Here is a 71,238-nt window from a genome sequence, read left to right as displayed (position 1 = left end):
TTGTATATTGAGTAGTTCAAGTGAAGCACGTAAAACAGAGAATGTGCACTCTTCAAACACCGGTGTCGATGAAGCCTTGTAAAGATGCTCTTGTTCCATATCATCGTCGTCCATACCTTTAGGATCATCCTTAAAAAGATTCTGCACCATATCATCAAGCACTTCCTCTTCCACAACTTCGTGGGGTGCAGGACTATTGTCATCCCTTTCCCACTCATCTCTGACAATAGATCCCGAAGCTCCAGCATCATCTCGTCGACGCTTTGCGTGCTCTCGTCGCGCGTAGGGCACCATGTTAGGGTGTGGTACTGCATCCTGCTTCAATTAGAGTTTATATATTACAACTCTATTAATTTAATTTGGATACCATGAGTCATTTGAATACTATCAATTTACATCTACTCACCTCTAAACCTGTTTGATTCCATTCTCCATACATGGAAATGTGATTCAAGGTAATTCGACGTGCTCGTACAATGCATCCTTGACATCGATTACACATACATTTGATCCGTTGTCCCAACCACACATCGCGATTACGATGACGCATTGTCTCATCTTCCCCAGAACTGCTTGAAGAGGTTGATGACATCCTATGTATAATCCAGAAAACACAAAATCATAATATGTTTTTAATGAAAGTATAAAAATCGCATGTATTGACGCGGCTATTTTCTAAAAATTGCGTGTATTAACGCGACTATTTCCTAAAAATCGCGTGTATTAACGCGGGTAATTCCTGCAAAACGCTTGTATAAACGCAGCTAAATTATCATACACGCGAACATACACGCGTTTATAAACGCAACGGTCTGTTTAAACTAAAAATAGCCCGCCTTCCCCAAATAAAGATTTTGAACTAACATATCAACACTGCTTTCGTTTTCGCCTCTTCCAACAGAAACGAAACCTAAGTGCAAGGAGAGAGTAGAGAAGAAGCACACACGGGAGGAAACCGAGCAAGAAAGAAGACTCACTTTTTCAGAGGTGAGTCAGTTTGTCCTTTGCCTTGTCTCCTTCCTCAGATTTGTTTATGCTATTTTCTCTTTGCTTTTTGGGTTTGTCTCCGTCCTTTTGCTTCTGTGCACACGATTTTGGGTGAACGATTCTGACAGGGGCGACAGTGGACCTTTTATAAGGACACTTTGTCGGAGGTCGGTCCCTTTCAAAAAAAAATTTGCGCAGGTCGCGTGTAGAAACGCGTGTAAAAGCGCGTGTATCCTGTCTACAGAGTCTGTTCACGCGGATATACACGCGTTTCTGGACGGGTGTATACACGAGACTGCGTTTCCTGTTTCTATGGTTTGCAGGCTGATAGGTGACTTGAATGATGATATTTGTGTGAGTCAAGAGACAGCCATGATGTACATGAGGATTATTTTTGCAGGTTCTTTATGGATATTCCAGGTTCTTCATCCGATCCATTTGCGTCTGATGGAGATGCTAAATCATTTTGGGCGCCATCTTGGTCCAGTTGAGCTTACAGAGTATATGTATGCCCATCCCCCTCCTTCCATGCCTGGTGTCTATACCCCTACCGCGAGTATCCAGGGCACTCCAGTGCCGTCTATGCCTACGAGTCCGACGAGACGGCATGCAGCTTCTCCTCTTCCACGTCCACCGAGGAGACATACCTCGTCCTAGACACACTCACGCACACCCTCACAGCCACCATCACGTGCTTCCTCAGAGCCACCGTCACGTCAGGGCTCACAGCCACCGTCACGTAGACAATCCCCCAGTCGTGACTCCACCTGCAACAGTAGGAAGAGTGGGAGTGGAGGATGCGGCGGGTGCTTTGGTGGGGGAGGTGGGGGAGGTGGGGGAGGTAGTAGGGCACGCGGTGAGAGAGGAGATAGAGGGAGAAGAGTTAGAGGAGATAGTTCGGAAGAGGAGGAGATGAGAGAGGTGGAGAGAGTGATCTGCTATGATGTGACGGATAGGGGCGGGATAGTGATGGATGCGAGGGGGAGGGAGGTAATGGAGTACATGCGTGGGGTAGTATCAAACTCATATAGAAATTGTTTTATTAAATTTAAAGATCAAAATAGCCGATTAGTTGGGGAGGTGATAGAGGCTGTACATAGTCGGTACCCCAATCCCCCACATGCTACATTCTCGGATGTATGGGGAAGGACGCGAATAAGGGAGATCTTAAGTAATAAAAGATTTCACCTTAAAAAACTCGCGTACGATGACCGGCTAAATGTAGCTGCGGGTGGCTATCCTGCCGAGAAACCTGCCACTGCGCACAAACGCGAGTGGAAGGAGGCAAAGAAACGAGCAGAGGGTGGCGTGAAGAGCAGGCAGCATGTGGAGGCACGACGGATCCAGATGGAGACCATTGGATCTTCGCATTTCGGATCTGGCGGCGTCGAGTCATGGGAGGCAGAGTTCGTAAGTATCTTGCCACTTTATTTGATTGTTTACTTAATTCATTGATTCTATGATTGTTTTAATCTTACAAATTGTGTTGATTATGATACAGCGACGGGTTACGGGGAGGAAGCCCCCAACCCACGATACTGCGTATGCTCGTCGGCATAGCAGACGTGACACGTGGGCCATCTTCAGAGCCGAGGGACGTATTACGGACGCGCAGTTTGAGATGGCCATGAGACCATACAGTCGACAGGTACTTGAAAATTCTAAACGAATGATTTTGGTTTATTGAATTACATATATATATACTTATATACTATATATTACTTGAACAGGCACAAGCTGTTGATGATCCACCCGTCGCCACTGCAGAGGGTGGACGTGAGCACTACTCATCGAACATTCCGACCGATGTGAGCTCATCTGAGCATGGAGGGAGCACCGAGTCATCATCTGGGTCTGAGTAGTACTCAGACTTATAGTATCACATTCCATATTGAGGATGTGGTTGTATATATTTTTTTGTAAACTGAAGCCATGGGCTACTTCGAGATATGGACTCCCTTGTATATATGTGTGAAATTTTGATAGTAATATTGAATCGTGAATCGATAGTATTACATTCATGTCTGTCTTGAATCGTGTATTGACAATGTATGCATTCATGTCGTTCTTGTCTTAATCTCCCTCGTGCATATGTTCTTCGTGGATGGTCTAATGCACAAAAAAAAAAATCCAGAGAGTGTTATTGGGTGCTAGAATGCTGGAACAGTATTCAGGCACCAAATAGCACTCTCTGGATTTTTTTTGGCTCTCTGTTCGCGTGTATAAACCCGTCAGAACTGCTAAAAATCACGTGTATATACGCGGATAATCTGTAAAACACGCATGTATAAATGCGGATAATCTATAAAACACGCGTGTATAAACGCGTCAAAATTGAGAAATATGCGTATATAAGCGCATCTAAATTAACAAAACGCGTGTATAAATGCATGTATCAACGCTTCTAAATGCATCTGAACTGAACAGAACGCGTGTATACACCTGTGTATGAGCGCATCTGAGCAGTCCTATACACGCGCTTTTACATGCATGTCTGTGGCCGTGATGATACACGCGCTGATACATGGGCCCGCTACTTTTTTTCACAAGTCATTTTTAGCGGCTAGGAGCGCGGGTATGAGCCCGACGATCCCTTGTAGTGGGAGTAGTTAGTGCGGCTTCTGCATGCCACAATTGCACACCTGTTTGCAAGGGCGGCAAACTAAAATGCAGCGCATGCAAGTAAGCTAGGGAAATCAAGGAGTAGTTAGTGCAGCTTCAGCATGCCACAAAGACTCCGATCTCCAGTGGAACTGGATAATCCACACGTGGGTCATCCAGGGTCCCTGCATGAAGAAACCCCTCAAAAATCTGTCAACCCATTCTGGGTCATCCACTATAACATCATCCAAGGGCAGACTCTCTATGGGGCTCTCCTGAATTACTACAATCCCCCGGACTGTTAAAACAATAGATTTTAGCCGCTCTCCTGAATTACTGTAATCTCCTGAATTTCCTTGCCGCTCTTTTGTTTTACGCTACCTGTGTGGGGTGTTCAATAGAACCAATAGTTTTTAGTTCAACCATTCAAGTGAATTTTTATTTATATAGAGATTTCATTCATCAAACTTCTTGATTTTTTCTGGCTTTACTTCACTCGGGGGTGCACCTAGGGCCGATGTGATTTTGTATGAAGATGTCAGGCTTGCCAAACGGTAGAGTAACTAGGTGATGTTTAGCAAGTGGGTCGCCCCTCGGGTTTGCTCGTGCATAGTGCTTCAAGATCATTGATGTACGAAAAGCAAACTTGAGCTCGCTTCACAAATGTGGAATATAAGTTCGAGAGAAACAAGAAGAAATTTGAAAGAGAGCAAAAGAAAGTGAAATGCAAGGAGTGGGATGCTATGATGGATGTCGAAAAGCAAGCAAAGGGGTCTCGTGATGTGTTTCTTGAAAGGGAGCTAATGAGAGCTTTGGATGTGTTACCATATTATAGTAGTGATGTGTGTGAACACACTTAGGACCGCCGGGGCACTTTTTCCCTCACTAGGAGGTTTTTTCCCCCGTGCATTGTATATACGCCCATTATCTTCTAGGGCTTGTTATCTTTCATTATTGGCACTCATAATACACTACTGTGTTGTGCTCAAGCTTCCTCATCTTCTTGAAGTTGTGTGTGCATTCCTGCAACCCTAATTCCAACAATTGGTATCAGAGCAGGCTTCCTCCTCCCGGGCAGCATCACCGGCACCTGCCGCTTCATCTCCTCCGATTGCGACGAGGTTTCACGAGCGACTGCAGGTTAGTATATGCCGTGGGAGAGCCCGTTGGGCATGGTCGTTTCAGAATTTTGATCTGAGGTCATTTCGCCCTCCGTTTTTGCATTCCAAGTACTGCGCAGGCAAAATCGTCCTACTGTGCAGATTTTCTGTCAAGATTAAAATCTGCAGGACAGGTGCCCATTCGTCTGTTTTGGGCTGTGCTACATAGCACAGGTCGATTTTATACAGGTTTACCTCTTACAGACAGCATTTACATCTAGTAGTACAGTCATTGGCCATGGCTGACAACAATGATGTATTCCGCATGTTGGCTGCTGAGGATAAGTTGGATGGCACCAACTATCCATTGTGGGCATATATGATGCGACATGTATTGGTAGCAAAGGGGTTATGGAACATTGTGCAGGGTATTGATGCACGTCCTATTGTGGCTGGGAATGCTGCAAACACATCAGAAACAGGTACTGTTGATGATGGTGCAGGCACAAGTGCTGTAGCAGCTGTTCGAGAACCACCACTTTCAGCAGAGCAGATTCGTTGGGATGGTAGAGATGCGCAGGCTCATGCCTTGATTGCGCTGTCTGTCAAACGTACCATTATCCCACATATTCGCTCCTGCAGGACTTCTAAGGATGCTTGGGATGTACTTGCCACATTGTATCAGGCAAGAAATGAGGCTCGTGTTGCTTACCTCCGAAAACAGTTGGAGAGTGAGCATATGAACGAAGGTGATTCTATGGATAGCTTTTTGACAAAGATCAAGGATTTCAAAGAGCAGCTCATTTCTGCAGATGAAATCCTGTCGGACAGTTCACTTGTGCAGACTGTTTTGAATGGTCTACCAGATTCTTATCAGGGTTTTGCTTCCACTCTTCGCTTGATGATGAAAGGCAATCCCAATGCCTTATCATTTGAGGAGTTAGTTTCTGTTTTGCTGCAAGAAGACCAGTCAAGGCAAAACAGGAATATTATGCGTGTCGCAGATCAAGCTTTCGTTGCTAGTCAGAGAAGCGGGAAAGGTAAAGCTGGCTTTTCTTCTAGTAAGCAGAAATCTGCAAATGCTGCGCAACCAAAGAAGGAAGACAAAGATGAGAAGAAGGGTGACAAACAGAAGACATTTTGCAAGTACTGTAAGGGAAATGATCATGTCATCAAAGCGTGTCCTAAGCTGGCTGCGAAAGAGGCTAAGAAGAAAGAGGCTGGTATGGCTGTTGCAGATGCCTCTCCTTCTAACAATGAATCTGCTAATGTTGTGCTAGATACAGAATGGGCATTCAATGCGCAGTGCAGTTATGACCCATCTTTGCATGACACATGTATGTCTGTAGTAGATTCAGATGTATGGTACTTTGACAGTGGTGCCACTAAGCATATCACCTCGCAGCGCAGTTTATTCACTTTCCTTGAGTCTGCTCCCACAGGGAATACTGTCACTTGTGCCAATAACTCCTCTTATCCCGTTAAAGGAGTTGGACAGATTGTGCTGAATGTTGCAAATGGCAACACCTTTACACTTTTTGATGCATTGTATGTGCCAGGGATCAAAAAGAATCTGCTGTCAGTCTCCGCATTTGCCAAAACAGGTTTGGTTGTAAAATTTGTGGATGACAGATGTACTGTTCATGATCTCTCTTGTGGTGACATCATTGTAGCATCTGGTTCACTATGTCGAGGGCTGTATAAGCTCAATATGGATGGCAAATGTGTAAAGGATTCAGCATGTGCTATTATGGATACGCAGGCTATTTCAGATGCAAAACTGTGGCATGCACGTTTTGGTCATCTGAATTTTGCAAGTTTGCTGCGCCTGCAGAAATCTGAAATGGTGTCTTCTTTGCCTAAGCTTGAGGCACCTGTCAAGCATGTTTGTGAGGGCTGCATATTGGGTAAAATGCAGCGTGCTTCCTTTCCCAAAGATGGATCAGTGAGAGCTGAACGCAGATTGCAGCTTGTTCACAGTGATGTTTGTGGTCCCATGCAAACTCCATCATTTGGAAACTACCTTTACTTCGTGACTTTCATTGATGATTTTACCAGGCATGCATGGGTATATCCTTTGAAGGCAAAGTCCGAAGTGTTCTTGTGCTTCAAACAGTTTTTGGTTATGGCTGAAAATGTGTCAGAAAGTAAGATGGGCACCCTCCGTTCAGATCGAGGGGGGGAGTATATGTCTTCAGAATTTAATGCATTTCTGGCTGAGCGTGGGATAAAACACCAATGTACAGTGCCGTATACACCACAGCAAAATGGTGTGGCTGAGAGAAAAAACAGGTCTCTCATGGAAATGGCAAGATGTATGGTTAAGAGTCAAAGTCTACCACATGGTTTTTGGCTTGAGGCTGTCATGTGTGCCACTTATGTACTAAACAGGTGTCCCACCAAAGCATTACAGGTTGTCACTCCATATGAGGCTTGGCATAGCCGCAAGCCATCTGTTGGCCATTTACGTGTTTTTGGTTGCCTGGCATATGCATTAGTGCCTGTGCAACATCGCAGAAAATTGGATGACAAAGCTGTCAAATGTATTTTTGTTGGATATAGTGCTGAGAGCAAAGGCTATCGTTTGTATCATCCACAGACAAAGCGCATTTTGGTTAGCCGTGATGTTGTATTTGTGGAAGATGCAGTTCAGCCCTTGGTTTCATGTACTAAGGAGACAGATATCAGCTCACGTGATGTCTATGATACATTGTTGCCTCTTTTCAGTGGTGCACAGTCAAGTGCAATACCTCATGAGGCAGTTTTTCAGCCTATGCAGGTTTTAAATGATGGCATAGATCAGCCTATATCTGATGCAGATGTGCATGATGCACTTGAGGATGAGAGACAAGAGATTGAGGGCTCTAGGAACATGCCTAGATGGCTGGTGCAGACTCTGCGTGACAGCAAGTTGGATGCCCCTTTATCTAGTCGCACTCGTTCTGGCTCTCATGGTGCCTCTTATGCGTCAGATTGTTATGCATTGGCTGTTTCTAGTATGTGCGATGAAAGTGAGCCTGTTTCATTTGATGAGGCACAAAGTTCAGAAAATTGGATGGCTGCTATGCAAGCAGAATACGATGCTATTATGAAGAATAGTACATGGTCTTTATGTGACTTGCCCCCAGGCAAGAAGGCCATTGGCACTAAGTGGGTATACAAATTGAAGCGTAAGCCTGATGGCACAGTGGATCGCCATAAGGCTAGGCTTGTTGCAAAAGGTTATGCTCAAGAGAAGGGCATTGATTTTGATGAGACTTTTGCTCCCACATGTCGTATGACCACTGTTCGTAGCATCTGTGCATTAGCAGCTCATAATGGTTGGAATGTACATCAGCTGGACATAAAGACTGCGTTCTTAAATGGAGATTTACATGAGGAGGTGTATGTATCGCAGCCTCGTGGTTTTGTTCAAAGAGGGCAGGAAAACAAAGTGTGCAGGTTAAAAAAGGCTTTATATGGTTTAAAGCAAGCTCCACGAGCTTGGTATGAAAAAATACATGCATATTTGACTGCACATGGGTTTCAGAATAGTCCAACAGAAAGCACTTTGTATGTTAAACGTGTGGATGGTGTACATCTAATCATTGCTCTCTATGTCGATGACATGCTGCTCACAGGACCAAATGAGAGTCATATTGCTGATTTTAAGGCTGATTTGAATGCCTCTTTTGAGATGTCAGATTTGGGGCATTTGCATCATTATTTGGGGATACAATTTAAGCAGTGTGATGGAGGTATTGCTTTGTGTCAGACAAAGTATATTGAAACATTGTTGCGGAGATTTGGCCTTGAAGACTGCAAGCCTATTGCTACTCCAATGGAGACAGGTTTGAAGTTGAGTCTTCATGATGCTGGAGATCACTTTGATGTCACACTCTATCAGACAGCTGTTGGTTGCCTCATTTATGTATGCATTACGAGGCCAGACATTCAGTTTGCAGTCTCACAGGTGAGCAGATTTATGCATAGCCCAGGCATTAAGCATTGGCAGGCAGTGAAGCGTATCTTTCGCTATTTGAGTGGTACTCGGCATCTTGGGTTGTTTTATCCCAAGGGGAGATCATTGCCGCCAGATTTACATGCTTTTTCAGATTCTGACTGGGCTGGTTGTTATGACACACGCGTGTCCACGAGTGGTTTTTGCTTCATGCTTGGAAGCTCATGCATATCATGGTTGAGCAAGAAGCAGCCTACTGTGGCCACTTCTAGTTGTGAAGCTGAGTACAGGGCAGCTTTCACAGCTACGGTTGAGTGTGTGTGGCTCAGACGCCTTATGGCTGATTTGGGTGTTGGGCAGCCATCTGCCACCACCATCTTCACTGACAGTCAGAGCGCATTGGCAGTTGCGCGGAACCCAGTGTTCCATGCTCGTACGAAGCACATTGAGGTGCACTACCATTATGTCAGGGAGAGACTCTCTGCAGGAGAGATCAGTTTGGCTTATGTGCCAACACAGGATAACCTTGCAGACCTTTTCACAAAGGCTCTGCCTCGTGAGAAGTTCGAAGCTTTTCGCAAAGCTTTGGGCTTACTCCCTTTTGTGGATTCGTCCACATAGCTAGACACTTCCCTATACATGAGTGCTAGCTCTTGTTCACCGCATCACTCCAGGGGGGATTTGTTACCATATTATAGTAGTGATGTGTGTGAACACACTTAGGACCGCCGGGGCACTTTTTCCCTCACTAGGAGGTTTTTTCCCCCGTGCATTGTATATACGCCCATTATCTTCTAGGGCTTGTTATCTTTCATTATTGGCACTCATAATACACTACTGTGTTGTGCTCAAGCTTCCTCATCTTCTTGAAGTTGTGTGTGCATTCCTGCAACCCTAATTCCAACAGGATGCATATATGGACACAAAAGAAGAGCGCATGCGAGACATTCAACCAAGGATTGATGAAGGCTACGATGCACATGTAAGTGAAACTCCACAAACTTCATTTTATCTTATCTCTTTCATGTCTGAGTTACTTTTTTTCCCCATAATGTGCTCTTTGTTTATAAGCGTCGTACCATAAAAAGGGAGCAATCACAAGAAGTCGAAGTGATGGAAGATAGTAAAGATAATGCAAATAATCAATCCCACACTGCGGTATGTAAATGCTATAGCCCTCTTCTCAAACATAATCTTTCTTGGTCATGAAATTCTTCAAATAGTTGACCTCTCTAATGTTGTAGAAGAACCGTTGTACAAGAGATGAGAACATGGTCCTTTCCTAGCACCCACAAAGAAAGAAAAACGAAGAAGGTATGCTAAGGAAACTACCATCAAAATTGCTCTAGAATCAGGAAAGGAAGAGGCAACTCTCTCAACTCAAATGTGCAAAATAACCAAGGTTTGGTGTTATAAGATTTGGTGTTCATTTGTTTTTGAAACCTTTGATGAGACTTATACCTTTTTTTATATTGGGTGTATCTTACTGGCATCTTTGTTCTTTTTATCTTTAGATACGATGGGCTATTGGCTCTCAGCCTCATGTGACTATTATTGACTCTCCTTCCTTGAGTGTTACCATACCACTCACATTGATAATCTCTAACGGTGGGATTCACTTCAAATCTTCTGAAAACATTGAAAATGATGTTGGGGTCATACGAGAAAGGTTAGTGTTAGTAACTTAGTTTCTATCTCAACTAAATTTAAGCTATTGCTACTTGTGATTGTTTACATTGTAATGATGTCTTCAACTTCTCTCTTGTTGTAGATTTGAAAGTGAATTATCTATACACTTTAGATCTCAAAGATCTAATTTGGTTTCTAAGGTTGATGTGACTTGATGCAATCATGAATGAAAAGGCCTCGACAAGGACCATGAATTTATTCATGCTGTGAGTTTATTTTCACATCCTTCTATATGCTTAATAGATTAGGGATGTTCTTTTTTCTTTTTTTCTTTTCCAGAAAGAGACTTCTATATTAAGTATGAGAAAAACATACAACAATCACAGCTATAAGCCGAAAAAGAAAAGGATCACCCCAATATGTAAGGTGTTTTAGGCCCCCGTAGGTGGCTTGAAAACACATTGCAGAAAGAGGTGCTTGATAGGGTCTGGTTCCTTTGATAGTTTATGGTATGATTATTTGATGCCACATCTCCACGAGGATAGCATTGGCGTCAAAAACTTTTTTGGCGGTATAGATATGTCTACAAAATTGTTTCTCTTCTTATCGATAGTTGATAGGTATGGTTATATGATTCTTGTTTCTACTATGAGTATTTTATGTTTTGGTTGTTTCTTATGCATGGTTTTGGTTCTCTTTTGACGGGACCATTGGGTTCTTTTTGTGATGTACAATAACCACATGAAAAAATTTGTACGTTTACCATGGGAAGATCATGGTGTTATGTACTTCAATTCATTGCTGCCTAGATCCGACCCTCAACATCATCTTCTTATTGTTTCCCGATAAGACAAGTACTTGTGCTTGAGACTTTGTATATGCAAAATACAAAGTACGTTTCTCTAATGTTTTACGTCACTTTTACTTTAGGGAACTTCAAATCATATCTTAAAATTGCTTAAACACCCATCTAAAAAACTTTACAAAGAGGCCAAGAAAGACATTAGATCCACAAGAGATCTCGGAGGTATATCAAAGAAAGATTCAATATTGCTAGGTGTCTTGCAAGCTCACATTTTCATTTTGAAGATAATGTTGATTATGCAGGTTCCATGCCAACCAAATGCTGTCGATTGTGGCTACTACAGCATGGCATACATAAAGTGTCTCATTGATGGTGCTTATGGGAAGAGATCTAAGAGTTGGGTGAGTTGAAAGATCTACTCCTTTTATCCCGAAATGAAATATTTGCTCCTTTTATCTCACATTAAGTTCTCCTTTATTGTGTATGGTTCAAGCACGAGGATGTGTTGGGGTTGAAGGAAGGACTTGTCGGTTGGACTAGGAGTGCTTTGGAAATGGAGAACAAGTGAAGCTCACATTTGGGATGCAACTCCACCCTTTTCTATGTATTGAACATTTTGGATGAATGGAGGCAACTCCACCCTTTTCTATGTATTGAACATTTTGGGTGACATTGTGCAAATCCACCCTTTCCTATGTATTGAACATTTTGGATGAATGGAGGCAACTCCACCCTTTTCTATGTATTGAACATTTTGGATGACATTGTGCAAATTCACCCTTTCCTATGTATTGAACATTTTGGATGAATGGATGTAAAATCCACCCTTTTCTATATGTAATCTCACATTTTGGATGAATGGATGCAACTCCACCCTTTTCTATGTGAATGGATGCAACGCCACCCTTTTCTATGTATTTAACTTTTTGGATGAATGGATACAAATCCACCCTTTCCTATGCATTGAACATTTTGGATGAATGGAGGCAAATCCACCCTTTCCTATGTATTGAACATTTTGGATGAATGGATACAAAATCCACCCTTTCCTATTGTAGTGAACATTTTGGATGAATGGATGCAACTCCACCCTTTCCTATGTAATGAACATTTTGGATTAATGGATGCAACTCCACCCTTTTCTAAGTATTGAACATTTTGGATGTGTTTTCATAAACCCAGAAGTGATCTAAGGGTTAACTTAGGGTGAAATAGAAGTGAACTAAGGGTGAACTAGGGTAAGCTTGGGGGGGGATGGGATTGAGGGATAGATAAACCTAGAAGTGAACTAAGGGTGAACTAAGGATAAACTAGATGTGAACTAAGGGGGTGAACTAAGATAAGCCTAGGAATATAGATTGACCGAAACGTAGGCTTTAACCATAATCAAGTCATATCTCAAAATTGCTTGAACACCCATCTAAAAAACTTTATGGAGAGGCCAAGAAAGACATTAGATCCACAGGAGATCCTGGAGGTATATCAAAGGAAGATTCAATATTGCTAGGTGTCTTGTAAGCTCACATTTTCATTTTGGAGATGATGTTGATTCTCTAGGTTCCATGCCAACCGAATGTTGTCGATTGTGGTGCTACTACATCATGGCATACATAAAGTGTCTCATTGATGGTGCTTATGGGAAGAGATCTAAGAGTTGGGTAAGTTGAAATGAAAGATCTACTCCTTTGATTCTCTAGGTTCCATGCCAACCGAATGTTGTCGATTGTGGTGCTACTACATCATGGCATACATAAAGTGTCTCATTGATGGTGCTTATGGGAAGAGATCTATGAGTTGGGTAAGTTGAAATGAAAGATCTACTCCTTTTTTTGCAAAAATGTATGCTGAAATGAAAGGTCCTCATGTCATGAATCTCACATTAAGTTCTCCTTTATTGTGTACAGCTAACAAAGACATGGTTCAAACACGAGGACGTGCTGGGGTTGAAGGAAGGACTTGTCGATTGGACTAGGAGTGCTTTGGTAGTGGAGAACAAGTTGTGGCTATGTATCGTTTTTGTCTAATGTATGGAGGGTGACCTCTCTAGTGAATTAAGTGTGACCTAAGGGTAAACTATAAGTGAACTAAAGGTGAACTAAGGGGGGTAAGCTTGGGAATATACACTGACCGAAAGGTATGCTTGGTGGGGAGATAGAGGGGTAGATAAACCCAGAAGTGAACTAAGGGTGAACTATGGGTAAACTAGACGTGAACTAAGGGTGAACTAAGGTAAGCCTAGGAATATACACTGACCGAAAGGTGACGGGTATATAAACCCAGAAGTGAATTAAGGGTGATTTGAGGGTGAACTATGGGTAAACTAGACATGAACTAAGGGTGAACTAAGGTAAGCCTGGAAATATAACCTAAGGGAAACCTAGACGTGAACCAAGGGTGAACTAAGGGTAAACTAGAAGTGAACTGAGAGTGAACTAGGCAAAGCCTGGGAATATACACTGATCGAGAAGTATCCTTGGCGGGGGGATAGAGGGGTAGATAAACCCATAAGTGAACTATGGGTAAACTAGACGTGAACTAAGGGTGAACTAAGGTAAGCCTAGGAATATACACTGATCGAGAGAGAGAGAGAGAGAGAGAGAGAGAGAGAGAGAGAGAGAGAGAGAGAGAGAGAGAGAGAGAGAGAATGACAATCAATTCACCTTAAGAGTGGCATTGCAAAAAAACCATTACAAGAGTACAAGCCTCCATTCGGCGGATGCAAAAACATTACAAAGGATGCCACCATCTTCTTGAACTAGTGTGAAGCACCTCTCATCATTTGGGGATTCCCCATACTTGTATATTGAAATCAAATTCAGTGACACTGTACATAAGCCTCCTCATTGAAGAGTAGAGATGATCTTGCAACTCCTTTGGAACCTACATTTATAAGGTTTTTGAATTAAAAGATACTTGTACAACAGAAACAAAGGGCACACACATTCAAACCATGCCATACCTTTAAAAGATACTTGAGCGACAAAAACAAAGGGCACACACATTCAAACCATGCCATACCTTTAAAAGATACTTGAGCGACAAAAACAAAGAGCACACACATGCAAACCATGCCATATCTTTGGGAGAAGGTTCTCCACCCATGCTTTCTTTGCACGAAACCAACACATAATAATATGACAGGAGACTTATATCTCCTAGGTCACTCTTAGTTTACTATATCTCCTGGTTTACTCTTAGTTTACCCATAGTTTAGTTACATAGTTTACCCTAAGTTTACTATAATACTTATATCTCCTAGGTCACTCTTAGTTTACTATATCTCCTGGTTTACTCTTAGTTTACCCATAGTTTAGTTACATAGTTTACCCTAAGTTTACTATAATACTTATCATGGGACCGAGTGCATACCTTAGTGTCTCTTGATTGTATGAAACATAGGCATGTCCCAAACCTTTTATAAAGACCCTATGTTAGTTACAAACTTTAAGGCTCCTCTAAAAAATGTAATCTCAAATGATTCCCTTGCAATCTTTCTAAAAGTTTGTGCAATCTTTAGTTCACTTTTTTGTCGGATAAAGTTCATCGTAGTTCACCCTTAGTTCACTATATCCCTAGTTCGACCCTGAGTTCACCCCTAGTTCACTTCTTCACTTTAGATTCGATGGTGCCGATTCAATGCCGATCGTGACACCTCTTTTTAGCCATAGATCCCTGCTAACACATGGTGTGTCACATAGTCCTGGGGATGCCTCTCCCCTCTCTTAAAATTTACATGACTTCAATTATAAAGGTCGGTCGAATGCAATGGAATACGTAAAGCCACATGGCTTCTCTCTATATATAACGGGGCTTGCTTGTCGGGTGACACGTGGCATTTTTTGAAGCACTTGCATGCCAGTCCACGTTTGCATTTTTTAAAGCACTTGCATGCACTCAGGTAGGTACTACCTTCTCAGATCATACAGCAGTTCATTTGATCTTAGAGGAGACATCCTTCTCTTGTCTTTGTAGATCCCGAAGGATCCCAGACAGTATTTTTAGACGAATGAGACTAGAGATGAGATCGTGGCACTATGGCAGAGGGATTGGATTGATTAAGAGGATGTACCGGATGTAGTTGCTAGTCTTTTGATAAAGTCTAGTTAGACATGTCATGATATAGCTATGGAGCAGAGGAGGATGGCATTGGAAGAAGAGAAAGCTCTCAGGAGAAGCTTATTTTCTATCTAGCTCTTGCTCCAACAGAGACCGGGCAACTCAACTTTGCAGAAGGAAGAGATTAGAGCCAAGACTGCTCTCACTACCATGCTAGAGAGGAGTGTAGAGTTCTCCTACCATTCCTCCGTTGCATTCTAGGCCTGCAAGGGTGACAGAATGAATAGAGAGTTCTTTTAAACTCATGGTTAAAGGAAAGGTGGAGAATAGATCAGAGCTTTGAGAGACCCTACAAGGGAGGTGAAAGCGGATCCTGATGATGTTATGCGCCTTGCATCTGGCTTCTATGCTTCTATGAATAAAAAGAGGAAAGTGAAAAACCTTGCAGAGCACTTATCGATTCTGAAAATAATGGCGGTGACCTTGAGGGGAGCGGGAACCACTTTTTTAGTTGCTCTAGTCTTTCAGTCAGCCAGCCAGTTTGCTGTCTCCAGCCTTTGCTTCCACATCCACATGCATACATCCATTTCCACATCCACATCCACATGCATACATCCATTTTCACATCCACATTCATACATCCACATCCACATTTCATAGCTACATCTATACATCCACATCCATGCCCACATCCATACATCCACATTCACATTCACATCCCATACATCCATATCCACATTCTACATTCATATATCCATATCCACATTCATACATCCATATCCACATTCTACATTCATATATCCATATCCACATTCCACATTCATACATCCACATCCACATTCACATTCATACATCCACATCCACATTCCATATCTACATCTATACATCCACATCCATGCCCACATCCATACATCCACATTCACATGCACATCCCATACATCCATATCCACATTCTACACTCATATATCCATATCCACATTCTACATTCATACATCCATATCCACATACATACATCCATACAACCACATCCATACATCCACATCCATTTACATCTATCAGATTCCTATCACATCTTATCACATCTATTTATAGAATGTAGGAGAATTCTAATTTTTTGATATAAAGATTCTTTACGCATCTAATTAGGCATAAAGACAACTTTAGTAGGAATAACACTTTTATAAAAATCCTTTTATACATCTATTTAGGCATAAGTTCAAATTTAAGGAAAATAACACTTTCGAATTAAAAATAAACCTTTTATGCATTTTACTATGCATAAATTTCATTTTAATGAAAATAACACTTTTAAAATAAAAATAAATCTTTTATGTGTCTATCTATGCATAAATTCAATTTCAATGAAAATAATACTTTCAAAATAAAAACAAATCCTTTTATGCATCTATCTATGCATAAATTCAATTTCAATGAAAATAATACTTTTGAAAATAAAAATAAATCCTTTATGCATCTATTTATACATAAATTCGAAATTGATAAGAATAACTCTTTTGTAATAAAAATAAAATTCTTTATGCATCTATTTATGCATAAAATCAAGATTGATGAAAATAACACTTTTGGATTAAAATAAATTCTTTATGCATCTTTCCATGCATAAATCCAATTTAGTAAGAATTATACTTTTAGAATAAAAGAATTTCTCTTATGTATCTAATTTATGCATAAAATCCATTTATGATGAAAATGACACTTTTAATATAAAAATATATCTTTTATGCATACTTTTATGCATAGAATCAATAATGATAAAAGTAACACTTTTATTAAAAAAAATATATTCTTTTATGCATACTTTTATGCATAGAATTCAATAATGATAAAAGTAACACTTTTATAAAGAAATATTCTTTTATGCAAAAAAATCCATTTTGATGAAAGTAACACTTTCATATAATAAAAGAAAACTAATCCTTTATGCATAAAAAATCTATTTTGATGAAAGTAACACTTTCATAATAAAAAGATTATTCTTTTATGCATGAAAATCAATAATAATAATCAATATGCATCTTCTATGCATAAAAATGACACTTTTAAAGTATAGAATTGATAGGAATCACTCTTTTAGCATAATAAAAGATAATTCTTATTTCCAAAAATTTTACCATAACCTCCTTTGTATGGCTGACCATTTTTTAATTTTTTCTACTTAATTTGTCTTAAAAATTAACTCTAATTGATTTAAAGTAATCTATACTAATCAAAATTCACTTATAAAAGAGAAAACATTATAAAAAGTTTAATTCCAACAATTATCACTTAACTAGGATAAAGAAGGGTTGATTCTAAGAAGAGAGAGGGAAAAGCCTTTCGATCAAGACATAACATCCATTTATCACTTCAAACAATCATAAACATTAGAAAAACATAAAATCAATAAAGAAAATTACAAGAATCTCTACTTACATAATTTCTTGGAGCTTTCCTTTGGCTTGATGGTTTGAGGGTTCAACTCTTGTTTGTAACAAGAGTGGCCACCAATCTTTGGAAGAGGGAAATGTCAAAAACTAGTGAATTATTAATAAATTCACAGTTCTTGGCTTGGGAGGAGTAGAGTAACAGTGCATAAACACTATTATTTTTTCAACAAAGGGGGAGGCTTCTATTTATAGAAAAAATTTGATCTTGGAGGAGACATCCTTCACTTGTCTTTGTAGATCCCGAAGGATCCCAGACAGTATTTTTAGACGCATGAGACCAGAGATGAGATTGTGGCACTATGGCAGAGGGATTGGATTGATTAAGAGGATGTACCGGATGTAGTTGCTAGTCTTTTGATAAAGTCTAGTTAGACATGTCATGATATAGCTATGGGGCAGAGGAGGATGGCATTGGAAGAAGAGAAAGCTCTCAAGAGAAGCTTATCTTCTATCTAGCTCTTGCTCCAACAGAGACCGAGCAACTCAACTTTGCAGAAGGAAGAGATTAGAGCCAAGACTGCTCTCACTACCATGCTTGAGAGAAGTGTAGAGTTCTCCTACCATTCCTCCGTTGCATTCTAGGCCTGCAAGGGTGACAGAATGAACAGAGAGTTCTTTTAAACTCATGGTTAAAGGAAAGGTGGAGAATAGATCAGAGCTTTGAGAGACCCTACAAGGGAGGTGAAAGCGGATCCTGATGATGTTATGCGCCTTGCATCTGGCTTCTATGCTTCTATGAATAAAAAGAGGAAAGTGAAAAAGCTTGCAGAGCACTTGCCGATTCTGAAAATAATGGCGGTGACCTTGAGGGGAGCGGGAACCACTTTTTTAGTTGCTCTAGTCTTTCAGTCGGCCAGCCCAGTTGCTGTCTCCAGCCTTTGCTTCAACCTGCTGGTTTATGCTATGAAGGAGGTAAAGTACACTCTATAGGAGAAGGGCGATGAAGGTTTATGCTGAGGTTTACGCTGATGAAGGGTTCGTCACAGTAGATTGCAAGTAGCAGCTGTGATTTTTGAAAAAAAATAAAATTTTCAATAGCGTCGTGTGCGCCATTAATTCGTCTTTAATTCACTGAGCCCCTCCATTAATTAGTTTTTTTAATCAGATTCTTTATGAGCAAGAATCTAACGCCTCCATTTTATATCCTCTGAGAATCTTTAGATTCTCACTCCGAATCTAACAGTCAGGAAAACCATAGCCCTTGATCCCTATGGTGTGTCACATAGTCGTGAGGGAGAGGCATTAGGCATTTAATGAAATAACTAATGCCAATCGCCCCCCCTCTTGTCTAAGTCCCACGCTTTTTAAAAAAGCGTGGAGCATGGGATCTACGGCTGGGAAGTGGGGTGGGCTTTTCACGGGAATCTGGGCCGTCCAAAGTACGAAACTAGGCCAAAAATATTGAACTCGGGCATCGGGCTGATGTGGAAGATTTTTGCACGCGTGGCAAGTGAGGTGTGTGACATGGATGTATGCGTGGCTGCAGGGACACGAGGGGGGCACAAGGCAAATGATTGCGCTAAATTTGAATTACATGTGCATCTCTCTCTCTCTCTCTCTCTCTCTCTCTCTCTCTCTCTCTCTCTCTCTCACACACACACACACACACACACATTCACATACACTGTACACCTTATCGATTGGTCTTGCTCTCTTGCAAAATTTTAGTGTATTTGAAATCAGCTGATAGCTCATGCATCCACAGAGAGAGAGGTGAAAAGGATCTAGGAATACTCCATGGCATCTACATATCTTCAATAAAAGAGAGAGAGGAGGGGTGCAGCCGGCTATAGAAGTAGAATCTCCAATCTGCCACCACCAAGCTAGGAAGAGGGACGTGTATTCAATCTGGTAAGGTTCTTTAACGCTCTATCTCTCCAATCTATTTTCTTGTTTTCATGACATTGTTTTATTGTTTTCCTATTGATTAAGAAGGAGCTTGAAGGGAAAAAAATGTTATCCGTAGCTTGTGTTAGCTTGCAAATCAAGAGCCAATCACTAAGTGCTTGATAAAGCACAATGCAATACATTTTATCATTGAGGCTTTTTTAATAATGTCTTGTATCCCTGACTTCGTAATGACCTTGCTGCATGGTGCCATAACTTCTTTTTTGATGATGCATTGCTTCATGAAGTCCTCCACACCCAATTCAAGCCTCTTATGTTTTGAGTAAGCCCGACAATGCATTCCTTTTGCCATAATTTGATCCACAAAAAACCCATTGCATGATGAAGTCTTCAGTGGATACTTCATGTTGTCAAAGCTTTATCCAATCCAATGGAAGCTTGTATACAAAGCTTCAATATCCAAAACTAAAGCTCATTGCGTTCTTTCATTCTCTTATGTCTACACATTTGTCGTCGAGGTGATAAAGGTGCAACACGAGGAGGAGATGATTGTGCTAGAAGTAGTCCAATGGAGGAGGGAGAGAAGGAGGGCATACACAATGTGCTAGAAGCTTTGAATTTAAATCCAAATCCATGTGGAGAGAGCAACCCTCAAGGGTACCTCACTTCTATGAACTTTGAGCTACTATATGACAAATTACCATCTTGTGCATATGATGCAAGAATCCACCCTTCCATATCAACACAACCATCCCCTCATAGATAGCCATCCCCTTCCATATCAACACATGATGTTGTTATGGTTGGTGTAATTCCAACTACATATGGGGAGCTTCTAGGCCTTTTTCAGCTTAGTTATTCCATAATGACTCAAATATGAAGCTCTATTACTTTGTGCCTGTCTAGATGGACATGCCATCTTCTATTAGGAGTTACATGCAAGTTGGGCTTTTTATGGCTGGAAGGTATGGGGAGGAGGGGCAGCCCTTGCTTCTATTGTATGGGCTGGTTATGAAGGCAGCTGTGGGTACCAATTTACCACTCGAGCTATTCTATTTGCAAGGTTCTCTATGTCCATAAGCCATCAATTTACCACTAGAGCTGAATTAAATCTAATGGCCCTATTTTGGATTGATGGACAGATGAAACATAGGAGCTCATCATAGAGGACTTGATCATGAATTGGATTCCAGATCTAAATGAGGTAAGTTGTGTGTGTGTATGTGTTTGTGTGTGTGTGTGTGTGTGTGTGTGTGTGTGTTTTAATGAATTGGGTTTTTTTGTAGGTTGTACATGATATCAACTTGCCAACGGGTGAAACCAATGCATGCAAGGTCCCCATCCCCAATCTCAATGAGGTATGCATGGTCAAAAGCTAGATTTTTTGGGATAGTACAAGCATTGTTTTCCACATCAACAAAAGAATGGTAATGAGGAGTTGCTTTTCGTAGGTTGATTGGGACACAGCAAATGCTACGAATGAATTTGAAATGGAGGCTTTCTCAGAGGATGCAATGTGTGGCGATACATCGAGTGATGACATTGATCAAGATGATTTCATTCAAGATGAGGAAGAACATCTATGTCCCATAGCTTGTGACATCATGGATGATGCTCAACAAAGCCCATGCCCCAAATCAAGGGATACCTTGGACCCATATTTATATGTCTCAAGTACATTTTTCTCCTTTGACAAGCAAAGCTACAGTTTAATGAAATCGGATCTTCAAGGGGAAATCAATGTGACACTCGATACCTTAAAGACACATGATTGTCGAGGTTTGCTTAATTTGAAAAGGTGGAAGAGGATGAAGGAGGGTTTGTGTGTTGCTCCTATCCATGATGGCGGTCAATACATCTGCTTGAAATTAGCACCCAACCTAAAGATCGCAGCCATTGAAGATTGGGAATGCATCATACAAGCATCTCATCTCCTTCGAGATCGTGCAATACACCAAGGCGAGAAAGACACTATAAATTCAATCAAGACACAATGGTGCACAGATATTCAAAGCCATGGAATTCCAATAAGCTATATCAAAGATTGGATCGTTCTTTGTGGATGCCAGTTGCATGAAAGACATCAGCAAGATGTTCATAAGGTGCGTGCAAGTGAGAAAGAACACAAAAAACCCTCTTTGATTATAGTCACAGATCAGCCTCATGTTCAAGAATGTTTGGTTGACATCATGATTCAGCACAAGGTAAGACTAGTGTCACTTCGGTCCAAGCACAATGGGCCACATAAGCGGGTGGAAGAGTTTGCTTGCCATCGAGGGGGAAAGCCTTCTCGAAGTGGTGGTAAAAAGCGAAGATTGCGAAAATCAAAGCGGTGTGGCTGCCCCTTTAAGGTGGTATTGGAGTATGCAAATGACTCTGATAAGGTTAACATTCTCCTACACAATGTCCATGAAGGGCATGTTCCGGGGTCTAGGGATGATCTTTATTATTTGCCTATTCACCCGCGTGTGATAGCATGCTGCATGGATGACTTATTTGACGTCGGAACATGTCGTCATGTAGCTAAGATGTCAAAATCAAAAGAGCGATTCCATATGGAGAGCTCCTCTCCCCTTGATTGTGTGGTTTTTCGCTTCTTTATGATTCCCAAGGAGGTACAGATGATCGCCTACCAAATGCACACTCAAGGTAACATGCTATACATTGATTGTTTGTTTGCATGTCATGGGGCAATATGATTTAGTCAGCTGTCCTTGTTGATGCAGGGAAAAATTCAGATGATGCTTGGGAGGCAATGTACATGGAAGCACTCCGTTTGAAGGAGCAAAACAAGGTAGCCCACAAAATGGAGGTTATGCAATTCTTTTATGCCTTTTCGTATGGTAGAATTTAGCACCTATGTGACCATTTTCTTATTTTAGGTGATCTATGTTCAACCCTATAATCCAAATGCTATCGATGAATACAAAAGACCATTCATCCTTATCATTCAAGATGCGTGGATGTTGGAGATGGCAATGCGTTTCTCTCCCCATAATGCTTGGGCTGTGGATAGCACATTTAAGACGAATGTTTTTGGTCTACCTCTCTATGCAGCTGTGTTGCCCAACCAAAACGGTGTCGGTATTCCAATTTGGCTAATGATGTGCACAAGTGACGTTGCCACTAATCAAGAGAGCATAGCTTTAGAGCTTACCTTCAAGTTGATCTTCTCAAGAATGTCTCAAACCCGCCCTACTGCCATTGTAATCGACAAATGCCCAATAGAGCTACAAGCCATTCAGAAGGTGGTTAATGCAGATTCTTGTTGCTGGTTTGAAGATAACCAAGGACAACGTCAACAAATCGCCGCGCATGTCTTACTATGTTGGTTTCATGCCAAGAAAGCATGGGTGGAAAACCTTTTGCCACAGGTCTTCTCATACCCTTGTCTATTATGAGTGACAACTAGAGTGCTGGACATGGTTCTGAGTTGTTTTGCTACTTTGCAGGTTTCAAAAGACAAGCAAAATGATGTTTATAATCAGCTATCAAACCTCATGCAAGCAGATTCTGAACAGGCATTTGAAGGAAGATTCCAAGTGTTCTTGCAGCAGTACTCATCACATGTGAATGTATGCCGCTATGTTTCTAATGGTTGGTGTGGGCAGACATGTGTGTGGCGGACACGTTGGCCCAAGTTTGGTCGTCTTTTTCCACATGGAAACGTCGACACAACAAACCTAGTGGAGAGGTTATGGCAGTACATCAAGTACACCCTCTTGGATGCAAAAATCAATAGATCGATATTGGTCCTCTTGCATGCTCTCGTAGGCGACTCTCAGACAGGCACACACATGGGGGGTACTTTACTAGAGTTTTTCAAACAAAAACAAGAGTTAGGTAAATTGCCATTTTTCTTTATGCCATAGTATTTCAGTGGTAGGATTTGCTGCTCTGAATGGATTCTTGTTTTCTTCTCAGCCGATTCTGGACGCTTTAGTATCCAAGGTTCAAGCAAGAGTCACACTGCAAGACTCGCAGGAGGCGAGAGCATCCTTACAAGGTACAAAGATGATTCAACAACGTTGGAAGTGATTGATGAATCAACAATGCTTTTCAAGATCCAAAGCATGTCTAAGCCCACACGATGGTACCATGTAAGCATGCAATGTAGCTACTGTGATTGTCCGGATTGGACATCCAACTGCAAACATCTATATGGGATTCGATTGATATTACAGCATCATTTTCCAAGTCTGTATGCTATTTTGCCTATTGTTGACAATGCACGTTCTTTGGGGCAGCTGCAACATAATGTTGATGTTGGACAAAATGATGAGGGTACCCCATGGCTGAATTTAGAAGGGCAAGATCTTGACATTGGTGAGAATGACCAAGGAATAGGGCTCAACATTGAGCATGGGCAGCATAAAGTAGCAACTAATATTGATGAACAACTAGATCTTTGCATTCAGGACTTCAAAAATATTTTGCAGGGTCTCGAGGAGAGTCTCTCTACATGCGACTCCACACGAAAGGAGTTGATCTTTCAACGGTTGAGGGTTTCAAAAGAGAGTCTTCTTGCATTGGTGGTTCCAAAGGAGGTAGACTTACCTTTGCGAGGCTCCATTCGCCAAATCCAAGCTCATGTGACTCTTACTCGGCTTGGTCATGGTAAGAAACATGAAGGAAGTACTGTTGCTCTTGAGGAGGGGACAACCCCATTACAGCCAACAAAGCGTAATTTCACGGGTACGCTAAGACGTAAGCATCAGCATGGAAGGAGTCGAGTGAGGTTTGAAAAGAGGAATCGTATATTTTGCCCCCATTGCTACAGCAAGACCTTGATGATTGATCCTTTGCAAACACACTCTTGCCATACATGTCATGCATTACTCCCCTTGTCAAGGAGACATGCCCCAGTCGGTTCTGAAGTTGATCTTCTCAACAAAGTTTTCAACTTATGTGATGATTCATCTGTTCAGAATGGAGTGATTATATCTTGTGCATATGGTTTGCACGAAGATGATGAGAGACACTTCAACTTATGCCTCAACAACGGGATTGTGCTTGAAAAGATCCATGCATCTCAACATAGGATCATGCTTGTGTACAGTGGTTGATCGGTAGTACTATCATTGTTGTTGAGAAGACATGTCACAACCAATCAACTAAGATATTTTTTGAAGATTTAAATGCTTCTCTTGTCATGGAAGTACTCTTTATAATGAGATGGTTTCATTTCTCATGCATTGGAATCCATGAGTAAAACTTGAAATTGTCTCTTTTATGTCTATAATTTTTTGTCGCGTTTCAAGAATGCAATCAAACTTGTAACCTTTTTTTGTATTATATAATAGAGTTTTAGTGTTGCTTGGAATGTCATGTGTTATGGAATGTTTGATTGGAAGGCTCTTGAAGTGTAGAGAAGCTCAAATAAGGTAAGCATATTTTGTTCACTACAAGCTCAACTCTGGTCATTTTTCACGTCCGAGGGTAGCTTTAATGTAGGATTGATGGTAATAAGAGGTCACAAACAACTCCCATCAGTTTTCATAGAGGTTTGAGCATGTCCTATTTTGGCAGCATGCCCAAAACTGGAAATTTCAGGTTTCCCAAATAGGCAGTTTTTGCCAAAGTATAGAGTTTATGCAAAGCAAGAGGTACAAGCAAGCATTGGGGATGCTAGATCATGAAAGAAAGTTGTGGTTTAGTAGCATGCATAAAAAATGCTGATTTGGAAACATTTATGCCTTGTTTAAGTGGATGCATAAACGGCATGTAAGCCGGTTTGACACGTGTGTTGGTGTGGGAAATATATGCCTTGTATTGGTCAAAACACAAGAGTTGAAATCGACTTGGAAATGCATGAGCATTAGTGTTATGTCCGTGTTGGAAATATTATGATATTTGGCTATAGCTATACATCAAAGCTATGTTGGATTAGTAAATGCATGTGTTGCACACTGATTTGGTACAATAAGGGATTTCCAGCTATCTAGTACAATAAAAAAAGCACGCTCTAAACATTCTTCATGATATGAGCGGCATCATCAAGCATTCAAGGTTTTTTGTTGGTCTCTTAGGTATAATGCTAAAGGCTCGTAGTTGAAGCTTGTGGTTTTACATTTTCTATTAAAATTTTGCATAATGGAATTGGGAAAAACAACCTTACTGCTCACTCGTGTTGGGAAGCTTCTAATCTCAGAGTATGTGTGAAGCTAGAGTATGTGTGAAGCTTAGGTGCTACGCACACACACACACACACATGGATACTTGAATAGGCACCCATTTATGAGCATACATATTACAACTTGTATTTATTTATTTATAGACGTGTATGTATGTATACATGTGTGTGTGTATGTGTGTGTGTGTGAGATAGTCACATGGCACGAGCAAATCAACGCTTCAAGACTAAATAATTGGGCAAATTTGGAAATGACTAAATACATTAAATATGCAAAGAGAGTGGCCTTTGCACCAGAGGGCAATAATCCTACTGCCAAAACATTGACAAGCATAATAAAAACCTAGATTGTACACACTTTACTAAGGATAGAGGTAGACATTCAATGCATCCATAAGAGGATGAACCCATTGTCCAAAACAATATTTAAAAGAGGCAGCAAGGTATAATTAATCATTTGATCGTAGAATGTCATTACAAAAGTAGAATGTCATTACAAAAGTGGGCAAGATATAATTGTTTTAGAATGTAATTACAGCAGATATTGAAAAATGGAGAATTTAATCCCAAAATACTCGCAAAATGCTGCACTAAAACTGTATTGATGGCCCAAAAAACTGAAATTGCTTCAAAACTGAACTGATGGCTGCCCAAAAAACTGAACTGATGGCTGCCCAAAAAACTGAGTATGGCTGCCAAGCGTCAAATGTAGTGTGCCGCCTCAAAAGTATGTTTCGCCGATCCAAAAAGTGCCGATGCATTGCACCAAACATGCTTCTTCAGGGTTCACCTAAGCATTTCATGCACCATTGGTGTAGCTCCGTCCTTAGCTTGCACACCTCTTCGTGCTGGAACCAATCCTTTGTAAGCTGCAAACAAATGCCAACAAGCCAAGGATATAACATTGAGCTTCCAATACCTTACCCAATCAAGCCATGCTAAGCTCATTGGACTTACCCATGTCTTGCCTATGCCATCTTGCAGTATGCCGGCAATGAGATACCTCACAAATGTCATCACATAGAAGCCACAATCTATGCCGTTGGGCTGCTTTGGTACCTGTTCCAAAATTACATATAGGATGTAGACAACAAAAAATCATGCACAAATAGCATATGGACACATAATTCAACATTGATATACCAACGAAACAACTAAGAAAACTAGCCTCCACCTCAACAATCTTTAGGTCTAGCTCTTTTGCAGGATCATAAAGAGCACATTGGACAACTGAATCAGCCACATGCGGCACCAAGCACTTAAGAGCGCTGCATAAAATACAAAGCTTAGATTGTGTTATGCTTTGTGAGAGAATATGTGACCTACATATTCACAAAGACACTAGTTTTGTACGTATACCTGTATAAGCTTTCCAAACACTCCTTTGGGTCTGTAAGTCCCAAAGAGTCCAAGTACAACAGATAGTTTTTCTTCCCCCGTAAACGAAGCACCCTTTTGTCCTTGTTGACATAAAGCACGAAGAGAGACCAATGGCTCCTATTGCACACAAGACAACCAGCAAAAGTGAAAAGCAGACTCCTATTTGCAATAAATAATTGAGTACTATTCCATTGCCATATGCACACCAGCAAAAGTGAAAAGCAGACTGCTAAATGCAATAAATAAATAAAAATCAGCTGATTACTATTCCGTTGCCATGTGCACACCTGCAAATAATAGGAAAGAAACACAACTCAAGTTTGGACATGTCGATGCCAGCAAAGAAACCCGAAAGGTGTGTGACACGGAGCTCCAACGTCATGGAATACCACATGGAGTCAACGAACAACACCTTCTCAAGAACGGTGCATGGCAACATATTCTCCATCCATCTGTGCATGAAAGGGGGCAAATAAACGCTCATCCATACAACATGACATAGAACACATGACAAGTCTATCAAACTTACATTCCAAATAGATTCATAGTTCTAGTTGATGCCTCATCAACAAAGATTGCCTTCAAAAGTGGCTCATCTATTGCTGCATACAGCTTATACCTCGTGGAATTGAACTCAATCTCAACCCCTGAATTCAACCTGCAATGGAAATCCCAATATCAAAAGAGAAAATAAAAAACAAATGCTGATCTTACAATACAACAAGGGCACACAAAACTGCCAATTAGTTGTGACCCACTAACCTAGATCTTGCAACATTACGTTTTGCTATTCGTAGCCATCCTTCCCCTTTCTTTACCACGGCAACATGCGAGTTAGAGATCTCAAATGTGAGCTTGATATTGTTGCTCGCCTCAGACAAAGTTGGAGAAGATATATTAATTGGCACCGTGGTATTGTGATTTTGCATTGCACGAGAAGATCGAGAAGATCTAACAGGCAACTTCTTCCTTGTAGCTCCACATGCCTACAAAAAGAAAAGAAAAGAGACCTTACGAAGACTTTAATGTTGCACCCATGCAATCTCAAGAAAGCATATAACACATAGTAGAGTAGAGTTCATTATATTTATGTCTATCTACCTTGTCTACCTCCAAACCTTCTTGCATTGGTTTGCTAATCTTCATAAATTGAAATGACCAGTCAAGTGCCTCGTCCACTGTGCTTCCTTTTAGATCATCCATCTACAACGAATGACAAGGCAACATAAATAATATCATAAATAGACTAAAGAAATAGCTCTAAACAAAAGAGAGAAAAAGGAGCACTTACTAGCTTCTTGATACCCATAATTTTTTCCATGTCTACATGTTGCGCAACATTCTCACCAATTTTCAAATCCTACAAACAAGATTGTATAATTACGCAATGCATGATATGGAATGTAAACCGTGATAGTGAACTTAGGCCATATCAATGTAAACCATCACCACTAAGCATGCATGACAATATACCAAAAAGAGAGCAAAGAAATAGTACAAACAAAGATAGTGATAAAGAGCAACACTTACCGTCTTGGTGCTGGCCTTTGAACCCATCCCTCCTTTTGTAAGCTTTTGCTCATCGTCACTCTCAATCTTTTTCTCCCCATCATTTTGACCATGGTGCTCATCGTCACTCTCAAACTTTTGCTCCCGGTGCTCATCGTCACTCTCAAGATTTTGCTCCCCATCATTCTGACCATGATGCTCCTCGTCACTCTCAAGATTTTGCATCTCTTCTTGCTGGTCAAGGTCATCCATAACAATGTGTAACCATGCAGGTAAAGGTTTGACCTACACACATATCTAGTAGCTAAGCCAGTGTACTTATTATATATAACACACACACACATACGACATACAAAACACACACATATGACATGTACGTATAACACATTCATACACACACCTTAAAACAACACCCATGATTTTGCAAACTATAGTAATCAAGACCAAGACACTAAACTAGGGCAGATTTAGTAAACTATGACCATGTCTAGACATCAAGACCGGGACACTAAACTAAGGCAGTTTTGGTAAAAACTATGGTCATGCCATATTTTGCTAAACCATGACATGACATGACACACATTGCATATGCACACATACTCATATGCATGCACACACATGCATATGATATGACATAGAAGTAAGATCTTGTGTAAATATGTTTGTGTATGCATGTATGTGTGTGTGTGTGTTCTCGAGACTCATTTGATTATACACAAGGATGTACACACATATGCATATACACACATACTCATATGCATGCACACACATACATATTCATTTGCATGCACACACATGCATGCACACAAGCATAGTCACTCACAAGGGAACGAGAATGTGAACTTGTTTTGAGAAGAGAGGACTATTTGGAACGAGAACATGAAGCTTAAATCAAATGGAATGGGACGTTATTTGCATGAGTGCAATGCATCCACTTGACAATGGACACTCACTCACATGCATGCGCACATGCATTTACATTTACTCACACACATACCCATGCACACACCTTAAAAGTACAAGCACACATATGACATATACATACAACACATATATGGCATATACGTGTAACACATACACACACATGCACACACATACATGCCTTCAAAGAATACCTATAATTTGCAACTATGGCCACGTCTAGTAATCAAGACCGAAACACTGAACTAAGGCAGTTCTGGTAAACTATGGTCATGCTACATCCATGTTTTAAATAAAGGTCAATGGTACTAAACAATGGTAATGTCTATTAACAAGGGCATGTGTGTGTGTGTGTTCTTGAGGCTCATTTGATTACACACAAGCATAGTCACAAGGGAAGGAGGAGAACAGGAACGGTTCAGAGAAGAGAGAACTATTTGGAACAGAAACATGAAGCTTAAATATAAGAGAATGGGATGTGATTAACATGTGTGCAATGCATGCACACACACTTGATAATGGCAATTTCAAATTACCCAAGGATGCAAAACAAACACATGCTTTGTAGACATACATGGCCTAATCAAAACCACGTATGTTTGAGAGGCTTATTTGAATTAAAAAGATTATGCAATGCAATAGCATATCGGCTCGAACATGTTGTAAAATCATATGCTCCAATGCGTTGCAACATGCATCAGAACTGGAAGGTGAAAATTCTCATTTTTTGCAAGCCTTACTAAATGTAAGAAATGCAAGAAGTACATGGCATGCACGGATGGAAAATTACACACATACTCCAAAGTCATAATATGTACAACAAACACATATGGCATGTACGTATAACACACACACATATACATGCATGCACACACTTGACACACACAACATATACATATAGCACACATAGATGGCATATACACACATGCCTCAAAAGGACAACCATGATTTTGCAACTAGGGTGATGTCTAGTAATCAAGACCGGGACAATGAACTAAGGCAGTTTTGGTAAACTATGGTCATGCTATAGACATGCCTTAAATATAGGTCAATGATGCTTGTCTACAAAATTTGTTTTTACCTTAGTTTAATGTTAAGTCATCCTAACTCAACAAGATGCATCAAGATTCAACTGCATGTGACTATATGCTTTACATATGTGTAGCACACACATGATCCAAAACAAAAGACTAAACAATCATGATATTTATGAAAACAAGAGACTATAAACTTCTTTTCGGAGCATGTAGACTTACTTTTGTATGTCCATGAGCTGCGATTCGACTCTCAATTTTGGCCAAGCGATTTGCAGCCGTCGACATGTAGGATGTCATCGCGTCTTTCACCCACGAAGCAATGTAGTCCTCCTTTGTGCCTGTCCTAAACACCTCTTCAAGATCGTTCCATGCTTGCTCCGCTTTCAAAGTCTGCGCATGCTCATATGTCAGCCGATTCCTCTCAAATTTTCTATCCTTGTCATGAAATCTTTTTTCTGCTTGTCTTTTCCAACTGCTTGCATTAGGATGAGGGAATATGCGGCTTGGGCGAGATGCCATTTGCTTGTTGGTTGGACGACCAATAACACGCTTAGGGATTTTAACTTGTAAGCCATGCTTTTTTCGGAGGTGCTCCTCCATCCGAACCCTCTTTTCAATGAAGGCTTCGCTCGTCGGACATACATTGCTTGCACGACATTGACGAACGAGCCTCCCATCTGGGAGTTTAACTTCCACATATGGTAGGGGGATGCTTGATATTGCCTCTTTTCCATGCGGAGCTTGGACTACATCTACCGGCGGCTCCAAATTTTCATGCACATTTGATGCAGCCATACCCATTCTAACCTCCAACTTTTTTCGTGGCCTTTTGTTAAGGCTATCAGGGGCAGCCCCTTCTTCAAATGTTCCACCTAAATTTGGTGATTTGGGCAGAGTCGAGGCTTGCTTCTCCAATTTTGGATCCAACCCATCGTCGTCTCTACCCTTGCTGCTTCCTTGCCCTGCAACGACCTTCTTTCCCAGCTTGCAATCTTGTTGTGCAAGAGCCTTCTTGCCCTTGCCCTGTTGGTTTCTAGGTGCCATTCCCAAAAAACCCTGCTCTGCTGCACCTTACAAATCTCTATGAAGAGCCACTCTCCAATTGCAAGCCAACCTTAGTGCAAAAAATCAGCTTTGAATCTAGCCTGTATAAATATGATCCTGGCCCAGTTCACAACCGTGGATCCCATGCTCCACGCTTTTTTAAAAAGCGTGGGACTTAGTCAAGAGGAAGGGCAGCAACATAACTAAAGCATTAGAGTCACCATCTGCATGCATGCACATGAAAAAGACACAAGCGAAGATATGCCATCTGAGCAGCTAAGCATATGCACCTTCATCAATCTATGCAGCCGACCCTCAAACATCGATGAATTGTATTTTTCTTGGAAACTAAGCATTCAAGATGAAAACCCAAATCCAAGCAAACTGGAAAGAAAATGGGAAAATAGACTCACCTTCCATGGCTTGCATGTTCGCAATATCAAGATGATGTAAGAGAGACAAAGCACATTGACATACACAGGGACCTTGCTGTACCCTCCATCTTCCAATCACTCCTTAATTACATAATGCGGAGCTTGCTTGCATTCGTGTATCTCCATACTAGTCCCACGCTTTCTGCCTGTACATGAAAACACCTTCCAATGCAAGCTGTGCTTCTTAAGAAGATCCAGTAGAGCCAGCTATGGCAGAAGTTTTGTATCTTTGGTGGCAGCTCCTCTGCGTAAAGAGGATGGAGCCGGGCCGGGAAAGAACAAGAACCAAATGAAGCAGGAGAGATGGTTTTGGGGGGGCAGGGGGGGAGAGAGAGACGGCTAACAGAGAGAGAGAGAGAGAGAGAGAGCTAACAGAGGGAAGGGGGAGAGAGAGAGAGAGAGAGATGCAACCGTGCTGGTTTTAGGATTAGGGTCTGCCGCGTCAGGTCCGCCAGATGCCAGAGTGAGAAGGACAAGAAGAGCCACGCACGCAAAAATCTTCCACATCAGCCCGATGCCCGAGTTCAATATTTTTGGCCTAGTTTCGTACTTTGGACGGCCCAGATTCCCGTGAAAAGCCCACCCCACTTCCCAGCCGTAGATCCCATGCTCCGCGCTTTTTTAAAAAGCGTGGGACTTAGACAAGAGGATCGCCCCCCTAGTTTCCTACGCCAATACCGTCCGCATTAAGAAGGGTGTGAAGGGACGCAACTTTCTACCGCCCGCCGGCGGCGGGTCCCGACTTCACTGTCATCCCTCCAACTAATGACGTTCTCGAGCACGACAGAGATATCCCGGTGCGTGCTCTTCAAAGAGTCTAGAGTTTAGAGTACTTAGGACGCCTATTTAGCATTTGGAAGAATCCAGTGCTTTCTTTAAGAGAATGAGCACAGAAAGCTCCTCAAGGTTTTGAACAATTTGGGCTCTGTTACCCTCACCATGGCAGACAACACAAATAACCCCGCATACCGCAGCAGCAGCAGCGACATCATCACCAAACCGTACCCTTATGCTAAAATTGGCACTGATTATCCCTCTCTGGGCCGCCACATAGCAAGAAGGCTTGTGGAAATCGGTGTGCACGATGTCTTTTCAGTGCCAGGAGACTTCAACCTTGTGCTGCTTGACCATCTCTTGGCCGAGCCCTCTCTTCATCTCATCGGGTGCTGCAACGAGCTCAATGCTGGCTATGCCGCAGATGGCTATGCCAGAGCCAAAGGGGTTGGGGCATGTGTGGTCACCTTTACGGTGGGCGGCTTCAGCGTCATCAATGCCATCGCAGGGGCATACAGTGAAAATCTCCCTGTCATTTGCATTGTGGGGGGCCCTAATTCCAATGATTTTGGCACCAACCGCATCCTCCATCATACCATCGGCCTCCCGGACTTCAGCCAAGAGCTCCATTGCTTCCAACAAGTCACTTGCCGCCAGGTATGTTGCCCACTCATGCTCTGCATTGCCGCATTGTATTAAAATCGGCTTACACCATGTGGATTGCCTTGCAGTATGCATGCATGTATGTATGTATAGCGTATAAATGTTTGTTTGCTTGTATGCATGCATGTGTTGCGAGCCTCCTCCGCTCATGATTTGGTTATATAGAAACTAATCATCAAAATTAACTCATTTCATACTCAGTTGTCCCTTTTAAAACTTGTTTTGCTTGAGTTTGTCTCCTTCCATCCAGCATACAGAAGCTTGAGCGATTACATGCAAATCATTCATATCAAAATTAACTCATTTCATACTCAGTTGTCCCTTTTAAAACTTGTTTTGCTTGAGTTTGTCTCCCTTCCATCCAGCATACAGAAGCTTGAGCGATTACATGCAAACCATTCATATCATAATAACAAGAACTGGCCATTTCCTAGTGAATAACCTAGAAACGATATTTGTCTCAAGCCATTTCCATTTCTCATTTCCTAATCTCCTCTGCTGGAGACTTCCCCCACAAATGTTTCCTCTTAGTTTTAAATTTCCTTGCCATCTTATTAAGATCCACCCCATGTTACTCCTCTACTTCTCTCAGCTTTTTCCCTTGTTTCTATTCAATTTGACAATTTAACCTTTCATGTATTCTAAACATGTCAAAGACTTGCTGTTTCTGTTCCCTAGTTTTTTCAGGCTGTTTCCATTGCATAGACATGCCTTTTCATGCAATGTTGATTCATATGCATTTAGTACATGCATGCGTGTATACTCATACCATAAATGTGCATGCATTTATGGACTCCTCAAGCAACTCTCTGATCTGAATGATTAAAAAATGTGAAGTGCCAAGTGCATGTCGCCCTCTATGGTTGTCTTGGCATCTAATTTCTTCAACTAAATGCTCTGGGCATTGCAAAGCAGGTGGTCATACAGGATCTTGATAGTGCACATGAGCTTATTGACAGTGCTATCTCCACTGCTTTGAGGGAAAGCAAGCCAGTGTATGTCAGTGTCAGTTGCAACTTGCCTGGGCTTCCTCACCCTACGTTCAGCAGGGAACCTGTTCCTTATGCTCTCACACACAGGTACCTGCTGGCAAAAGGGTGCCTTCTTTTGGAATCAGAATTTCAGTCATGAATTGATGTGAAAAGTCTTTGTTAATATATTGCTTTATCAAAGCAGGCTCAGTAACACGCAAAGCTTGGAGGCAGCAGTAGAAGCTGCAGCATACTTTCTGAATAGCGCGGTAAAGCCTGTGTTAGTTGGAGGATCAAAATTGCGAGTGGCCAAAGCAGGGAGCTCCTTTTTAGAGCTGGCTGATGCATCTGGTTATGCGGTGGCAGTGATGCCATCAGCTAAAGGGCTGTTCCCGGAGACACACCCACGCTTCATAGGCACTTACTGGGGTGCTGTGAGCTCCTCTTTCTGCTTGGAAATAGTTGAATCTTCAGATGCTTACTTGTTTGCTGGACCAGTCTTCAATGACTACAGCTCAGTAGGCTACTCGTTGTTGTTCAAAAAAGAGAAGGCAGTCATCGTGGAACCTGAGCGGGTCATCATAGCCAATGGACCAGCATTTGGTTGCGTTTGTATGAAAGATTTCCTCGACGCCCTTTCAAAGAAAGTTAGAAAGAACACAACAGCACACGATAACTACAAACGCATATTTGTTCCACCAGGTGTTCCACTCAAGGGCTTTCCAGGGGAGCCACTGAGGGTGAACGTGCTGTTTACCCACATTCAGGTGAACAGTTGTGTCTATGAAGCAAAACGCAAGGTACTTGGAGAATGGGGCCAATTTCAAAAGCTTCATGTTTTTTGCAGAACATGTTGAATGGTGACACTGCTGTGATAGCTGAAACTGGAGACTCCTGGTTCAACTGTCAAAAGCTGAAGCTGCCTGAAGGATGTTGGTGAGTGGAGTGAGCTTCAGAAGCTCTGAGTTTTTTACGACCAGAAGTTAAGCTAGAAAGCTATAGTTTCTGCATGATTTTTGCAGCTATGAGTTCCAAATGCAGTATGGATCGATAGGCTGGGCTGTGGGTGCTGTACTAGGCTATGCCCAAGCAACTCCAGAGAAGCGGGTGATAGCTTGTATTGGAGATGGAAGCTTTCAGGTTATCCACCACCCTCAATGCTCTTTTTTTTTCTTTCGATTGGGTTCTGTAAGAGAGGGGTAAGATTTTGACAAGAATTGAAAATTTCCCGGCAGGTATCAGCACAGGATGTGTCAACAATGCTCAGGTGTGGCCAGAAAAGCATCATTTTTCTTATAAATAATGGAGGGTACACCATTGAAGTGGAGATCCATGATGGACCGTATAATATCATAAAGAATTGGAACTACACTGCTGTGGTGGATGCTTTCCACAATGGTGAGGGGAAGTGTTGGACTGTAAAGGTAATCCTTTCACCAGATTAGTAGAGTAGATTTGAAGTAGTTGTGTAAAGTGACTTGAGGACACCAACTTTAAAGTGCAGTGCTTTTGCTTACGCAAGGAAGTGAATTGCTCTTAGTAGTGTTGCCCATTGGGAGGACTCTAAGAAGAACAGGACCAAGCTCAGGCCTAGACCTAATGCCATCTGTAACCCAGATAGGGTGTTTAAGGAATTTTACTCAACTATTTAAGCAAGAGATTAAGACATTATGACAAATTTGTAAACCATCCACACATTCACACATCAACAAAAAACAACATTATGAGAAATAGACACCATTGGACTCCACCCTATATCACAGAGGTGTTAACATGCGAAAGCTTACAGACAAGATTATACTTCGGATAACGAATATTCGGCACCTTGGTTCCTGACGATTTGCACAATGTAGTGGAAGTAAGAGTGCAAGAGAAAGAAAGAAAGAAAGAAAGAAAGAAAGAAAGATATATTAAAGCGTCTACTAAAGACCCAATGGGCCTATGAGACCAAAGTGATACAATAATGTCCATGGCATATCTCATCATGGAATGGAAAATAAAACAGAAAGAAAACATAAATATAGCTATCTCACTGGGGAGAGAAAGAGAGAGGAGAATAACAATAAAGGCACAGTACACCTGATTGGGTCCCAAATACCCTCTGCAGAGCCCCCACCAAGGATGGTGTGTTTGCTTTATTGAATGATGAGAAAAAGACTCAAATCTGTAGATCTTCCCTTGGCTGTAAACTTTCAGCCTGTAGATGATCTGTTCTTGACCTTCAATTCACCTTTGTGTTATGCTCCCCTTGGCTGTGCTGGCCCTTGAAACAATTCAGCACTTTGTGAATTATTCGATGCCTAAATGACAAATTAGCCCATGTTTTTATAGGCTGGAACATTGCTGGTGGGTGGACATTTGGAGGGGTCGGCCTGTTCTCTATTCACTCCACGACCTACTTTTAATGCCCATAAAATAGGCGTTTTTCCTATTATGCTAGCCGCCTTAGTCTTGCTGCTGTCAAGGCTGCCCATGGCCTGGCCGCCTTGCTGCTGGCCTTGCTTGGCCTGGCCGCTTGGCTATGCAGCCCCTAGGGGCTGGCCGACTAGCTGGACTGCCCCTTAAGGGCTGGCTGACTGGGCCACAGCCCTTGGGCTGGCTGCCATGTTGGCCAAGCTTGGTAGAAGCTGGCTGACAGGCTGCCCATGCCCTCCTAGGGCTGGCCACTAAATGCTATGGGTTTTCATGGGCCACAATCATGGCCCATGGGCTGCCCTACATGTGTAACATGCAGCGGAATTATGCGTAATGAAGTCTCACACCGCCTTCTTTATCCTGAGTTTCACGAGTCTTTAGCAATCCACTTTTAGCACTTCAAATTTTAAGAGATTAGAGAGATAGATCCGTACACCTTATTGGGTCCCAAATTACCCACTGAAGGGCCCCCTCCTATTGCTAGGAGTATTTGCTTTATTATCTTTGAAGAGAATGAAAGAGGGACTGACTTTGGACTGTAGATAAGCCAAATGCAAGACCTTTGAAAGACCAAGAGTCGGGCTGAACTGTACACGGCTGTAGAAGCACCAATGATGACCGATCTCAAGCCTATGCACTCTTCCAATGGAATGTAGAAAGGCTGCAAATCTGAGGCTGAGAGAAGGGGCTGATTGGGACTGTTCTAGGCTGTGAATGTATGCTGAAAATGAATGTATGAATGCGTTTTACCTTCACCAAGAGGGCTGTAGCAAAACGATGATATGTATGGATGCTGAATTCTGCATGAAGGCTGAAAATGCAGGTTCTATAGCGCTTCCTTCCTTGGCTGAATATGGGCTGATGCGTTTACTGAAGTATGCTCTATGTGCACAAGCGATGAAGCTCCATGTGGCTGAAGACTAAAACGCTTGAAGGTTGAGGAGTATGATATGATATGAATGCTATTTATATGTAGTCTATGGGCTGGTTGGTTGGTTGTAAAGCTAGCCGACTAGTTCCCTTAAGTTACATGATTGAATAAATATAATAATGATAGTAAAAATGTTGGAAAAATATGAAAAAAATGCCAAATAAATAATATAAAATACTGAATGCTATTCTGAGGCTTCTACAATGGTCTAGATGGTCTATATGCATATGGGATGAATGCTATGCAAAATGCAAACATGTTCTGATGCAAACCCTAGGGGCCAGCCTCGCCTTGTTCCTTCACCGGACTTCTCGTCCGCCGGCTGGACACACGAGAGGGATCTACGATGGGAGCTCCTCAGCAACCTCACCATATGGTTCACCTGGAGGGTCTGGTGCTTCAGGGCCTTTGAGGGGAGACTGGAGCCACCAGCAGAGACTGTTCAGGGGATCTGGCAGGAGTTGATCCACACCCTGCGAGGACAGTATGATTGCATCCGGGGCGGATGAGGCGATCTTGCGGCGCCAGGCCTTTCACACCACTTGGCACAGCGGCCCCTACTATACCCTACACACGGGGTCCCCCCGTTGGCACTACAGGCCACCTGTTTGGCTTTTCCCCCCTCCTATTGTATGATATAGCCTCTCAGTTCTTTGTACTGATACTTGTACTTTTCAACACCTAGGGAGAGTCTCCCTGGCTGCCTTGCTTTGTTCTCTGCTCTGTTTTCTTATGAGCAAAGAGGATCTTTTGTAGCCCTACGGGCGTTTTTTTATATAACTAATGAAAGGATCTTTTCTTGGAAAAAAAAAAGGTTGTTTATTCGGCATTGGTGCCACCTAGGTGCCACGTGCATGCCCATGCCATGGCATATATTCAACATATTCCTTGGTTTAGATAGCATTTAGGACATTAGCAAGGCTAGGTTATGGTCTTATGAGTGGTCTGCTGCAATATGTGTAGCCAGTCAGCACCATGGACAACATCAAGGCCACACGTGTGAATGAGACAACATTTAATGCTAATTTCATCAGATCGTGGACATATGAATAGGCCAACAGCCCCTTCTGCTAGTGACTAGCTCTACCAAGGTCTATATAAGCCTTAGACATCACTTGTAAAAATTATCTATTCCCTCTTTTGGGCTTAGGTCATCATGTAGGAAGTAGAAGTGCATCAACCACCTTTTGGGTAGGCCAAACGCCTTATGAAGTTGTAAAGTTATACATCTTTTAGTGCCATAGTAATATACTGAATACCAACAGCCACTGTCACATGCACTCTGCCCTGTAGTGCATGGTGACAAGATGGCTTATCATTAGTGTAACACTGTACAGCAGTAGAACCCTTTAGGATTTGATATTTGTCGTACGCCATGACCCCATTGTAATCCTCAGTCCAAAATATGTCAGGCACGAGCTACGTAGGTCATTCCTCAGCCTTAGAGAGTCAGTCAGTCAGTCAAAGTCCCTTCACCCACTTGGAGAGAATTATTCATGCATATAGAAGTCATAGAAGCGCTGTCCTGCTCCATCTCATAGCCCATAGCAGGCCCTGATGAAGTCAACCAAGCAGCGGCACCCCACATATACATACCCTCTAGAGAAAGGGGGGCTAGAATGCACAGCATCCGCAGCCAAATTTGCTGCGCCTGAGGGCAGTCCCATAGGCAATGTCTCTGTGTCTCCCTAGGGTGGCCGCATCGGACGCAGGCCGCCAAGACCGCTGTAGCCAAGCCAGGTGCCAACTGCAGAGCCCCTGTGGGCGACCAGCCACCACTGGAAAGTCGAGATCCTGCGTGCTTTTTGACTAGCCCAGATCCTGGTCCAAAAATCCTCTAGGAACTCCTGAGAGAGTCCCTGTAGCCGCCAGTGCCCCGATGCAGCTGCAGAGACCATCCTCCTCGCCGTCAAAATATGTCGCCCCAACGAAAAAGTATACTGGAAAAAGGTGATCTCTGTGGCCTCAAGGGATGCATAAGGATCATGCCACTCGTACTCGCCTGGGTCCCACTGGAGCCGGGCCAAGGGGCGCACTGCATATGCCCATATGCGCCAATCAGAGTCCACATCTGCAGGGTCTGGGTCAGTATGCCACTTTCGAGAAGCGGCGACCACTACCCGTATCCTCTGAAAGATGCACTCTGCAACCAAAGGCGACTCCACCTCCACTCTCTGAAGCCTGCCCTCAGCCTGGATCTCATAGTAGAGGCATCTGCCATCCTCAGTGCAAGCTCTGACAGCAATCAGGATCTCCAACTGAGTAAAGGCTCCCATCCACCGTGGGGCCACGGGCTCGAGAGGCGTGAACCACTCCTCTGAGAGTGCCTCCTGAATGTCATCCCTCATAATCAACCCCCCTCTGAAGTGACTCAGCCTCTCCAAGAAATCTAGCTCTAAGGTTTTTCCAAGGCTCAACGCCTGGAAGCAGCCCCCGAACAATAAGCTTCCCCAATAAGGCTCTACTCTGATCAACTGGATCTATAATGCCCAAGCCTCCCTGGGCCAACGGAAGTGTAATAACTGCCCAAGCAACCTTTGCCCAGGCTGGCTGACCATCCCGCCCAGACCAAAGAAAGTTCCTGATCAGCCTCTGTACCTGGCTGATACAAGAGCTCGAGAAGATCCAGCAAGACGTAATGTACTACATGGTCGCTAAAAGCACCTGATTTGCCACCACCACCCTCCCAGCCAAGGATAGCCGAGTTGTACTCCAATACAAAAGCTTCCTCCGAATGCTCAGAAGAAGCGGGGCAATCTGCTGCTCAGGTGACAAATCTAGTCCAATCTGGCATCCCAAATATCGCAGTGCTGTGCCAGGAGGAATCCATCTAAAACCCAGGTCTGGGCTCCATGCCGGAGTGGGAGCGCTACTGATCTAAAAGGCCACTGTCTTGCGCCAATTGATCAATGCTCCCGAAGCTGCACTAAAAACCTGAAGCGACTGCGCGGCCCGCTGAAGATTGGCCTCCTGGCCATGCAAAAATAAACCCGTGTCATCAACAAACTCAGCATTGAGCAGGTCCTCCCCCCGGACTGGGAGCTGGAGTCCTCTCAAACCAACCTCCTCTGCCGTCAGATACATGCTCATAGCCTCAGCAAAGAAGAGAAAAAGAAACGGGGCAAGAGGACACCCCTGATAGACTGATCTGGTCAACTCAAAACTCGGCCCCCGTCCTCCTGCAATCAGCACCTGGCTACGAGCTGTGGAATATAGAGCCGCCACCCCTCGAATCCAACCTGGCTCAAAGCCCAGGTGAAGCATAGTGCCCTCTAAGAGACCCCAATCGACTCTATCGTATGCCTTCTCAAAATCGAGAAGCATCACGACCAAGTCCTCTCCAAGAAATCTAGCTCGGGCCGCCGCCTTTGTCGAGGATACTACGCTCCTTGATGAATCCTGTCTGGGTAGCATGAATCAACTCCCCTAGGAAGGGCTGGATCCTCAAACTCAAGGCCTTTGCTAAGACCTTGTAGACAGTATTGAGGATCGTAATAGGTCTCCAATGCCGAATATCATCTGATACTCCCTCCCCCTTGGGGATAAGAAAGATCAAGCCCTCTGCAAAACTCTGTGGCATCACCCCAGTGTCCAAAACATACTGAAAGCCCCTTCGGAGGCCTGGCCCCAAAAGGTCCCAATAGCGCATAAAAGGCAGGCGTCAATCCGTCCTCCCCTGGGCAACTATGGTGCGGAAGGGCCCTCAAGGCCTCAGCAAGCTCAACCTCTGAGAGAGGCTCAACCAAAACTGTACACATACGATCTGTGACCCTCCTCTGCACATGGGCCCACACAGTCTGTCTACAAGCATCCCGAGCCTCAGTGGCTGGCTCCGCTGTAAGCAGGTCTCTATAGAACCCAGTGGCAATGGCTCTGATCTCCTCGGGCTCAGTAGCTACCGATCCGTCCGGCCTCCCAAGCTGGCGGACTCCTGCTCGAGCATGGCGGGGCCTAATAATCTCAAAAAACTCCCCAATCACTCTATCACCAAGCTGCGTCCACTGAGAGGCCTGGCGGCGATAGGAAAACTCATGTCTCTGCTCCTCTGCCTCTCTAACCTCCTGGCGTGCCTGGCTCAGCTGGGACGCCACCCACTCACATGTAGGCTGCTGCTCTTGAAGGCGCTGAAGCGAAGCAAGGCTACGTCCCAGCCGACGCTCCCGCTCGCGAGCCTCTCCCAGCCGTGTCAAGGCTGCAGCGTGGAAAAAAGAGCTGAGCTCGATGAGTCCCTGGGCACACTGGCCTGCTGCATCCTGGTCAGAGCTCTGACTATCATGCCATATCCTCTCAATGTCCTCAGCGAGACTAGGATCAGTAAGTATCCTCTCTGGGATCCTCAACTGCAAGCTGGTCTCCCGTGTCCTCTCCTCAAGTGTCAAAATAACTGGCGCATTGTCTGAAAAAGAGGTGCCAGCGAGAACGCCAACGGAACCCCCTCGCTCCCCTAACGTGTCGCCCACATAAAAGCGATCAATCCGTGATAGATTAGTCCCTCCTTGCCGGCGATCCGACCGAGAGAAACTAAGACTGTCCTGAGAGCGGGAGAAGGCCTCATGCTGCCATGCATCAGTGATCCTCAGTGTCATGCAAAATCGCTCCCAAGCTGCAAGATCCGTACCGTGCACTGTAACATGACTGCCTCCCACCCTATCGGCCGGGTCCTCAAGCATGTTGAAGTCCCCCCCGACACACCAATGTGCGGCCTCTGGCAATGCATCCGTAACCTGGGTCCAGAACTCTGCTCTGGCACTAGCATGGTTGGGCGCATAGACATTGAGCACGCCAAAGAGCTCATCATGCGTCCTCAGAATGACATACTGTGCTCTACCAGGCACAATGATCCCGCGATCCACAATGGCCTGCCGCCATACATCCGCAATGACCATACATACTCCTTGCCCACCCAAGGGGCCAAACCCTGCAGACCAAAAGGTGTCCCATCTACCAGGCATCACCGAATAAACAACCTAGCAACATCCTCTGCAGTCACGTTAGCCCTACAAGGAATAAGCATAACAAATTTACTAAAACGATCAACAAAATCATGATATCATCAAACACTACGTATTACGCTTACCTGGACTGGGAGGTAGGTTTGTCACAAAATCCATTGAGATATCTTGAAAGGGTCCTTCGGGATGTTAGCAGTCATCTCCTGTTTGTACACTACACTAGGGCCTCTGTTTTGGGTGTGCTTGCCCGTTTGTAGTGTTTTCCCATTTTTCCTCACTCCATGTATTTTTCCATTTTTCCCTGAGGTGTGGAGGGTTGTCAGCTGTCCTCAGATGGTGGCCGACTATGTTAGAAGTCATCTCCTGTCTATTTTTATACACCAGGGCCTTTGTTGTGGGTGTGCCCGCCCTTATGAGGTGTTTTCTCATTTTTCCCCACTCTCCGTATTTTTCCCCCATTTTTTCTATTTTTTCTATGGCTTGGGTGGCTTCCCTGTGTTGGCAGGAGGGCCTTTGTGCTGACCGACTGTACCTTCAAGAACCCGACCTCATATCTGTTCAGGTGCCCCGACTCAAGACAGCTGGCCGACTGAGTGTATTTGCTGGTTGTGGAGGTTCAGGGCCAATCGGCTGCCTTTAGCACAGGCCAACTGGGTGTTTGGGGCCATATAAAATGGCCCCATGGCCCCCATTCCATGTTGTATCATTCTCGGGATCTTCTTGTGTATATAGAGCAGAGTTTACACGCCTCTACCACTCTCTCTCTTGTGCTGTTATTTTTTCTGCATTGCGTTTTGCTCGTGTTTCCAGATCTGGTCATCATCTCCGCTGCGGATTCTGACATGGTATCAGAGCCAAGGCTCTAGATAGTTCTTGGGATTTGTGTGAGCAAGAGGGGGACTGTTGTGTTGCTGATTGATGGACTGTTTGGGATTGTCTGGGGGGAAGAGGAGAAGCAAGAGGACGGCGGGCTGATTTGCTGGACAGCCACTTGCAGGTGTTAGTTCTTCTTTGTTCCCACCCACCCACCCTTTTCAGAGTACATCCCTGCGATGGCAGATCTGTTTGAGATGGCCGAGAGGCATGTGAAGATCCCGACACTCCCCACGTTCCCGGTGGACCGTCAGTTGGACGGGAACAACTACGGCATATGGAAGGTTATGATGGAATCTGTTCTGGAGTCTTACGACCTCGTTGATTTCATCGTTAATGGGGTTCCACGGCCGGAAGTAGAGGAAGGGGAGTTACCGTCGATCCGAAAGGACCGGGAGGCACAGGCACAGATGTGGGATCGTGTCAACGCCAGGGTCCGTTCGTTTATCTCTCTCAACTGCACACCGCAGGTAATCAATCATGTAAAGCATATGACGCTGGCCAGAGGTATATGGCAGCATTTGGCCTCTCTTTACAATAGGGTATCGCCCATGAAGAGGATTTTCTTGGAAGTCCAGATGCGGGTTATGAGCCCTGCAAAGTTGTCGACGATGCGAGAGCATATTAACAAGCTGCAGGCTCTTCAGCAGGAAGTTCTGTAGGCTGGGAAGGAGATATCGTCCGAGTACATGGCCATAACGTTGCTGTCACACTTGCCCTCTCAGTACTCAGCATTTTACTCGTCTTTGATTACCAGTGGCAGGCTCAGCACCATCACGTGGGAGGAGCTTGTGCCCATGGTCCTGAACCAGGAGGAACGATTCACGAACCCTCCTCAGGGTGGAGGTTCGTAGGCCTTAACTGGCCAACGGTCGAAAGGCCGTAACACGGGCAAAGGGAAGGCTTCATCGGAGAAGTCTTTTGAGAAGAAGTCCGTTTACTGATCGCGAGAAACTAAAGGCAGAGAGGACCTGTAATGATTGTGGCAAGAAAGGCCACTATTGGAGGTAGTGTCCCAAGCGGAAGACTGAGAAGGGTGAAGATTCCTCAGCAGCAATCATGAAAACTCCGGCTTTTGTGCACCTGGAGGTGATGGACACCGATGTTTTATTTTCTTCAGGCAGGGAGGAGATTGGAGGATTCTCTGCAACGGATACTCGGGAGTGGATTCTAGACAGTGGTGCTTCCAGGCACATGACTCCTTCCCGTTCCGGTTTACAGGATCTCTGCAAGCTTTCTTATCACATTCTTACTAGGATACATCCACTATCCCAGTTCACAGTGAGGGCAGGATGGAGATGTAACGTGCGGAAGCTCTGGGAGTCTTCTTTCAGCCCTAAACACTCTTGGAAGCGTCTGATGCAAAACGCAGATATAGAGAGAGAGTAGAGAGAGAGAGAGAAGTGCTGGAAATTCAGTATATTGATATGGTAGAAAAAAGGTACTTGTCTGCAGCCCTAGGCTGCCTTCTTAAAAAGGTGGAATACACCAAAACAGTCCTACCTAGATGACCCACTCCATAAGGGAGTGAATGAGTTCAATGATGAGCACACTGGCTTTTTATATGTGTCTTAGACACTTGGTATGCTGGCCGACTGCTGGTCGGCCAGCCATAAAGGTAGTAAATGCGTTTTAATACAGCCGACTGGTCCTCCTCCTAGCCGATTGGTCCTCCTCCTTATTTATGATGCGCATGTTGCTGCCCGACTGGACTCCAATCCACACATACTGTAGCGCTTGCAGCCGACACACTGCATTCTCCAAGCCTTGCTTCAGTCTACACTGCCAAGAGTGCTCTGTGCTCTGTGCTCTATCATCCTGGTTTTTCTACCTGGTTCATACTCTTTATCTGGCTGCCTCTTCTGGATCTAGCCCTGAGAATGTCCATGGCATCTATGATGCACATGACATCCCCCTCTGCGAAACTTGATGACGGGATTCCAACGTGCTCTTGGATGACTGTCATCATCCCAATCCTGTCCCGAAGTCCCTCTGTCATCATTCATCCCTAGCAACCTTTTTTTTCTCTGAAAACCCGACCTATTCTCCAAACCACTCTGTCTCTAATGAAGATCTATGCATCTGGTTTTCCTCTAGTCCACAATCCATTCTTGCCCTGACTCTGAACACCGTCTTGGTCTTCATTCTTGAGAACTGAGTCTGGCACTCACATCACCCTTGGAGGGTAAACCTCCCTTGGGACCATTGCACGAGAACCTATCTGGCTCACAGGATTGCCATCCCCTTTGGCACTATGGAACACCACCAACAAACCTCCTCGGAGTTCTTCCCGATCTGTGTTCTTGCCTTGGGCTTTGAATCCGTGTACTTTCTTGTACCTTGGACATGTACACCATCATATGGGACTGAATCAGTGTTTAGCTTTGCTGAGCTTGATGCTCTGATACCAATGTAACGTGCGGAAGCTCTGGGAGTCTTCTTTCAGCCCTGAACACTCTTGAAAACCGTCTGATGCAAAACGCAAATATAGAGAGAGAGTAGAGAGAGAGAAGTGCTGGAAATTCAGTATATTGATATGGTACAAAAAAGGTACTTGTCTGCAGCCCTAGGCTGCCTTCTTGAAAAGGTGGAATACACCAAAACAGTCCTACCTATATGACCCACTCCATAAGGGAGTGAATGAGTTCAATGATGAGCACACTGGCTTTTTATATGTGTCTTAGACACTTGGTATGTTGGCCGACTGCTGGTCGGCCAGCCATAAAGGCAGTAAATGCGTTTTAGCCGATTGGTCCTCCTCCTAGCCGACTGGTCCTCCTCCTTTTTCATGATGCGCATGTTGCTGCCCGACTGTACTCCAATCCACACATACTGTAGCGCTTGCAGCCGACACACTTCTGGCACTGCAGACGTCCTCTTTCATGCAGCCAACAGGCCTTTTTGGCAGCCGACAGCTTCTTTTAGTTCTTCTCCAAGCCTTGCTTCAGTCTACACTGCCAAGAGTGCTCTGTGCTCTGTGCTCTGTGCTCTATCATCCTGGTTTTTCTACCTGGTTCATACTCTTTATCTGGCTGCCTCTTCTGGATCTAGCCTTGAGAATGTCCATGGCATCTATGATGCACATGACAGGAGATAGTTCCCGATGGCAGAGGGGGGAAGCATTCCTCCCAGGTGTTGTATGTTCCGTCATTTGGTTTTCATCTGTTGTCAGTGCATCAGGTTTGCAAGACTGGCGTACGGGTGGAGTTTGATGAGCACTTTGTTGCTCTCCGGGACAAAGCAACAGGCCAAGTAGTTTGGGAAGGCGGAGTGGAGAATGGAGTTTACAAGCTTTTAGCACTCTCTCTCCCAAGTCCTTAGGTTTGTGATGAGTGGCAGTCTGGTAATGGCCACTTAAGTGTGGATACGCTGCAGGTGCAGGCTTTCCGGGACCAGATGGTGGATAGCTTGCCAGTAGATGGCAACAGTTTGGCAGGAACTTTCCAGTACTGATGTTGGTTGAGTCTTGCTCTTTCTAATCCTCTTGCTAATCTCTCTCCCTAATGCATGCTAGTGAGTGTGTGTGAGTGAAGTGAGGTGAGAGGAGGGACGAGGACCCATAGTGCAACGCGGCGGTGTGACAACGCTAGCGGGAGACGCGGTGGAATTGCTTCTCAAGGAGTTGTAGAGCTTGGAGAGGGTTACGAGCTCGACCATTGGAAAGATCCTCACGACAGTTGCGGTTCACCAGGTAAGCTCTTTTTGGATGTGTTTCAAGGAGGATTAGGGTGAGCCATAACATTTTTGGCGCCGTTGCCGGGGAGCCATCCCTTAGCTTTTTCCATCGTTTTGCCTCTAATCTACGCATAACCCATTTTTCATTATCTTGATTAATGGTTTTCCATGAAAAAGATGTGGATTTGATGGTGATTTGTGTGAGATTTGGTGTAGAATAGCTCTCTTTTTTTTGTTAAGGTTCTTGTGTTCGTCAGTCTCAGAGGAACCTGAACAGGTAACTTATGCTCTGATGTCTCGTAGTATTCGGGACAAAGAAACTCCTGTAGATGAGGATGTTCTTTCCACGGGGACATTTTGTAAAGCCAGGGAGGTGGCAGTTGATTACTTGCAGAAGGAGGTGGTTTCTCCAGGCTTTGTGGTTCCAGATTCAAAGGGGGTGGTTGACAGGTTTCAGAAGGCCTTGCGTGGTCTTCAGCAGGTTTCCAGGACTTGGTTTTGCACCGTAACAGGTGTTGATCCTTGTGAGCAGTGTGATGCCTCTTTGACTCAGAAGCAGAATGGTTCATTGATCTGGTTGATGGACAGCAGATTGGACGGGAGCTTCCTGATGAGGCAGTTGAGCTCATGGTTGCAGATGACTCTTTGGGAGGCAGGATTGCGTTTCCTGTGGTTTCTACAGCATGCGAAGGATCATGGACTCTTTTACACAGAAGGGGGATTGTTGGATGGAGTCCAACTCCACGGTTGGAGTGACTCAGTTTGGGGAGGAGATCCGGACACGAGGAGATCTACTTCAAGTCCAAGAGCAGTTTTATGGAGCAGTAAGAGGCAGTCATCTTTTGCCTTGTCGACGACAGAGGCAGAGTACCGAGCTGCTTGTGAGGTGGTGAGGTTGTAGAGTTTGCATTGCAGGTTTGGGCTTCCACTGGGGGAACCCATGGTCATCCAGAGGCACTTTGTTCGTGAACAGATCGTTGTTGATGACATCTTGCTAGAGTTCTGTTCAACGGAGGACAGTACGGTGGAACTCTTCATGAAGTCGCTATCTCAGGATTTGCTCAGGCCTCACCCCAGCTCCCTGTGGTTGGTTTCCCAGCCAGGAGCTGAGAGGGGGTGTTAGAAGTCATCTCCTGTCTATTTTTATACACTAGGGCCTTTGTTGTGGGTGTGCCGGCCCTTATGTCACCATTTGGCCACCCAAATGGTTCACTCTTGCTTTCACACTGTACATATTGGATTGGTGTCCATGGCTTATGGAATATGCCTATGCAGGTGATTGACACGTGTCATGCTGTATAGTTGGATATGATATTCCGTTGGGACTTGATGTTATCATGCCCGGAATATCTGGAGGACTTGGCTTTCCGCTGGGACTTGTGCCTTTGTGTACATGCCCGGAAACGCCTGGAGGACTTGGCTTTCCGCTAGGACTTGTGCCTTTGTGCACATGCCCGGAAACGCCTGGAGGATTGGCTTTCCACTGGGTCTGGTATCGCATATACTTGCCTGGAAACGCCTGGTCTTATATGGTTTCATGAACGGGAATTGCTCATGCCAATGCTGCATTGCATAGCATCTTTATGTGCTTGCTTGCAAATGAAATTGCATGCTGTTTTCATGCCTGCATGACCTATGTGTAGTTCCGGGCTAGGGGACGCCCGCCCGTGAACCGTGCGTGTGAAACTGTCTGCTGACATGGTTGTGTGGCATGTGAACAGGTGGTAAGTATTACCCAATCTAGGCTCAAATAGCCCTTAGGACTTAGCCAATATTTATAAGTGAGTGCGTTCCCATTTCATTAAAGTTTGGGCGCCCAAAAGTCACTTATAAATTATGACCGCTTCCAAGTTCACACTCACTGAAGTCCCGAGGCGGACAAGACTCAATGTCCAGGACCTGATCCTCCCTTTTTACTCATAAATGGGCATCTCCCCATGTCCCTTCACCTGATTGGACCCCAATTCACTTACTTATTAAGAGGAATTCGTGTTTTCTCTTCATGAGGATTTTTGGAGGCTGAAAACTCTGTTTTTCCACCATTTCTCTCCATTTCCAAGCTCTCCATAGCCATACCCAACTTGCTAGGGTGTTTTCCAAGCTTCCAAGAGTGTTTCCAAGTGCTAATCACTCTCCTACTCACTCCCAATGACTGAAATTCAGCAAAACAGCTCTCATTTTTGCTGTAATTTCTGGTCTTTTTGCTGAAAACCCTAATTTCAGCCTTCCTTTCTCAAGTTGAACCATAGGGGAAGCTTTCCTAAGGTTCCCTTCATCCTCTTGAAGACTTTTGTCGCGAAGGATTGCGGCAAATCGAAGATATCAACACTTCTAAAGCTTCCAACGCGAAGGCTTCCGCTTGCAACAACTTCTATGAAGACTGGTAAGGTAATTGGACAATGTATTGTCATTACTTACTCAGTAGAAGGACAGGACTCCTTGTTTAGCCGCCCTGTGTAGTATTTCTCATGTCCTATGTGCTCTTGAAGATGTTGCTACCTTGCTTGGTAGAACATAGAGCCAATGGTAGAGAATATGGGCACTGAAGTCGGGCCAGGCATCAAGGCAGCTCCTTGGTGATCTACATCGACATACCATTGTTTTCTAAATGCTGAATTTCATATGCATTGGCATGGAGGATTTGGCAATGGATGCCCGTGAAGCTATGTATTGAATTTCTCCAATAGTAATACAATTTACTCAAGGGAGGGGTCGGCCGTTCCGGCTCATTGTGTGCCTCTTGTCAATTCAGCAATTTACTTCTTGTATTTGAGCAAGTGTCCTTCAAATCTTAGTGTATTTAAGTGTATTGATTAGCATTGTGTTCAACCAAGTTACATTGGTATCAGAGCATACGGTTCTCTTTCACTTCTATCGTGAGAGACGATCACCGTGAACACTAGCTATCTCTACACTTAGAACATTATGGACAGCCATACAATGAATGTTGGAGATGCTAATACAAGAGGCAGGGACAATGAAATGCATGCCTCCAATGCTTTACAGGATGAGCAAACTCATGTGGTGCACAATAGGGAACATGAATATGTGGGACAGCCGTCCCGTGGCAAAGAGAAGATGCAAGAAGAAGAGTCCATAGTCTTGAGGGCTGAACTTACTCGTGTGCAGGCTCTTCTCCATGCACAACAAGAAGAATTGAATCTCTATCGCCGCGAGGATCCATTGGTACATGATCGTTTGAAGGCCAAGAAAGCTGAATCTTATATGGATCATGCAATGGCAATGATTGCTCAAGAGTTGCACATGCAACCGAGGGATGCAGCACGTGCATACTTGGCTCGTACCGAGGATGCCTATGCAGAAAAGGCAACCATCCCACATGTCTTGGAATCCCCACAAGTGCCCGAACACGAAGTTATGTCTAAGAGGATGAATTTCCATGCTATGGGAGAGGAACAATCAGTGACTTCACGCCATGCAGGAATATCTCATGTAGCCCATGAAGGATACAATGTTTATGGCAGTGGTCAAAATGTATGTCAAATGCCATTGCCGGCTGAAAATGTACATGCACAACACATGCAACATGGGCTGCAATTTTCTGTTGGTGCAGGTATTCCGCGTATCTCTCATGCCACTCATGCCTTCGAGTGTGCTCGTGAGGGAGAAGCTATGGCTGAAAATGTATCAATGCATGTTGAGGGGCCAGCCATGCCTCATGCTTACAGGGCACATGTATCTATGCCTTATGCATTACCTTTTGGTCCAAAAATGATGCCAATTAAAGGGACTGTCCCAATGGACAAACATGGGGGAAAACATGTTGAGATGCACACACATGCATCAAAGTCTCGTGACTTCAAAGCCGGAGACAAATCTGTGAAGTTTGACACATATCATGGAGAATATGATGCATCAAAGGCACTTGCTTTTATTGCCCAGTTTGATATTGCTTTCAGTGATGAGGATTTCACTCAGAAATCCATGATCCGGCATGTAAGCATGTTCATGAAAGGCACTGCTGCCCATTGGTGGCTCACGGAGAAGCTCTCACCGAATCCTATTAGATCATGGGAAGAGTTCAAGGAGAGGTTCTATGCTCAATTCTTGCCTCCCAATGCATTGAATGAGATAACAATGAAGTGGGATTGGGTAAAGCAAAATGAGGGGGAATCGGTAAATGCATATGTACAAAAGTTTTGGAAAGTGCTCTTGGAGGTGTCTCCATTTATGCATGTCACCGAGGCGGAAAGGAAGAGAAGGTTTCAATCGGGATTGCAACCCGTGTACAAAGCGGGATTACAAATGTATCCTGGTCATACCTTACACCAATTAATCGCAGCCGCCACTGCCACCGAGCAATTGGAACTCAAATTGAGTCGATCCAATAAGACTAAACCCTTATTTCAAGGCAAAGAGAGGGCTGTCCAAAACCTGCAAAATGATGGACAGCCACCTAAAAGGGACCAAAACCAAGCCAAATCAGGTCCAAAAGCTGAAAATAAGTTTGCTAACAAGCGCCCTTATAAGCCGGCAAACTTTGGTCTTAGTGCTGAGAAGAAGGAGCAATATATGCGTGAAGGCAAATGCTTTACTTGTGGCAGCACTGAGCACATGGCAAGAGCATGCCCAAATAAGAAGAACAAAGCTGAAAATGCTAATGTACCGAAGCCTAATGTGCATATGGTTCCGGATGCGTAGGGCAACACTTCACATGATAGCAAAGATAGGGTTGTATGTAAAGCTTGGGGACAGCTCAAAGATCAACCTGCTTTGTTCATGTTTGATGATTGTGCATCGGAGAATTTCATATCCACTCAGATGGCAGCTGCTTTGGGTATTGAAGTGGAGGACATGGGTCCTCAAATTGAAGCAGGGGCTGCCTTTGTTGGTAGAGAAGTGCAGGTCATGCCTATTTTTGGCAAGTTGCGCATACACATTCAAGGCTATGTGGATCATGAGGATTTTCTTGTGGCGCCTTTGAATGGTTGTGATGTATTGCTTGGAAAGCCTTGGCATACACGTATTGATCCGTGCAAGGCTTACAAGACTAACAGGATCACCTTCATACATAAAGGCCGAGAACATGTAATTGATGCTGGTGAAGAGGGTGATACCATTCCCCTTGTATCTCATGTACAAATTAAGAAAGTAATGAAAAAGAGTGTTTTTGCGTACTTGATTTTTGTACGAGATCATGTTGAGAAAATAATGTACATGTAAACACTTTTAGTAATGATAGGCTGAAATTTTTGCAAGAGCACAATGATTGTTTTGCTGATGAGTTACCAAATGAGTTACCACCTGTACGACCGGAAGATCATCGCATTGATCTTGTGCCGGGTAGCTCACCACCTAATAGGCCAGCCTATCGTGTAAGTGCATCCCAAAAAGAGGAGATCATGAAGCAAGTGAATGAGCTTCTTGAGAAGGGTTTGGTTCAGCCAAGCTCTTCTCCATATTGTTCACCCGTCCTCTTGGTTCAAAAGAAGGATGGATCCTTTCGTATGTGTGTGGATTATAGAGCTTTGAATAAGCTTACCATCAAGAATCGGTTTTCGATTCCACGCATAGACGACATCCTTGACAAGTTGGATGGATCGGCATGCTTTAGCCGAATTGATCTCAAGAGTGGATATCATCAAGTGCGTGTAGTGCCTCAGGATGTACACAAAACTGCTTTCAAGACAGCATTTGGGCTTTATGAGTATCTTGTTAAGTCTTCTTGGGAGAAGTACTTACCGCTTGTGGAATTTGCATACAACAACACGGTGCATGCATCTACGGGAAAGGCCCCGTTTGAGATTGTTTATGGTAAGATGGTTTTGCCACCCATCCTTCGCACAAAGGATGAGATATTTGCAGCTGATGAGTATGTAAGAGACTTGGATATTGCTTTTGCTCAGGTGCGGACAGCCATTGCAAGGTCACAAGACAAGCATAAAAAGGCTGCCGACAAGCATAGAAGGCAATTGGATGTTAAAGAGAATGATTGGGTATTGCTGAAATTTGAGAAAGCAAGACTTGCAAAGAGGCCTGGCAAAGAGGGTGCATATCCTAAGCTTGCAACTAGGTACTATGGACCTTTTCAAGTGATCGAGAAGATCAATGAAGTGGCTTTCAGATTGGCATTACCTAGTCATTGGCACATACACAATGCTTTTCATGTGAGTCTCCTTCGCAAGTATGTAGGGCCGGAGCCCAGTGAAATGGTCATTGAGGATCCACCAGAAGTGGATGAGCTTGAGGAGATCTTGCAGCCAGAGCAGATTGTGTATCACAAGGAACGCAAGCTTGCTGCAGGCAAAGTTGTGAGGCGTTACCTTGTGAAGTTTAAGAACTATCTTCCCATTGATGCTAAATGGGTAGATGAAGAGTTTTTCAAAGATTGCCCGCATGTGCTTCAGACATATTTGGATGCATTTCAGTTGCGGACAACTGTTTAGAAGCGGGGGGGAATGTCACCATTTGGCCACCCAAATGGTTCACTCTTGCTTTCACACTGTACATATTGGATTGGTGTCCATGGCTTATGGAATATGCCTATGCAGGTGATTGACATGTGTCATGCTGTATAGTTGGATATGGTATTCCGTTGGGACTTGATGTTATCATGCCCGGAATATCTGGAGGACTTGGCTTTCCGCTGGGACTTGTGCCTTTGTGTACATGCCCGGAAACGCCTGGAGGACTTGGCTTTCCGCTGGGACTTGTGCCTTTGTGCACATGCCCGGAAACGCCTGGAGGATTGGCTTTCCACTGGGTCTGGTATCGCATATACTTGCCTGGAAACGCCTGGTCTTATATGGTTTCATGAACGGGAATTGCTCATGCCAATGCTGCATTGCATAGCATCTTTATGTGCTTGCTTGCAAATGAAATTGCATGCTGTTTTCATGCCTGCATGACCTATGTGTAGTTCCGGGCTAGGGGACGCCCGCCCGTGAACCGTGCGTGTGAAACTGTCTGCTGACATGGTTGTGTGGCATGTGAACAGGTGGTAAGTATTACCCAATCTAGGCTCAAATAGCCCTTAGGACTTAGCCAATATTTATAAGTGAGTGCGTTCCCATTTCATTAAAGTTTGGGCGCCCAAAAGTCACTTATAAATTATGACCGCTTCCAAGTTCACACTCACTGAAGTCCCGAGGCGGACAAGACTCAATGTCCAGGACCTGATCCTCCCTTTTTACTCATAAATGGGCATCTCCCCATGTCCCTTCACCTGATTGGACCCCAATTCACTTACTTATTAAGAGGAATTCGTGTTTTCTCTTCATGAGGATTTTTGGAGGCTGAAAACTCTGTTTTTCCACCATTTCTCTCCATTTCCAAGCTCTCCATAGCCATACCCAACTTGCTAGGGTGTTTTCCAAGCTTCCAAGAGTGTTTCCAAGTGCTAATCACTCTCCTACTCACTCCCAATGACTGAAATTCAGCAAAACAGCTCTCATTTTTGCTGTAATTTCTGGTCTTTTTGCTGAAAACCCTAATTTCAGCCTTCCTTTCTCAAGTTGAACCATAGGGGAAGCTTTCCTAAGGTTCCCTTCATCCTCTTGAAGACTTTTGTCGCGAAGGATTGCGGCAAATCGAAGATATCAACACTTCTAAAGCTTCCAACGCGAAGGCTTCCGCTTGCAACAACTTCTATGAAGACTGGTAAGGTAATTGGACAATGTATTGTCATTACTTACTCAGTAGAAGGACAGGACTCCTTGTTTAGCCGCCCTGTGTAGTATTTCTCATGTCCTATGTGCTCTTGAAGATGTTGCTACCTTGCTTGGTAGAACATAGAGCCAATGGTAGAGAATATGGGCACTGAAGTTGGGCCAGGCATCAAGGCAGCTCCTTGGTGATCTACATCGACATACCATTGTTTTCTAAATGCTGAATTTCATATGCATTGGCATGGAGGATTTGGCAATGGATGCCCGTGAAGCTATGTATTGAATTTCTCCAATAGTAATACAATTTACTCAAGGGAGGGGTCGGCCGTTCCGGCTCATTGTGTGCCTCTTGTCAATTCAGCAATTTACTTCTTGTATTTGAGCAAGTGTCCTTCAAATCTTAGTGTATTTAAGTGTATTGATTAGCATTATGTTCAACCAAGTTACACCTTATGAGGTGTTTTCTCATTTTTCCCCACTCTCCGTATTTTCCCCCCATTTTTCCTATTTTTTCTATGGCTTGGGTGGCTTCCCTGTGTTGGCAGGAGGGCCTTTGTGCTGGCCGACTGTACCTTCAAGAACCCGACCTCATATCTGTTCAGGCCGACTCAGGACAGCTGGCCGACTGAGTGTATTTGCTGGTCGTGGAGGTTCAGGGCCAGTCGGCTGCCTTTAGCACAGGCAGACTGGGTATTTGGGGCCATATAAAATGGCCCCATGGCCCCCATTCCATGTTGTATCATTCTCGGGATCTTCTTGTGTATATATAACAGAGTTTACATGCCTTTACCACTCTCTCTCTCTCTTGTGTTGTTATTTTTTCTGCATTGCGTTTTGCTCGTGTTCCCAGATCTGGTCATCATCTCTGCTGCGCATTCTGACGGACTGTTGTTCTGGTACCCGACCTGGTCAGGTGTCTTGGCCGACTGCAGGCACCTGGCCGATTGGCTTATTTACTGGTCGTGGGCAGTCCAGAGCTGGTCGTGCTGCTATCGGCCTGTTTTAGGCTGGCCGGCTAGCAGCCTGGGGCCTTGCCCCCCACACTCCCCACTTGTGATTCCGGGATTTTCTTTGGTGTATATAGCAGAGTTACAAAGCTTCTCACTCTCTCTTTCATTTGCGTTTTGCTCTCTACAGCAGTTGTCTTCATTTCCGCTGTGCATTCTGACATGGTATTAGAGCCCCAGGTGGCTTGAAGCTTGGAGACAGTGGGACGTCGAGGGTTTGCTGATTTGAGGTGCTAATTGGAGATTGTTTGGGCTGTACGAGACTTGGAGATCGGGTAGAAGGCGGCCATCACAGTTGGACAGCCACCTTGCATATTATTTGCAGCCTCTTTTTTTTTTTTCCCACCCACCCTCCCTTCACAAGACCTTGTGAACCCTTGAGATGGCAGACTTGCTTGAGATGGCTGAGAAGCATGTGAAGATCCCAACACTCCCCATGTTCCCGGTGGACCGAGAGTGGGGTAGAGACTTGTGATGAAGTGAAGACGGTTTGCAATGCGGATGTGGAGAGCATGGAGGAAGATCCTATTGTTATGGATTTTCTTGGACAGCTTGATGGTGGTATGGTATGATGTGGATGTTTTTCCATTTGATGCATTATGTGCTGGGGAAACAACTACGGCATGTGGAAGGTAATGATGAAGTCCGTTTTGGAGTCTTTTGACTTGGCTGATTTCATTGTTGTTGGGGTTCCACGGCCGGAATTGGAAGATGGGGAGTTACCCTCTATACGGAAGGAAGGGAGGCTCAGGCACAGTTATGGGATCATGTCAATGCCCGCGTCCATTCTTTCATCTTCCTAAATTGCACACCACAGGTGATTTATCACATAAAGCATATGATGCTGGCTAGAGGGATTTGGCAACATTTGGCTTCTCTGTACAATAGGGTATCACCCATGAAGAGGATCTTCTTAGAGTTCAGATGCGGGTGATGAATCCTGCAAAGTCGTCAACGAGGCGGGAGTACATCAACAAGTTGCAAGCTCTTCAGTAGGAGGTTCTCCAGGCAGGGAAAGAGATATTGTCAGAGGATATGGCCATCACGTTGTTGTCCCATTTGCCCTCTCAGTACTCAGCATTTTACTCCTCTTTGATCACCGATGGCAGGTTCAACACTATCACGTGGGAGGACCTTGTGCCAATGGTCTTGGACCAGAAAGAGCGATTTACGAACCCTCCACAGGGCGGAGGTTCTGAGGCCCTGACTGGCTAGCGGTCGAAAGGCCGTAACAACAACAACAAGGGTAAAGGGAAGTCTTCATTGGAGAAGTCTTCTGAGAAGAAGCCCGATTCAAACCGTGAGAAATTGAAGGCCGAGCGGACCTATAATGATTGTGGCGAGAATGTACAGTCAGTAGAAACCTTAGGGTTTGTTGCTCGCTGAAGCTATCGCCCCCACCCCTGCTCGAGCTGTCGCCTGCTCGCACCCCCCTCCCCGCCCTCGTGACTGCCTTCCCCGCCTGCTCGCACCCCCCCCCCTCTCGCCGTGCCCCTATGCTTCTCGCGTCCCCCGCCCTTCTCTTTCGCGCCTGTCGCCCCCTGCCCGCCTGCCCCGTCACCTTCGCGCCCCCCGCTCCCGCCCCTTCCTCCGCGTCCCACCGCCCCTGCCTGCCCCTGCCCTCCCTCCCCTTTTCGCGCTTGCGTTCTCCGCTTCTCACCCGCCTCCCCCTTGCGTTCTCCGCTGCCCCTCCCCCCCTCTCTTCTCCGCCTCTGCCTTCCGCCCCTCCCCCCTTTTCCGCCCCCCTTTGTTTTCCGCCCCTTTCGCCCTGTCTTCCTCCCATCTCCCTGTGTCTTCCGCCTCTTCCCCCCCTCCCCCCCCCCCCCCCCCCCCCTTTTTTTTTCTCCTCCCGGTTCCGCCTTTTTTGTGTAGCTTGGTTCTTGCAGGACCCTACGTTTTTTTCGCTTCGCCCTCGACTCAGCTTCAGACTCTGATGGAGGCTCCTCCCGCCCCACCTCAGAGGGACTCGTCCGTAGCCCCCTCGCCCGCCCCCGAGGATACCCCCATCAGGCTTTCTCTTTCGCCAGAAGAGGAAGCGAGCCTCGCCGCCGCAGAGGTGGAACGCCTCCAGGCACACTCCACCATCTGTCGTATAGTCGGCACTCGCCCCAGCAGAGGGGAGATCCGAGATCTTCTCCAGGCCCGCCTTCTTACAGATGTGGACGAGATCGTGGACGTTCAGTTACTGAGCCACGGACACGATCAGATCGAGCTTGAGACAGCCCAGAGCGTGGCCGAGGTCCTAGCCATGAGTCCCCTTGACATCAGGGGCGCTCGGGCCTTCTTCAGATCTTGGCAGCATGGTTTCGACCTAGCAGCGACCGAGCAAGGAGAGTGCCTATTCCATGTCACAGTTTGCTTTCCTGGACTCCGCCGCGAGTACCTTTCGCTCATTTCTAGGATAGGATCATTGGTGGGCTCGGTGCTTGAGACTGGCCCCACAACAGCTTCAGTGGTGGCTAGAGCAGCTGGCCTGCTGCCTTTGGTCAGAGTTTTGGTTCCTGACATCTCCTTCCTTCCGAAGGTCATTCAGTTACCTAGGATAGGGGGGGATGGATCGATCAGAGAGTGGAGTTTTCGGGGCTCCCGAACCAGTGTTTCATATGCAGGTAGGTCGGCCACCTGGCCAAGGCCTGCCCTCGCAGGAGACCTCGACCCTCACCGCAGCAATAGACCACCGATGGCCCGCCCACAGATGTGGCTCGGCAGGCAGCCTGGAGAGGAGCGCCGTAGAGGGAGACAGCCACAGCAGCATGCCCAGAGACCGACGTAGCAGCAATCTCAGCCTCAGCATCACTGGGTTCCCGTGAGGAACAGCTTTGCTCCCCTCCAGAAGGAGACCCCAGCGCAAGCTGAGGATCAGGAGATGCCAGCACCCCCCTCTTCGCCCCCACCCCCCCCCCCCCCTCCCCCTCCCCCTCCCCCTCCCCCTCCCCCGTCCCCCCCTCCCGCCTCGCTTCCACCTTTGCCTCCTCCCGTTCCCGCTCCCGCTTTTTCAGCGGCTCCTTCCCCACCCCCTTCTCCCCCCCTCCCCCTCCACTCGCTTCAGCTCCCCGGGAGACACTGGCAGTACCTTGGCGCTCACATGCAGTCCGGCGAGCACTGAGCACCAACCTTGCTCAAGCACCGCAGAGGAGACCTACCATGCCGATTCGTGCTTCACGGATATCCTCTATCCGCAGTCGGCTGAGTAGTCTCGACACTAGATAGCACTCGGAGGCTTTGGACTACTCCTTCACACGTCTCTTTGGAGCGGAAGGCCCCCATGAGCCAGCACCCATCAGAGTTTATGTGGTGATACCTCCGGCCCGAGGGGAGGAGGCACTTGATTCAGCGGTGGCCTTCTCCTTCCCTCTCTGCGGCACTAGCGACCGGGAGTGGAATTTGGATCTCGCTCTTAGTATTTTGAAGACTCTGGTAGTTGAGTTTTCTCACCACGTGAGCGATCTGGAGATGACAGACGTGATAGGCCGACTCTGGGAGTTGGCACATTTCTTTGATACCGGGAGTGCGGATGCCTCCGGGATTCGACATTTGGTGGTTCGCATAGTGGCAGACCTAGCACGCGACCCTTGCTATGTATGCATACATGAGGTTGCTCTCTCTGAGCGGAAGGCAGTCGCCATGGAACACAGTCCATTGGCGTCTGGTCCGAGACTCTTGCAGCACACCGGGTGGGCATATTCGTAGCGCTCGGATGGGGACTACTCTCCATCCAAGCCGCTTGCGAAGGCCCGCCGTATGGATGAGACAGCCTCCACCTCAGCAGGTCATCCATGAGGATCATCTCATGGAATGTACAAGGCCTTGGCGGCGCACACTATGTACGTTATCGTGGCTGCTTGAGGCAGGAGCTTCAGAGATGCCTGGTTGGGGGTAGTATTGATATTCTGATGATGCAGGAGCACCATTTGAGTGAGAGCAGGATTCGGAGATATGGTTCGGTGATGCCTGGTAGATGGGACACATTTTGGTCTGTAGGTTTTGGCCCTTTGGGTGGGCAGGGAGGAGTATGTATGGTCATTGCAGATGTATGGCGGCAGGCCATTGTGCATCGCGGGGTCATTGTGCCTGGTAGAGCACAGTATGTTATTCTGAGGATGCACGATGAGCACTTTGGTGTGCTCAATGTCTATGCGCCCAACCATGCTAGTGCCAGAGCAGATTTCTGGACCCTTGTTACAGATGCATTGCCCGAGGCCGCACATTGGTGTGTTGGGGGAGACTTCAACATGCTTGAGAACCCGGCTGATAGGGTGGGAGGCAGTCATGTTACAGTGCACGGCACGGAGCTTGCAGCTTGGGAGCGATTTTGTATGACACTGCGGATCACTAATGCATGGCAGCATGAGGCTTTCTCCCGCTCTCAGGACAGTCTTAGTTTTTCTCGGTCGGATCGTCGGCAGGGATGGACTAATCTATCACAGATTGATCGCTTCTATGTGGGCGACAGGTTCAGGGAGCGTGGTGGCTCCATTGGCATTCTCGCTGGCACCTCTTTTTCAGACCATGCGCCAATTATTTTGACACTTGAGGAGAGGACACGGGAGACCAGCTTGCAGTTGAGGATCCCAGAGAGGATACTTATAGATCCCAGTCTTTCTGAGGACATTGAGAGGATATGGCATGATAGCCAGAGCTCTGATCTCGATGTAGCAGGCCAGTGCGTCGAGGGACTCATCAAGCTCAGCTCTTTTTTGCATGCTACAGCCTTGACACGGCTGGGACAGACACGAGAGCGGGAGCGTCGCTTGAGACGTAGCCTTGCTTCGCTCCAGCGTCTTCAGGAGCAGCTGCCTACAAGTGAGTCGGTGGCGTCCCAGCTGAGCTAGGCACGCCAGGAGGTTAGAGAGACAGAGGAGCAGAGACATGAGTTCTACTATCATCGCCAAGCCTCTCAGTGGACGCAGCTTGGTGATAGAGTGACTAGGGAGTTTTTTGAGATTACCGGACCCCGCCATGCTCGAGCAGGAGTACGCCAGCTCTCAGGAGGTAGGACGGATCTTTAGCCACTAAGCCCGGGGAGATTAGAGCCATTGCCATTGAGTTCTACAAAGACCTGCTTTCAGCGGAGCCAGCCACGGAGGCACGTGATGCTTGCAGACAGGCTGTGTGGGCCCATGTGCAGAGGAGGGTCACTGATCGTATGCGCACAGTTTTGGGTGAGCCCCTTTCAGAGGATGAGCTTGTTGAGGCTTTGAGGGCCCTTAAGCGCCATAGTTGCCCTGGGGAGGACGGATTGACGCTTGCCTTTTTTATGCGCTATTGGGACCTTTTGAGGCCAGGCCTCCGCAAGGGCTGGGGTGATGCCGCAGAGCTTTTCAGAGGGCTTGATCTTTCTTATCCCCAAGGGGGAGGGAGTGTCAGATGATATTCGGCATTGGAGGCCTATTACGATCCTCAATACTGTCTACAGGGTCTTAGGAAAGGCCTTGAGTTTGAGGATCCAGCCCTTCCTTGGGGAGTTGATTCATGCTACCCAGACAGGATTCGTCAAGGAGCGCAGTATCCTTGACAACATTTTCACCTTCTGGGAGGCGACGGCCCGAGCTAGATTTCTCGGTGAGGACTTGGTCGTGATGCTTCTCGATTTTGAGAAGGCATATGATAGAGTCGATTGGGGTTTCCTAGAGGGCACTATGCTTCGCCTTGGTTTTTAGCCAGACTGGATTCGAGGAGTGGTACATCACGTCTTGCTGGATCTTCTTGAGCTCTTGCATCAGCCAGGTACAGAGGTTGATCAGGAACTTTCTTTGGTCTGGGCGGGATGGTCAGTCGGCCCGGGCTAAGGTTGCTTGGGCAGTTATTACTCTTTCGCAGGCCCAGGGGGGCTTGGGCATTATGGATCCAGCTGATCAGAGTAGAGCCTTGCTGGGGAAGCTTATTGTTCGGGGGCTGCTTCCAGGCGTTGAGCCTTGGAAGGAGCTTCTATTGCAGCGGCTGCAGGCTAGAGCTCCCCCAGCAAGGTGCACTTGGGCACCAGAGATACGGTGGATCTTCATAGAGATGAGGAGGACAGGCCTTAGTAGAGGATGGGAGGACAGATTTGCCTTGAGTATCCTTCGTTGGGAGCTTATGAGACCGGGGCTTTCTCAGAGACGTCCTACTTGTGATGAGGAGCGGGCCAAACAGCCGCTCGTCTGGAGCCCTGCGGTACGCACAGAGTAGGGTCATATGCTAGGCTCTCGGCCTCGTGTAGCCTAGGGACCATTGGCGGCAGGTGTCATGTGCACAGTGCGTATCTACCGTGTGCTATACGCATGCAAGACTAGTTTCGAGGCTTGGGGAAGCTTGGAACTAGGCAGGCTGATTGACAAGCTGAGTTAGGGAAATACTAACGGGCGGGCACCCAAGTATGGACGAGCGGGCGGCCAAGTGTGGACGCCCGATGACCGGCCAAGAGCCTATAAAAGGGTGGCCAAGGTTAGTTATTTTAAGATAGAGAGTCTCGCGAGTTTGTGAGAGCTCTATGGTCTTGGAGCGTGGATCTAGTGCAGACGTGCACCTGTTTTGTGCAGCCGAGGCCGGCAGCAATCTCGAGGCCCGCGAGGGCAGCTTCGTGGCGGTATGGGACGTCACGAGAGGAGGAGATTGGTCGGTACGTCAACCTAGTTAGCTCAGCTCGTGGCTCGGTGGGGACAGCCAAGACTGTGGGCTCGCCCACGGCTGTCATGGTTGGGAGGTGAGTCAGGCCTGCACCCCCTTGCTTGTTTGTTTGTTCGTTTGTTTGCAGGATTCGAGTTTCGAACCAAGATCGATCACGAGGGGATCCGTGGGGATTTGACAGCAGGCCCAGCACGCAGTTTTGGAGATTGGCAGGCCTTTTGCAGTCTCCCGGAGGAGATCCAGGCGGAGAGGCTGAGTCACTTCAGAGGGGGGCTGATTATGAGGGATGACATTCAGGAGGCACACACTGAGGAGTGGTTCACGCCCTTCGAGCCAGCGGCCCCACGGTGGATGGGAGCCTTTACATAGTTGGAGATCCTGATTGCTGTCAGAGCTTGCACTGAGGATGGCAGATGCCTCTACTATGAGATATAGGAGGAGGGCAGACTTCAGAGAGTGGAGGCGGAGTCGCCCTTGGTTGCAAAGTGCATCTTTCAGAGGATTCGAGTAGTGGCCGCCGCTTCTCGGAAGTGGCATATTGATCCAGACCCTGCAGATGTGGACTCTGATTGGCGCATATGGGCATATGCTGCGCGGCCTGGCTCCAATGGGACCCTGGCGAGTACGAGTGGCACGATCCTTATGCGTCCCCTGAGGCCATAGAGATCACCTTCTTCCAGTACACTGTTCGGTTGGGGAGGCATATTTTGACTGCGAAGCGGATGGTCTCTCCAGCTGCATCGGAGCATTGGCGGCTACAGGGACTCTCATAGGAGCATTGATTAGTTGATTCACACCCTGCGAGGCCAGTATGACCGCATCCGGGGTGTGAATCAACTAGTCGAGATCCTGCGTGCCTGTCGACTAGCCCAGAGCCTAGTCCAAGAATCCTCCAGGAACTCCTCATCCTGCGAGGCCAGTATGACCGCATCCGGGGCGACTCGGATCGAGCGATTTTGTGGCGCACCTGTATGGATTTTCCCCCCTCCTATTGTATGATATAGCCTCTCAGTTATTTGTACTTTTATTTGTACTTTTTTGCACCTAGGGAGAGTCTCCCTAGCTACCTTGATTGGATCTCTGCTCTACCTTCTTATGAGCAGGAGAGGGTTTTGTAGGCCAGTGGGCGTTTTTTTTTATAACTAATGAAAGGATCTTTTCTCGAAAAAAAAATGATTCTGGCGAGAAAGGCCACTATTGGAGGAAGTGTCCCAAGCGGAATAACGGGAAGAGTGCTGATTCTTCAGCTTCAACTGCAAAGACTCCAGCCTTTGTGTACTTGGAGATTTTGGACACAGATGCTTCATCTTCTTCTTGCGAGACAGTTGGCTTCACCGCCAGGGATACTCGGGAGTGGATTCTTGATAGTGGTGCTTCCAGGCACATGACTCCTTCCCGTGATTTCTTTTAGGATCTTAAACGGGAGTCAGGTTGCATTTTCATTGGTAACAATTCCACCATACCGATTCACAGTGAGGGCCAGATGGAGATCATTCTCGATGGCAGAGGGGGAAAGCATTCCTCTCGTGTTCTTTACGTCCCCACACTTGGTTTTCATCTATTTTTAGTGCATGAGGTTTGCAAGACTGGCTTCTGGGTGGAGTTTGAGGAGCATTCTGTTGCTCTACGGGACACAGAGAGAGGACAGGTTGTTTGGGAAGGCGGAGTGGAGAACGGTATATACAAACTCTTAGCACTCTCCTCTCTTACAGGCTCTCAGATTGGTGACTTGTAGCCGCCCTACATGCGGACAGCTCAGTGATCTCTTTTAGGCCAACCTCATTGGTGAACTTGCGAAGATCACCGATATTCACCCTTTGGGGCGCGGATACTACCAGGTGGAATTCGACTCACCAGCGGTGTCAAACCGGGTCATGCACCTGAGTCCCCTTGCATTGCGTACGGCGCAGGCCTTCTTTGCACGGTGGCAGCATGGCTTCGATCCAGCGCTTGACCCACTGGCTAGCATTTTGGGCTTCCCAATGACAATTTGTTTTCTAGGCCTTAGGGAGGAGTACCTTCTTCTTCCAATGATTGGTGGTGCCATCGGGAGAGTGATGGAGTCCCCGCCACTGTTGCCTCGGCCCTCGCGCAGGCAATTGGGATTCCATCCCTCCGTATTTGTGTGGCCTCGCCGGAGTCCGTACCGCATTGTATATCTCTTCCTAGCCTCCAAGGTGAGCGCGTGGAGTATTTAGGCCTCCTAGGCCAATGTTTCATTTGCAGGTAGATGGGCCATCTAGCCAGAGCTTGCCCTCGACGGCAAGCCAGGAGACCGCCTCCAGTGGTTTCTCCTCTCGTTTCTCGTGCAAATCTCATTAGGGGGCAGGCCCAGGGAGAGAGGCAAGCCCTCAGGCAGCAGAGCCCCTGGCCTGGACTCCGGATGACCCAGCTACCGGCGAGTGGCAAACGGCTGGCTTGCGCCCGGCTGCCAGACAACCACCCGAGCCGAGCGTTGCTGCCGTGTGCGCCAGGCTGGCAGATCTCAGAAGGATTTGGTTTTGTCAAAGAACCGTTATGAGCATTCATCTCAAGATTTTCCCATTGGTGACGTGCCCTCGCCAATCCAAAGCAGGCCCCTCCGGCCTCACCAATATGGTGACGGATCCCTCATCAAGATTCTCCCGCCGACCCCCAGTGTTCTGAGAGGCCGACCGGCCTCTCTGAGCCCCCAATGAGACCACCCCCGCAGCCGTCCGCTCTGATGGATCTCTCCCGGCAGCACCCCTCCTCCTCCCCCGCCTCTCTACCCCCTCCGCCCCCCCTTACCACCTCCCCCCCCCCCCCCCCCCCCCCCCTTCCCCCCCCCCTTTGCCTCTCCGAGCACTCTCATCGCCCCCCAGCAGTCCCCGACTCGGAGTGGAGGCAGCCGGCAAGATCCGCCCATCGCTTGATTCACCAATTCTCTGAGCCGGTAGAGATGACCATTGCTGCTTCCCCCGTGAGGGCTCTTCCGCCAGAGTCCCCACCGGGGCTCCCAGGATCTTGGGACAGCCAGTGGACTATAGTTTCCTCCGATGTCCGCCGACGGAAGGGACTTACATTTTTGAGGAGACAGTAGCCCCTGTTCGGGTATGTGTGGTTTTTCACCACTCCAGGCCCTCTACGCCAGATAATGGCGCGATGATCTTCTCTTTCCCCTTCAGTGTAGCCTTGAGGACAGAGTGGGATCCCGAGATGGTGGCAGTTGCTATCCAGGGCCAGGCAGTTGAGCTCTCCCAGCACCTCCAGGATCTTCGTATCACCGACATTCTCACCCATTTCTGGCCTTTGGAGCTTGGAGGTTCTGCCCATCGAGGCCAGGACGGGGAGATGGTAGTCTCCAGCCTGGAGGTGCTGCTTTTTGTCTTCATGCATACTTTTGTCGCGGTACATCTTCTCCCCTCTTACATATACCTCTATTGTGATCGATGGAGTCCGGAGCATGAATACGCTCTTGCTCTACAGAGTGGCGTCACATGGAGGACACGATTACTGCCCACCTAGCGTGCCTTAGCCTTGTGTCAAGAACACTTGAGCACTATTGGTTCTTTATTACATCAACTTGGTGTCCTTAATGCTAACATTGAGGAAGATGACAAGAAGGCTGTTCTCTTCTCTAGTCTCGAAGACATAGATAGGTTCAAGGAAGCCCTCTCTACACTTATGAGTGTCTAGAGAGATGACTTATGACAGCATGATAGCAGTTCTTGATGAGGACAGGAGGTTATAGGGCCAAAAGTCAAAACACAGATGGAGAAAGGCTTCTTCTCAAAACAAAGAAGCAAATTCAAAGGCAAGGTAGTGAAGTGCACCTATTGCAGAAAGCCGGGCCATACTGAAGACAAGTGCTTCAAGAAAATGGCGAAGGACCAAGAAAAGAACCGTGCAAACTTGGTGGTAGGAGAAGAAGATGCAGATTCAGATTCAGAAGAACCAGAAAAGCCAGATACTTCTACAGGAGCACTTTATAAAGCCTTTACTTTTGAATTCTCCGATCTATCTCTTGCAGAGATAGATACCGACTGGGCTTTTTAGCCCACTTCATTTTTTTTATAAAATGTGTGTGAGGGGTTGTCTGCCTAGGATGTCCCCTGAAATGAGATGGAATACATGTCCATTGTGTGTTAATCCATCTGTGTTTGTACGGCCTTGTGCTATAAAAAGGCTCTATAATTTTCTCATGTCCGTGTTTTAAGTCAGGGGGCTAGTTTGGGAGGCTGAAGAATCACATGTGTGGTCAAGCTCCTTTTGGAGGCTTGATTGTGATTTGTTATATCATGTCAGGTATGGCCACTGTGATCTTTTGCATCACGTGGTGCCAGTACATGTGTATGAAGGCTTATCCTCATAACACCTCCTTGACTCCGAAGGGGGGTGGGTTGGGTATTTCGGAGTCTCATGTGCGTGTCCGCCTTCTGTATGTGTACCATAGTTTGTTTGAATTGTGTAGTGTGTGTGAACCCACCCTTAAGTGTGGATAAGATAACTATGCGATGTGTACTTGTCTTATTAGTGTATGTGATTTGTGAGAGTCAAAAGATAAGGGTTGCAACCTATAAAAGCATGTACTTGGTTTGGTGTACTTCAAAATCATCAATCTATTCAATCTACATTGAGTTGTGGAATCATCTCTCTCTAGAACGTTGAGTTTATCTTTCTCTCTCTTACTGTTTGCATACATCCCCATCATGGATATCTTCAATCCTCCTTAGCTTAGATCTGCAGGTAACCCTAATAACCTACAGTACAGGCACGGGTACAGCTGTATGGATAGGGGGTACAGAGCTGTACCTCGAGGTTCAACTGATGACGAGGGTGTACAGCAGCAGCAGCAGAGAGAGGCCCTCTTATGACAGTGAATGGCAGGCTTCCAAGCAGATGCGCAGCTCGTTGACATTGTACGGACAGTATTGCAGGGATGTACTGCCTGTTGGATGGATTCCGTAGAGTGTACAGACAGGACGGCAGCAGTGCTTTTTGGATGTAGATACCCACATTGATGAGGCTGATGCACTAGAAGCAGTTTATGATGTTTTCACAAAAGGGTTTGGCCCATATTCAGGGTAAAGTGAAGCTTGGCTCCAAAAGGGGGAGCTCAGTCCAGGCCAACGAGTGCATTGGGCAGGCCGCAGCACGCTGAAGTCACTCTCTTTGCGGGGGAGCCCTCTTCCCAATGATCTGGTAATTTTGTCAGAGAAATGGTGACCAGATGGATATTCTGGAGGGGCCCTAATTTTGTTGTACTGTAGCAAAGGAAGCAAATCACCTGCTTGTCCGAATCTATGAGGCGATACTACAAAGCATGGGTGAACATTTGTGTTTTAGTTGCAAGAAAGCTGCTCACTAAGCCAAAGCCAATTACTCAATAAACAGGGTGTAATCATTACAATGTCTCGTGAAGTTTCAGTTGCATTAGTTAATATCTGGTTTAGACGCATTGCTCACATTAGTCACTTTGCTACATGGATTCTGAGTTTTGTATGCTTGATCCAGGTGAGAACTGAAGAGGAACTTATTGAGGCTATTGCAGCAGTGCAAGGAGAGAAGAAAGACTGCCTTTGTTTCATAGAGTGCATTGTACACAGGGATGACACCAGTAAGGAGTTGCTGGAATGGGGTTCACGTGTTTCTGCAGCAAACAGCAGACAACCAAACCCACAGTAATGTAAATTATATGACTGGGCAGTACAATTGTGGGCAACCCTTTGGTGCTGTTTTGGCTTTACGGCGAACACATTGTCTTCTTGTAGGTTAACATTACTTTGACCTACAGTCTCTAGGGCTGTCCACTGCCAGAATTACTGTTGAAGATGGCATAACAAAGGTGGTTGTCCCCCATATGTAACATATCACTATCGACACTAATGCTTTCTGAAGTTGTATTGGGAATTTGGAGTGCTACTAACTGATTGAGCAACAAATATGGCTCTATAGTGCAAGCCTGATAGTTTGTAAAGTTGTTGTCACCCTCTCACATTCGTAAGTCCTAGCATATAAAGGGAGGGCAAGGTTGTCAAGCTCATTTGCAAGCATGTCTATGCCAGCTTCATGTTGTTTGTAGCATAGAACATGGCAGAGGGGGGTGTTTTATCTTTGATTAGATTGAATGATCCGACTTGTGATCTATGTGACTAGGTACTGCTGAAGAGTCCATACCAAGTAGAACTTGTTGATCTATGCTCGTACATCTGGAAAGTTGGTTTACCCGATGATCCTTGTGGAAAGTCCTTACCTAGCATTGACACAAGTTGAGAGACATCCTAGGGTGGGACTAATTGATTCTTCGGGTCTGTGCTTCGGCCATGGTAAAAAATAAGAGGATGGTTGTTAAAATCAAACTTCGGTATTCATGACTGGAGTTCGGCACAACCTGCTTGGCTGGAGCAAATCCCAAGGTACACAATCCAACTAGAATAAACTTGCATCAGTGCACAATTGTGCTCGTCTTCAAGAACCATCAATGTTGCATTAACTTTCTTAATTGCTTACTGAACAGCTGAATGGTGTAACGCATTAGTGCTAGTGCTGTATGCTAAGATTCTCTGTCATTAAGTAGAGCTCGTCAAGAGCTGCAAGTTGATATGCAATGAGTTGTGTCCAGTAAGCATGTCTAGTCATGTGCCATGTATACATTAGCATGTAATGTGTAGGAGACGATGTAAACAAAGTCAAGTCTTTATCTTTAGAATCGAGGCAAAGGGCAATTAGCAAAGGTTTTGGTGGGTTTATATGTTTTTAAAAGCCTGTATATTTAGTAGTGAATCTTGCTTGCCTTTTCTTCCTAATTTAATGCAAAGACCTTAGTAATTTAGCTTTAGAGTTGTAGGCAAATATTCTATTATTAGTAAATGATGCATGGCAGACATCTATCTGCTTGTGACGTCTGTCTCTCTCTTTCAACACACAGAAGGTTGCGTTTTAGCAATTCTCTCTCTCTCTCTCTCTCTCCAATTGATTTGCTCGTCTCGAAGCACAAGTAGCGATTTTGTGTGTTTATGTTAGAGCCCATTCCTCTTTGGTGACCCCCCTCTCTCTCTCTCTCTCTCTGTCGTTAGGAGGCCCTACAATCTTGACTTAAGTGCGTGTGTGTTGATATCTCTCTCCGGAGAGCACTCTTATAAGCAGGCCCGACAATTCCTAACCGTGCAGGCTAAACGCCTAATACCTCTCTCTCTCTCTCTCTCTCTCGATCGAGGGTTGCAAGCTGTGGAGGAGGAGGAGCAGGGGAGGAGAGTAGGGTGTGGAGGTGGGCGGGGAGCAACACACGGGAGAGTGAGGCGGAGGGGGTGGTACGAGGTGTAGGTAGCTATTCACACATACCCTTGGCTTACACTAAAGTGAATTAATAAATGCCACTGAATAGATATCAATGATGAATATATCACATGTATAATATTATATATAATATATCATTATATGATATTATATCTACTTCAAGTCATTTACTATATAGTTATATTATAATACATGTTTCATATTATTATGCTTTATATTATAATAAATATTTTATTTATATAATACAAATTGATTATTTCTTTAAATGGGTAGAGGGCAAATCCTTTACGCTCATGCCTTGTTCACATAATGTGAATGGTTCTTTTTATTAATCAATATGCAAACACTTCTAGTATTTTCATACCCTTCTCCTGTGAATTAGTATGCACTCTTTTATCTTTGTGATTTATTATAATATAAAGTATTTTCATACCCTTATTGGTATGTGTACTCTTTTATCTTCTCTGAATTAGTATCCGTACTCGTTTGTCTTTCTGATCGTTGTGTGGACGTACCATTGTTCTTTCCATGGATCAATGTGTATTGATTCCCATTCTTAGAAAAAAGTGTCCTTTAGTGTAATTTTTAAAGCTCAAATTGGGAAATTTATTGATGTATATTCACTCTATGCTATTAATTTATTTTTTTGTTGATGCATTATTTTTTCAAACCTTAAAGAAGCTAACGTTTCTTCAAGGTTTGAAACATTAAACAAGTTAAATCTAAGGAATAATTTCAAATATTTTTAATCCAAAGAAAAAGAAAGTCAGTATTTCATTAATTCAAGTCGCAGTACATGGATTTTCTTAACCCAAAAAAGTTACTGTAAAGTCCGGGACAAATAAAAAGAAAATAAACAAGAACATAAGTGTTGAAATTCTAAAAAGTGTACAAGTTTGATTGTAAAACATCAAAGAAAAAACAGTTGTAATTACATAGAGGTGGGAAAAAAAATCTAACAAAGCCAAAAAGGCTATCTCCTATATCAAATCAACAAAGGGTGCAAAGAAATGCTTCATACTACACAAAACAGGCTTCTTCTTCTGTCAAGCCAACATACTTGCAGATTTTTGGAGGCACAAATTCATAACCTTCTACGATAGCTTTTTTGAATTTGTATGCTCTCTCCCACACAGATAAATAAGATTTAATGTACTCATGTGGTGATTGTGGTTGTTGATCATCATCAATAACTATTGGGTTTGATCTGGTTCTCAGTTGTGCATTGTTGTCTTGAATATCATCAGCATCGGCATTGTCCTCTTCTTCTTAATCTCCATTGTGTCCTGCATTCATAGGCTCGAAGTACCTGGCAGGAGGAGTGTCGACAAAGAAGATCTCTTCTATATCTATGCATTGAGTCAATTGTGACAATTTCATCGCTTTCCAGATTGCTGTAGCCTTTTTTTTGTTCATACCCGACCTTGTTTTTTGAATTATCCAAGAGGTTGACGGGTAGTACTTTCTAGTACGAATAATTTTCAGAAGAGTGTTTTGCGAAGATGCACCTATTTTATTAGCCACATAATTATCCATGTAGACGTATGCTCTTTCAAAAAGATTGACAGGTAATAAGCACACTTTATTCTTCAAGTCTGCCTGCCCATATAATGCA

At 45.1% G+C, this 71,238-nt stretch overlaps 3 protein-coding genes across 6 annotated transcripts; 2 read left to right on the top strand and 1 right to left on the bottom strand.

The window, feature by feature from the left end:
• Positions 1 to 18,840: 18,840 nt before the first annotated feature.
• On the top strand, positions 18,841 to 24,565 carry LOC147641826 (uncharacterized). Of its 4 annotated transcripts, none has more exons than XM_086800047.1 (9): positions 18,841 to 19,101; positions 19,271 to 19,416; positions 20,556 to 20,617; positions 20,700 to 20,771; positions 20,865 to 22,062; positions 22,140 to 22,207; positions 22,296 to 22,787; positions 22,866 to 23,256; positions 23,338 to 24,565. In XM_086800047.1, exons 3-9 carry the CDS (start codon positions 20,591 to 20,593, stop codon positions 24,477 to 24,479), a joined length of 3,390 nt encoding a protein of 1,129 aa, XP_086656173.1. In that variant the 5' UTR covers positions 18,841 to 19,101; positions 19,271 to 19,416; positions 20,556 to 20,590; the 3' UTR covers positions 24,480 to 24,565. The 4 variants fall into 4 exon arrangements, with proteins under 4 accessions (XP_086656173.1, XP_086656181.1, XP_086656163.1 ...); XM_086800055.1 differs by lacking the exon at positions 18,841 to 19,101 and having other exon boundaries at positions 19,124 to 19,416; positions 23,338 to 23,739; positions 23,853 to 24,178; XM_086800037.1 differs by lacking the exon at positions 18,841 to 19,101 and having other exon boundaries at positions 19,124 to 19,416.
• A 2,015-nt stretch (positions 24,566 to 26,580) lies between these two features.
• LOC147641825 (uncharacterized) lies at positions 26,581 to 32,508 on the bottom strand. Its single transcript, XM_086776360.1, has 11 exons — positions 31,851 to 32,508; positions 30,613 to 31,661; positions 28,457 to 28,669; positions 28,218 to 28,286; positions 28,028 to 28,129; positions 27,689 to 27,912; positions 27,456 to 27,584; positions 27,214 to 27,378; positions 26,906 to 27,043; positions 26,680 to 26,814; positions 26,581 to 26,605 (listed from the first exon to the last, which is right to left on the bottom strand). Exons 2-11 carry the CDS (start codon positions 31,435 to 31,437, stop codon positions 26,581 to 26,583), a joined length of 2,025 nt encoding a protein of 674 aa, XP_086632486.1. The 5' UTR covers positions 31,438 to 31,661; positions 31,851 to 32,508.
• Positions 32,509 to 32,549: 41 nt separating this feature from the next.
• On the top strand, positions 32,550 to 68,380 carry LOC147641824 (pyruvate decarboxylase 2-like). The gene is made up of 7 exons (XM_086800023.1): positions 32,550 to 33,302; positions 34,224 to 34,387; positions 34,485 to 35,046; positions 35,127 to 35,215; positions 35,302 to 35,419; positions 35,515 to 35,703; positions 67,842 to 68,380. Exons 1-7 carry the CDS (start codon positions 32,811 to 32,813, stop codon positions 68,010 to 68,012), a joined length of 1,785 nt encoding a protein of 594 aa, XP_086656149.1. The 5' UTR covers positions 32,550 to 32,810; the 3' UTR covers positions 68,013 to 68,380.
• The last annotated feature ends 2,858 nt before the right edge of the window (positions 68,381 to 71,238 follow it).

This window comes from Cibotium barometz, chromosome 1 (assembly GCF_041138505.1).
Source record: "Cibotium barometz isolate CiBa-2024 chromosome 1, ASM4113850v1, whole genome shotgun sequence".
In the NCBI taxonomy this organism is placed as follows: domain Eukaryota; kingdom Viridiplantae; phylum Streptophyta; class Polypodiopsida; order Cyatheales; family Cibotiaceae; genus Cibotium; species Cibotium barometz.
This window is presented reverse-complemented; position numbering and strand designations above follow the sequence as displayed.

What these genes read in the sequence shown, in the direction of transcription:
- LOC147641826 (XM_086800047.1), top strand. Translation starts at nt 20,591, where the DNA reads ATGAATTGGATTCCAGATCTAAATGAG. An exon ending in CTACCAAATGCACACTCAAG is followed by an intron (nt 22,063 to 22,139) that starts GTAACATGCTAT and finishes TTGTTGATGCAG; the next exon opens with GGAAAAATTCAGATGATGCT. An exon ending in TGGAAAACCTTTTGCCACAG is followed by an intron (nt 22,788 to 22,865) that starts GTCTTCTCATAC and finishes GCTACTTTGCAG; the next exon opens with GTTTCAAAAGACAAGCAAAA.
- LOC147641825 (XM_086776360.1), bottom strand. Translation starts at nt 31,437, where the DNA reads ATGGCACCTAGAAACCAACAGGGCAAGGGCAAGAAGGCTCTTGCACAA. An exon ending in CGTAATGTTGCAAGATCTAG is followed by an intron (nt 27,585 to 27,688) that starts GTTAGTGGGTCA and finishes TTTCCATTGCAG; the next exon opens with GTTGAATTCAGGGGTTGAGA. An exon ending in ACTATGAATCTATTTGGAAT is followed by an intron (nt 27,379 to 27,455) that starts GTAAGTTTGATA and finishes TTTCATGCACAG; the next exon opens with ATGGATGGAGAATATGTTGC.
- LOC147641824 (XM_086800023.1), top strand. Translation starts at nt 32,811, where the DNA reads ATGGCAGACAACACAAATAACCCCGCATACCGCAGCAGCAGCAGCGAC. An exon ending in CCTTATGCTCTCACACACAG is followed by an intron (nt 34,388 to 34,484) that starts GTACCTGCTGGC and finishes TTATCAAAGCAG; the next exon opens with GCTCAGTAACACGCAAAGCT. An exon ending in AAGCTGCCTGAAGGATGTTG is followed by an intron (nt 35,216 to 35,301) that starts GTGAGTGGAGTG and finishes TGATTTTTGCAG; the next exon opens with CTATGAGTTCCAAATGCAGT.